This window comes from Phoenix dactylifera, chromosome 13, assembly GCF_051530095.1.
Source record: "Phoenix dactylifera cultivar Ajwa chromosome 13, Ajwa_hap1_PhDact_Kaust_v1.1, whole genome shotgun sequence".
Lineage (NCBI taxonomy): Eukaryota > Viridiplantae > Streptophyta > Magnoliopsida > Arecales > Arecaceae > Phoenix > Phoenix dactylifera.
In genome coordinates, this window is record NC_143202.1 from 6,036,141 (window position 1) to 6,108,229 (window position 72,089).

The 72,089-nt window shown below is 43.3% G+C and overlaps 1 protein-coding gene and 1 non-coding gene across 2 annotated transcripts; both read right to left on the minus strand.

The window, feature by feature from the left end:
* Window positions 1-30,065: 30,065 nt before the first annotated feature.
* LOC148700204 (small nucleolar RNA R71) lies at window positions 30,066-30,174 on the minus strand. The gene has a single exon (XR_015972868.1). It is a non-coding gene; the product is annotated as a small nucleolar RNA R71 (small nucleolar RNA).
* A 20,102-nt stretch (window positions 30,175-50,276) lies between these two features.
* On the minus strand, window positions 50,277-51,071 carry LOC103698480 (TPD1 protein homolog 1-like). Its single transcript, XM_008780507.6, has 2 exons — window positions 50,920-51,071; window positions 50,277-50,821 (listed from the first exon to the last, which is right to left on the minus strand). Exons 1-2 carry the CDS (start codon window positions 50,975-50,977, stop codon window positions 50,508-50,510), a joined length of 372 nt encoding a protein of 123 aa, XP_008778729.2. The 5' UTR covers window positions 50,978-51,071; the 3' UTR covers window positions 50,277-50,507.
* Window positions 51,072-72,089: the final 21,018 nt, after the last annotated feature.

The following is a 72,089-nucleotide window of genomic DNA, read 5'->3' on the forward strand; positions in this document are numbered from 1 at the left end:
GAGTAAAATGCTATATGATGGCATCTATGTCTAATGAACTCCAATGCCAGCATGAAAATATAAAGACTGCTAGGGACATACTGGCACACCTGCAAGAGTTGTATGGTGAGCAGAGTCGCACAGCTCGTTTTGAAGTGTCCAAGAGGCTCTTCAAAGCGAAGATGCGCGAGGGGCAGTCTGTCTATGATCACGGTCTGACCATGATCAAGGACCTAGAGGAGCTTGAGAAGCTCGGTATGGACATGCACAAGGAATTACAAGTGGATTTGATCCTACAGTTACTTTCTGATTCATTTGGTCAGTTTATAGTAAACTACCACATGAATAAGATTGAATGCACTAAGACTGAACTAATCAACATGTTGGTAACTGCTGAGGGAGCCTTGAAAGGTTCAAGGGGCAATGTCCTTGCTGCTGAGTTGACTTCTGGTTCCAAGAGAAAGTCTACTTGGAAGAAAAAGAAGCCTGCAAAGAAGCAGAAGAAAGACAAAAAGCCAAAGAAGGAAGTTCAAAAGAAAAAGGCTAACGACAAAGGAAAATGTTTCCACTGCAATGTCGAAGGCCACTGGAAGAGAAACTGTCCTTCATACCTCGAGAGCCTGAAGAACAAGAAAGGTGACACACCTTCAGAAGGTATAGACTTGCTCATAATTGAAACTAATCTAACGGTTTCTTCTACTTCTAGTTGGGTTATAGATTCTGGTTCTAGTGCTCATTTGTGCACTACCATGCAGGGTCTAAAGGAAAGTAGAAGGCTGGCAGAAGGTGCGGTAACCCTTCGGGTTGGCAACGGGGCAAAAGTTGCTGCTGTGGCTGTGGGCACCTACCATCTGCGACTACCGTCTGGATTTAGTTTAATACTTAGAGACTGCTATTATGTACCTGTTGCTAGCAGAAATTTGATTTCTGTTTCATGTCTAGCACAGGAAGGTCATGTTTTTACATTTGACAAAGACTGCTGTTCTATTTATTTAAGAAATAAAATAGTCGCACGTGGTTTCATGATTGACAGTCTCTATCATTTACATATGGATGTATTTGTGAATGTTACCGAGCAAGATGTGAGTGCCAAAGGATCCAAAAGATCTAGAGATGAGATAAACCAAAGATATTTGTGGCACCTCAGACTTGGCCATATTGGAGAGGATAGGATGAACAAAATGGATAAAGATGGGCTTCTCGGCTCATTGACTTCCGAGTCATATCCAGTTTGCGAGTCCTGTCTTCAAGGAAAAATGGCTAGACTGCCCTTTGTAGGACATGGGGAGAGGACCACTGAAATACTTACCCTAATACATACAGATGTATGTGGCCCATTCGATGTGCTAGCCAGGGGACGTTATTCTTACTTCATTACCTTTACCGATGATTATTCACGGTATGGGTATGTGTATCTTATGAGACACAAGTCTGACTCTTTTGAAAAGTTCAAAGAGTTCAAGAATGAAGTAGAAAAACAAACTGGAAAACCACTTAAGGCTCTTCGATCAGATCGAGGAGGAGAATACCTTAGTAGAGAATTCCGGAACTATCTCAAAGAAAACGGCATAGTCTCACAATGGACACCTCCGGGTACACCTCAACTCAACGGGGTGTCAGAGAGGAGGAATCGGACCCTATTGGATATGGTCAGGTCCATGATGAGCTTCACTGATTTACCTATGTTTCTTTGGGGAGATGCCTTACTCACAGCGATTTATTTATTGAATAGAGTTTCCTCTAAATCCATTCCTACCACACCGTATGAGATATGGCATGGTAAGAAACCAAGTCTGGGTCATCTCAAGATTTGGGGATGTCCGGCCCACGTCATGCGACTACAGGCGGACAAGTTAGAGGCTAGGACCATAAGTGCTCGTTTTATAGGATATCCTAAAGAGTCATTAGGATACAATTTCTACATCTCAGAGGATCACAATGTGTTTGTGAGCCGTCATGCCATCTTCTTGAAAAATTAGTTTATCCTTGATAGAGGCAGTGGGAGGAAAATTGAGCTTGAAGAGAAAGTCTCTGAAAAGCAACGAGTCATGGATCCTATAGAACCCATTCATAAAGAGCCAGTACACGATGTCCCTCGACCACCTCGTAGATCTAGTAGGGTCTCCCATCCTCCCGAGAGATACTTAGGTATACTAGAAGAGGATACCGAGAAAATGTTCCTAGTGGGAGATAGGGATCATACACAAGATCCCAAAACCTACGATGAGGCGATATCTGATATCGATTCCGAGAAATGGCTGGAAGCCATGAAGTCAGAGTTAGACTCCATGCATTCCAACCAAGTTTGGACCTTAGTAGATCCACCAGAAGGTATTGTACCTATTAGATGTAAATGGATCTACAAAAGGAAAATAGGTTCGGATGGAAAGGTAGAGACCTTTAAGGCAAGGCTGGTGGCGAAAGGGTATAGTCAACGCGAAGGCATTGACTATCAGGAGACCTTTTCACCTGTAGCCATGCTGAAATCCATCCGAACACTGCTTGCCATTGCAGCATTTCATGATTATGAAATCTGGCAGATGGATGTGAAAACTGCTTTCCTGAATGGATATCTTAATGAAGACATCTATATGGAACAGCCTTTGGGTTTCACTTCCAGTGATGGAGATCACAAGGTCTGCAAGCTGCAAAGGTCCATCTATGGACTAAAGCAAGCATCTCGGAGTTGGAACACTCGTTTCGATGACGCAATCAAAATGTTTGATTTCATCAAAAACGAAGAGGAACCGTGTGTTTTCAAAAAGGTTAGTGGGAGTGCTGTCGTTTTTCTCGTACTGTACGTAGATGACATTCTCCTGATTGGGAATGATATTTCCATGCTAACCTTGGTCAAGGTCTGGTTGTCAAAAAGAATTCTCCATGAAAGACCTTGGGGAAGCATCCTATATTTTGGGAATAAAGGTCTATAGAGATAGATCTAAAAGGATGCTTGGCCTTTCACAGAAGATGTACATAGAGGAGGTGCTGAAGAGGTTCAGCATGGAAAACTCCAAGAGGGGTCTCTTACCCCTAAGACATGGAATTCATCTCTCCAAGAAGATGTGCCCCAACATATCTGAAGAGATTCAACACATGAGCAAGATTCCCTATGCATCGGCAATAGGAAGCCTCATGTATGGCATGCTGTGTGCACAACCTGATATAGCTCTTGCTGTGAGTGTCACAAGCAGATATCAGTCGGATCCAGGCAAGAAGCACTGGATAGCTGTGAAGAACAGTCTTAAGTACTTGAGAAGAACTAAGGACATGTTCTTGGTCTTTGGGAGAAGATCAGAGTTGAAGGTAGAAGGATACACACATATTGATGATAGAAAGTCTACATCAGAATATGTGCAATTGTGGTTCAGTAAATTAGAAGAGTTCCAAACAACCGATCATTATAGATTCTACCTTAGAAGCTGAATGTTAAGCCGTATCTAAGGGTGCAGTGGAAACCTTCTGATTAAAAGTTAATTGCAGAGTTAGGTATAATGTCATTAGATGCCATAACACTTTACTGCGATAACATTGGCACCATAGCACTAGCTATGGAGCCATAGTCTCATCAGAAGTCCAAGCACATAGAGCGGCGCTTCCATTTCATACGCGACTATGATGTAGAGGTGCAGAGAGTAGACTCCGCGGATAACGTGGCAGACCCGTTCACTAAGCAGCTGAGTCAGCAAAAGACTGAAGCCCACCTTGAGAAGATGGGCCTAAGATATATGACCAATTGGCTTTAGTGCAAGTGGGAGATTGTTAGATGTATGCCCTAGAAGCCAATTTGGCTGACACATTGTTGATTCTAGGGACATAATTTTGTACTTGACTGTTTATTATTGAATAAATAAAAGGCATCTTTTCATTCATATTATTTATGTGTCTATGAATCGTCCAAGGAATTAATAAGATGATGATACATATTCTCAAGAGTTGAGAATTTGAGCCATGTATCATTGGTGATTAATTTCTAAATGCTCCTGATCAATGGATCATCACGAGGACGGTGATCGATCCGATCAGTGCACAGATCACTTTCCTTCTGGATGGATGAGACTTGAGTCCACAGTGTAGGGACACTGAAGTGATAGTGCAGGTGCTTGTTAGAGAACAAGGGTACTGAGCGTGACCAAGACAAGAAGTCACTTGGATGTCTATCCACTCGTCAGTGACTTGCTTGATGTTGCAGTAGTGTGACTGGTCCTTTGACCTGCGGTGCTTCGGCTACTCACAGTGAGGTTATTGTAGTTTGACTGCACACATACATGGTCTCTAGCCATATGGGTCCATGCAGTGTAGATTGGCTGCAGTAAGTTCACTGTAGGAGTAGGGTATGCACCTATAAGGATTCTATCGACCTTGATAGAAGAGGAGTGATCCTATGTGATTTGTTAGACTGAGTTCTAAGACCTTGGCCAGGGCAGTAATATAAAGTGAAGAAAGAGTTTTCCACTATCGAACTCGAGTCGAATAAATCTTGACATATGACAGACGATGGGGTTTGACGAGTTGTCCATGACCTCCGTCCTGTAGGGATCCACGATAGTAGGACTGTATCACACGTTAACTGCACCTAGAGGTTCATCATTCCATTCTGCTGGGTAGCCACTACATGCTGCTAGGTGTCACTGGTGGATGGTGGGACTCATAGGGATTATCTTGATGATCGATAAACCCTAATGAGTTGAGTTGGAATCGTTCCAACCCATTGAAAGGAGTTTTCAATGATATTGAGATAGAGATCACAATATATCTCACTACCAGTCAGAATAGAACCTATGGGGTCACACACACTAGAAGTATTGACCGATCTGATGGTTGAAATCGTGATTAGGAATCACAAGTAATCAATTTGATTGATAAGAAGTTGAAGAAAGGAACAAAGGGAATTAATTAATTGGACTTGAAACAAGAGTCCTACTTCGGGTAAGATTTCTAGAGTCCTAATTGAATTAGGACTGGGAATCCTAGTTGGAGTAGGACTGGGATTCCTACTTGGAATAGGATTCCTACAATCCTAATGAGATTAGGAATTTTGAATTAAAATTGGATTCCTACTTGGAGTAGGATTCCTAGAAATCCTAATTGGATTAGGACTTCGGATTCAAATAGAGTCCTAATTGGATTAGGACTAAAATTAAATACATCCTAATTGGATTAGGATTCCTTAAGTCTAAATTAATTATTAATCTAATGAATCAACATGACTCCTAATTGGATTAGGATTGAAGAGTTCAATTGAGTCATGGTTCATTCAAGTCCTAATTGGATTAGGACTAGCATAGATTGAACCCAAAATTGGCTAATCCTAATTAGATTAGGATTAAACCATGAGAGAGGCACCTAATCCTCTTTGGAAGAGGATTAGGCTAACCAAGTAAGAGGGGCATCAGCTCCTCTCCAATTGGTTAGGGCGACAAGAAGAGAGAAGGGGCCGGCGCTCCAAAGAAAGAAGGTTGTCAAGGGCTCCTAACTTGTAGGAGCCCTTGATGCTTATAAAAAGGGACCTAGGGCCGGCGCCCTAGGAGTGTGCTCTCTTCCCCCTCTTGCTGCCGCCACCAGCCCCTCTCCTCTCTTAGTTCAGCCGCAAGCAAGGGAAAAGGATCTCCAAGTGTTGGCGGCCTCCTCCCCTTCCCTTCCTTCATCCAACGCAAGGAACAAAAGAAGGCTGCGTGGGGTTCTTTCTTCTTCCTCATCTTCATCCTTCTTCTTCCTCCTCTCAAGCACAATCAAGGGTTGATTGAAAGAGAGGAGATCAGCCATCAAAAGAAGTCTTTGCAAGGGAGCTAGCACCCCGGGAAGACAAGAAAGATTTGATCGGTCCTCTACTTCGTGTGGATACCCGTAGAGGCCGGACGTTTGAACGGCTTCAAGCGAACCCTCTTCCAAAAACCACGAATTCAGATTTGCGGTGATCATCTACCCGCGCAAGGTGAAGATTTGATCTTCCTAATAGTTTTAAAAGTTTTTAATTCTTGCCTAATTACGAAAGGTCTCGAAACAACGTTCATGCGATGAACGTCGAACCCGTGCATGCCGATTCCGCTGCCATCTGAAAAATTTTTGAAATATCAGCGGCATGGGCGGGTTCCCAACAGGCTGTGTTTCGGAAACTGAGAGCCGAGTCGACTCCGGAACAGTTCGAGTCGACTCCAATACTGGACGAGCCAAAAGACAGAAGATCGGGAGTTCGGGCTCTGAGCGCCGAGTCGACTCCCAGGATTGTCGAGTCGACTCGAGTGGGCCAAGTTGAAAAATTAGCTCCATGGACTTCATGGAATGAGCTGACTCTGAAAATGGCAAGTCAGCTCCAGAAGTTGGCGAGTCGACTCCGGGTTAAGTCGAGTCGACTCCCAGTCGCGGAGGTCACTTTAATTCAAATCCGGAACAGTTGCCGAGCCGACTCCAGAAAAGCATGAGTCGACTCCCGCTACAGCCGAGTCAACTTCAGATCGCGCGAGTCGACTCCGACCCCAACGGACATATTGTCAGGATGTGCAGAGTGTGCAGAACGGGCAGAAAAAGGTGTCTAACGGCTAGTTTCCGTGGGGAATGGCTTAAATAGCCACAGAGGACTGTAGTAAGGCAGAGAAGCACTATTCCACTCAAAGAAATCAAGCATTCTTTCTCTGCCAACTGGTTTTCAACAGAAAAGAAGGAAGAGCGCCATTAACTCCATCCAGCTACCTCTTCCCAGCATTTAAAGAAGTCTCCTCCTGCCTTCAAGTGGACTAGACATTCAAGAGGAGACTCACAGTTCAAGAAGCCCTACTCTACTCCAACTCAAACGTGTTTGAGGGCTCTTAACTTCTCTCTAGTTTATATTGCTGTATATCTATTTTTTAGAAGCTCTGTTTTTCTGTTTGTCCTTGTTCTTTCCATCTTGTCTTTGCTTGATTCAATCAGGGGATTGAATCAAGAGTGTAGAGGTTGGTTGGTGAGCCGAGGGTAAAACCAACGTGTAAGGGTTCGATTGTGATCCCGGGAAAACAATCGGGGTGGTTCTAGTCGGTGAGCCTGGAAAAACCGACCGAGTTCGTTGTGAACTCGTAAAACAACAAGTTGGGTTGTGAGCTTGTAAAACAACCGGCTGTAATCCAAGGGGTTATAGTGAATTCCCAAGTGAGACTTGGGGAGTGGACGTAGGAGCAAGGGTTAGCTCCGAACCACTATAAACATTGTGTTTGTGATTGCTTGTGTCTCTCTCTCACACTCTCATTTCACTCACAGCACATAGCAACTAATTAATCATCTTGCAAAAGTATTAATTAGTCATCCACAAACGTTTTAATTGCAAAATTATTTTAAAACCCAATTCACCCCCCCTCTTGGGTTGTCTATCTGGGCAACAGGCACTAAAAGAAGAGATAAGAAAATAATTATCGCTTTGTAGATTCTCTTCTCTTCTTTGCTGAGATTGCTTCACTCTTCAATGAATTGGTTGAGCTCTTGAAGGCACTTGAATTCTGCTCAACACACTTCTTTTTGTTGGGAACCCGCCCAGGATGCAGAAAATTAAAAATTTCAGATGGCAGCGGAAGAGGCATGCGCGGGATCGATGTTCATCTCATGAACGTTGTTCAAAAACCATTCGTAGATAGATTAGGATTAAAAACTTTTAATAACATTAGAAAGATCAGATCTTCACCTTGTGCGGGTAGATGATCACCGCAAACTGAAGTTCGTGGTTTAAGATGAAGGTTCGCTTGAAGCCGTTCACGCGTCCGGCCTCTACGGGTATCCACACGAAGCAAAAACCGATCCAAGCTTCTTTGTCTCTCTGGGGTGCTAGCTCCCTTGCAGAGACAACTTTAATGGCTGATGTCCTCCCTTTAAATCAACCTTTGATTGTGCTTGGGAGGAGGAAGAAGAAGGATGAAGAGAAGAAGAGGAACAATGCCCCTGCAACCTTCTTTCTTTTCCCTACGTTGGAAGGAGGAAGGGAGAAGAGGGCCGCCAACACCTTGGAGCTCTCTTCCTTGCTTGCGGCTGAAACCAAGAGGAGAGGAGAGGGGGCGTACGGCTGGAAGGAAAAGGGCTTGAATATGCCCTAATGCAGCCCCACGCCTCCTCTTAAATAGCATGTGGAGCTCCTCCTTGATTGATTTCCAAGAGGGGCGCCGGCCCCTCTTGTTGTGCCGCACCAAACAAGAGAAAGGGGAGGGGTGTGAGCCCCTCCCTTTTGTGTTGCCCTAGTCCTCATTAAGTAAGGATTGGGAGGCCCTAATGGGGCTAAGTCCTAATCTAATTAGGCTTAGTCCAAGTTTGAACCAATTGGGTTTAATCTAAGTAAGTCCTAATCCAATTAGAACTCAAATCAATTATGACTCAATTGAACTCTTCAATCCTAATCCAATTATGAGTCTTGTTAATTCATTAGATTAATAATTAATTAAGACTTAAGAAATCCTAATCCCATTAGGACTTATTTAATTTTAGTCCTAATCCAATTAGGACTCGATTTTGAATCCGAAGTCCTAATCTAATTAGGACTTCTACGAATCCTATTCTAAGTAGGAATCCATATTGAATTCAAAATCCTAATCTAATTCGGATTGTAGGAATCCTACTCCAAGTAGGACTCCCAGTCCTAGTCCAAGTAGGATTCCCAGTCCTAATCCAACTAGGACTCGAGGAATCCTACTCCAAGTAGGATTCGTGTTTTAAGTCCAATTAATCAATTCCCATTGTTCCTTCTTCCATTGATTATCAATCGAATTGATTACTCATGATTCATAATCACTTTTCAACCATCGGATCGGTCAATACCTCTAGTGTGTGTGACCCCATAGGTTCTATTCTGACGGGTAGTGAGATATATTGCGATCTCTATCATAATATCATTGAAAACTCCTTTCAATGGGTTGGAACGATTCCAACTCAACTCATTAGGGTTTATCGATCATCGAGATATTCTCTGTGAGTCTCACCATCTACCAGTGACACCTAGCAGCATGTAGTGGCCACCCAGCAGAATGGAATGATGAACCTCTAGGTGCAGTTATAGTATGATATAGTCCTATTATCGTGGATCCCTACAGAACGGAGGTTATGGACAACTCGTCAAACCCCATCGTCTGTCATATGTCAAGATTTATTCGACTTAAGTTTGAGAGTGGAAAACTCTTTCTCCATTATTTTTACTGCTCCGGCCGAGGTCTTACGAACTCAGTCTCATAAATCACATAGGATCTCTCCTTATCTACCAAGATCGATAGATTCCATATAGGTGCATACCCTACTCCTACAGTGAACCTACTGCAGCCAATCTACACTGCATGGATCCATATGTCTAGAGACCATGTATATGTGCAGTCAAACTACAATAACCTCACTGTGAGTAGCCGAAGCACCGCAGGTCAAAGGACCAGTCACACTACTGCAACATCAAGCAAGTCACTGACGAGTGGATAGACATCCAAGTGACTTCTTGTCTTGGTCACGCTCAGTACCCTTGTTCTTTAACAAGCACCTGCACTATTACTTCAGTGTCCCCACACCGTGGACTCAAGTCTCGTCCATCCTTAAGAAAAGTAATGTGTGCACTGATCGGATCGATCACCGTCCTCGTGATGATCCATCGATCAGGAGTATTTAGAAATCAATCACTAATAATACATGACTCTAATTTTCAACTCTTGAGAATATGCATCATCATCTTATTAATTTCTTGGACGATTCATAGACACATAAACAATATGAATGAAAAGATGCCTTTCATTTATTCAATAATAATAAAGTCAAGTACAAATTATGTCCCAGAATTAATAATGTGTCAGCCAAATTGGCTTCTAGGACATACATCTAACAATCTCCCACTTGCACTAAAGCCAATCAGTCATATATCTTAGTCCCATCTTCTCAAGGTGGGCTTCAGTCTTTTGCTGACTCAGCTGCTTAGTGAACGGGTCCGCCACGTTGTCCGCGGAGTCTACTCTCTGCACCTCGACATATTTCTTCTCAACATAGTCGCGTATGAGGTGAAAGCGCCGCTCTATATGCTTGGACTTCTAATGAGACATTGGCTCCTTAGCAAGAGCTATGGCGCCATTATTATCGCAGTAGAGTGTTATGGCATCTGATGTCATCATGTCGAACTCTGCAATGAATTTTTTGAACCAGAAGCCTTCTTTAGCAGCTTCAGAGGCGGCGATGTATTCAGCTTCCATAGTAGAATCCGCAATGATCGTTTGTTTAGAATTTTTTCAATTCACCGTACCACCATTGCACAAGAACACATATTCAGATGTAAACTTTCTATCATCGATATCAGTCATAAAGTCTGAATCTGTGTACCCTTCTACCTTCAACACTGTTGTTCCTCCAAGTCTACCTTATCCAGATGTAAACACATATCCAGATGTAAACTTTCTACCTTCAGTCATCGATATCAGTCATAAAGTCTGAATTTTTTCATTACCTTTACCGATGATTATTCACGATATGGGTATGTGTATCTTATGAGACACAAGTCTGAATCTTTTGAAAAGTTCAAAGAGTTCAAGAATGAAGTAGAAAAACAAACCAGAAAATCTCTTAAGGCTCTTCGATCAGATCGAGGAGGAGAATACCTTAGTGGAGAATTCCGGGACTATCTCAAAGAAAACGGCATAGTCTCACAATGGACACCTCCGGGTACACCTCAACTCAACGGGGTGTCAGAGAGGAGGAATCGGACCCTGTTGGACATGGTCAGGTCCATGATGAGCTTCACTGATTTACCTATGTTCCTTTGGGGAGATGCCTTACTCACAGCGATTTATTTATTGAATAGAGTTCCCTCTAAATCCGTTCCTACCACACCGTATGAGATATGGCATGGTAAGAAACCAAGTCTGGGTCATCTCAAGATTTGGGGATGTCCGGCCCACGTCAAGAGACTACAGGCGGACAAGTTAGAGGCTAGGACCATAAGTGCTCGTTTTATAGGATATCCTAAAGAGTCATTAGGATACAATTTTTACGTCTCAGAGGATCACAATGTGTTTGTGAGCCGTCATGCCATCTTCTTGAAAAATCAGTTTATCCTTGATAGAGGCAGTGGGAGAAAAATTGAGCTTGAAGAGAAAGTCTCTGAAAAGCAACGAGTCATGGATCCTATAGAACCCATTCATAAAGAGCCAGTACACGATGTCCCTCGACCACCTCGTAGATCTAGTAGGGTCTCCCATCCTCTCGATAGATACTTAGGTATACTAGAAGAGGATACCGAGGAAATGTTCCTAGTGGGAGATAGGGATCACATACAGGATCCCAAAACCTACAACGAGGCGATATCTGATATCGATTCTGAGAAATGGCTGGAAGCTATGAAGTCAGAGTTAGACTCCATGCATTCCAACCAAGTCTGGACCTTAGTAGACCCACCAGAAGGTATTGTACCTATTGGATGCAAATGGATCTACAAGAGGAAGATAGGTTTGGATGGAGAGGTAGAGACCTATAAGGCAAGGCTTGTGGCAAAAGGGTATAGTCAGCGCGAGGGCATTGACTATCAGGAGACCTTTTCACCTGTAGCCATGCTAAAATCCATCCGAACATTGCTTGCCATTGCAGCATTTCATGATTATGAAATCTGGCAGATGGATGTGAAAACTGCTTTCCTGAATGGATATCTTAATGAAGATATCTATATGGAATAGCCTTTGGGTTTCACTTCCAGTGATGGAGATCACAAGGTCTGCAAGCTGCAAAGGTCCATCTATGGACTAAAGCAAGCATCTCGGAGTTGGAACACACGTTTCGATGACGCAATCAAAATGTTTGATTTCATCAAAAACGAAGAGGAACCGTGTGTTTACAAAAAGGTTAGTGGGAGTGCTGTCGTTTTTCTCGTACTGTACGTAGATGACATTCTCCTGATTGGGAATGATATTCCCATGCTAACCTCGATCAAGGTCTGGTTGTCAAAAGAATTCTCCATGAAAGACCTTGGGGAAGCATCCTATATTTTGGGAATAAAGGTCTATAGAGATAGATCTAAAAGGATGCTAGGCCTTTCACAGAAAATGTACATAGAGGAGGTGCTGAAGAGGTTCAGCATGGAAAACTCCAAGAGGGGTCTCTTACCCCTTAGGCATGGAATTCATCTCTCCAAGAAGATGTGCCCCAACACATCTGAAGAGATTCAACGCATGAGCAAGATTCCCTATGCATCGGCAATAGGAAGCCTCATGTATGCCATGCTGTGTACACGACCTGATATAGCTCTTGCTGTGAGTGTCACAAGCAGATATCAGTCGAATCCAGGTGAAGAACACTGGACAGCTGTGAAGAATATTCTTAAGTACTTGAGAAGAACTAAAGATTTATTCTTGGTTTTTGGAGGATCATCAGAGTTAAAGGTAGAAGGGTACACAGATTCAGACTTCATGACTGATGTCGATGACAGAAAGTCAACATCTGGATATGTGTTCTTGTGCAATGGTGGTACGGTAAATTGGAAGAGTTCTAAACAACCGATCATTGCTGATTCTACTATGGAAGTTGAATACATCGCCGCCTCTGAAGCTGTTAAGGAAGGCTTATGGTTCAAGAAATTCATTGCAGAGTTGGACGTGATGACATCAGATGCCATAACACTCTACTGCGATAATAATGGCGCCATAGCCCTTGCTAAGGAGCCAAGGTCTCATCAGAAGTCTAAGCATATAGAGCGGCGCTTCCATCTCATACGCGACTATGTTGAGAAGAAATATGTAAAGGTGCAGAGAGTAGACTCCGCGGATAACGTGGCGGACCCGTTCACTAAGCAGCTAAGTCAGCAAAAGACTGAAGCCCACCTTGAGAAGATGGGCCTAAGATATATGAACAATTGGCTTTAGTGCAAGTGGGAGATTGTTAGATGTATGCCCTAGAAGCCAATTTGGCTGACACATTGTTGATTCTAGGAACATAATTTTGTACTTGACTGTTTATTATTGAATAAATAAAAGGCATCTTTTCATTCATATTATTTATGTGTCTATGAATCGTCCAAGAAATTAATAAGATGATGATACATATTCTCAAGAGTTGAGAATTTGAGCCATGTATCATTGGTGATTAATTTCTAAATGCTCCTGATCAATGGATCATCACGAGGACGGTGATCGATCCAATCAGTGCACAGATCACTTTCCTTCTGGATGGACGAGACTTGAGTCCACAGTGTAGGGACACTGAAGTGATAGTGCAGGTGCTTGTTAGAGAACAAGGGTACTGAGCGTGACCAAGACAAGAAGTCACTTGGATGTCTATCCACTCGTCAGTGACTTGCTTGATGTTGCAGTAGTGTGACTGGTCCTTTGACCTGCGGTGCTTCGGCTACTCACAGTGTGGTTATTATAGTTTGACTGCACACATACATGGTCTCTAGCCATATGGGTCCATGCAGTGTAGATTGGCTGCAGTAAGTTCACTGTAGGAGTAGGGTATGCACCTATAAGAAATCTATCAACCTTGATAGAAGAGGAGTGATCCTATGTGATTTGTTAGACTGAGTTTTAAGACCTTGGCCAGGGCAGTAATATAAAGTGGAAAAAGAGTTTTCCACTATCGAACTCAAGTCGAATAAATCTTGACATATGACAGACGATGGGGTTTGACGAGTTGTCCATGACCTCCGTCCTGTAGGGATCCACGATAGTAGGACTGTATCACATGTTAACTGTACCTAGAGGTTCACCTTTCTATTCTACTGGGTAGCCACTACATGCTGCTAGGTGTCACTGGTGGATGGTGGGACTCATAGGGATTATCTTGATGATCGATAAACCCTAATGAGTTGAGTTGGAATCGTTCCAACCCATTGAAAGGAGTTTTCAATGATATTGTGATAGAGATCATAATATATCTCACTACCAGTCAGAGTAGAACCTATGGGGTCACACACACTAGAAGTATTGACCGATCCGATGGTTGAATAGTGATTATGAATCACGAGTAATCAATTCGATTGATATTCGGTTGAAGAAGGAACAAAGGGAATTAATTAATTGGACTTAAACACAAATTCTACTTCGGGTAGGATTCCTAGAGTTCTAATTGGATTAGGACTGGGAATCCTAGTTGGAGTAGGACTGGGATTCCTACTTGGAATAGGATTCCTACAACCCTAATGAGATTAGGAATTTTGAATTAAAATTGGATTCCTACTTGGAGTAGGATTCCTAGAAATCCTAATTGGATTAGGACTTCGGATTCAAATAGAGTCCTAATTGGATTAGGACTAAAATTAAATACATCCTAATTGGATTAGGATTCCTTAAGTCTAAATTAATTATTAATCTAATGAATCAACATGACTCCTAATTGGATTAGGATTGAAGAGTTCAATTGAGTCATAGTTCATTCAAGTTCTAATAGGATTAGGACTAGCATGGATTGAACCCAATTGATTGATGATTTGGTTAAAGCCTAATAGGATTAGGACTTAGCCATAAGAGGGACACCTATACAAGAAGGAGGGATCACGCCCCTCCTCCTCTCCTTGTGTGCGGCATGAAGAGAGGGGCCGGCGCCCCCTCTTGGTAACAATTCAAGGGCTCCTAATTTTTAGGAGCCCTTGATGGTTATAAAAGGAGCTAGGGCCGACGCCCTAGCGATGCTTGGGTTCTCCCTTGGTGCCGTGGCCTCCTCCCTCTCTTCTCCCTTGGTTCAGCCGCAAGCAAGGAAGGTGCAATCCAAGGTGTTGGTGGCCTCCTCCCTACTCCATTGTTGTTCCAACGCAAGGAAGAAAAGGAGGTTTTCTTCTTCCTCATCTTCATCCTTCTTCTTCCTCCTCTCAAGCACAATCAAGGGTTGATTGAAAGAGAGGAGATCAGCCATCAAAAGAAGTCTTTGCAAGGGAGCTAGCACCCCGGGAAGACAAGAAAGATTTGATCGGTCCTCTACTTCGTGTGGATACCCATAGAGGCCGGACGTTTGAACGGCTTCAAGCGAACCCTCTTCCGAAGACCACGAATTCAGATTTGCGGTGATCATCTATCCGCGCAAGGTGAAGATCTAATCTTCCTAATGGTTTTAAAAGTTTTAATTCTTACCTAATTACGAAAGGTCTCGAAATAACGTTCATGCGAGGAACGTTGATCCCGCACATGCCCCCTTTCCGCTGCCATCTGATTTTCGTTTTGAAATATCAGCGGCATGGGCGGGTTCCCAACATGATGTGGGCTGGACATCCCCAAATCTTGAGGTGACTAAGACTTGGTTTCTTACCATGCCATATCTCATACAGTGTGGTAGGAACGGATTTAGAGAGAACTCTATTCAGTAGATAAATTACGATAAGTAAGGCATCTTCCCAAAAAAACATAGGCAAATCAGTGAAGCTCATCATGGTTCGGACCATACCTAATAGAGTTTGATTTCTCCTCTTTGACACCCCATTGAGTTGAGGTGTACCCGGAGGAGTCCATTGTGAGACTATGCCATTCTTCTTGAGATAGTCTCGGAATTTCTCACTAAGGTATTCTCCTCCTCGATCAGATTGAAGAGCCTTAAGAGGTTTTCCAGTTTGTTTTCTACTTCATTTCTGAACTCTTTGAACTTTTCAAAAGATTCAGATTTGTATCTCATAAGATACACATACCCATACCGTGAATAATCATCGGTAAAGGTAATGAAGTACGAATAACGACCCTTGGCTTGCACATCGAATGGGCCATACACATCTGTGTGTACCAGGGTAAGTATTTCAGTGGTCCTCTCCCCATGTCCTACAAAGGGCAATCTAGCCATTTTTTCTTGAAGACAGGACTCGCAAAGTGGATATGACTCGGAAGTCAATGAGCCGAGAAGCCCATCTTTATCCATTTTGTTCATTCTGTCTTCTCTAATATGGCCAAGTCTGAGGTGCCACAAATATATTTGGTTTATCTCATCCCTGGATCTCTTGGATCCTTTGGCACTCACTTCTTGCTCAGACACATTTACAGATATATCCATATGCAAATGATAGAGACTGTCAATTATAAAATCATGTGCGACTATTTTATTTCTGAAATAAATAGAACAGCAGTTTTTGTCAAATGTAAAAACATAACCTTCCTGTGCTAGACATGAAAGAGAAATCAAATTTCTGCTAGCGACAGGTACATAATAACAGTCTCTAAGTAATAAACTAAAACCAAACGGTAGTCATAGAGGGTAGGTGCCCACAGCCACAGTAGCAACTTTTGCCCCGTTGCCAACCCGAAGGGTTACCGCACCTTCCGCCAGCTTTCTACTTTCCTTTAGACCCTGCATAGTAGTGCACAAGTGAGCACTAGAACCAGAATCTATAACCCAACTAGAAGTAGAAGAAACCGTTAGATTAGTTTCAATTACGAGCAAGTCTATACCTTCTGAAAGTGTGTCAGCCTTCTTGTTCTTCAGGCTCTCGAGATATGAAGGACAGTTCCTCTTCCAGTGGTCGTCGACATTGCAGTGGAAACATTTTTCTTTGTCATTAACCTTTTTCTTTTGAACTTCCTTCTTTGGCTTCTTGTCTTTCTTCTGCTTCTTTGCAAGCTTCTTTTTCTTCCAAGTAGACTTTCTCTTGGAACCAGAAGTCAACTCAGCAGCAAGGACATTGCCCCTTGAACCTTTCAAGACTCCCTCAGCAGTTACCAACATGTTTAACAGTTCAGTCTTAGTGCATTCAATCTTATTCATGTGGTAGTTTACTATAAACTGTCCAAATGAATCAGGAAGGGATTGAAGGATCAGATCTACTTGCAATTTCTTGTGCATGTTCATACCGAGCTTCTCAAGCTCCTCTAGGTTCTTGATCATAGTCAGACCGTGATCATGAACAGACTGCCCCTCGCGCATCTTTGCTTTGAAGAGCCTCTTGGACACTTCAAAACGAGCTGTGCGACCCTGCTCACCATACAACTCTTACAGGTGTGCCAGTATGTCCCTAGCAGTCTTCATATTCTCATGCTGGCATTGGAGTTCGTTGAACATGGATGCCATGATGTAGCACTTGACCCTAATGTCATCGTCTGTCCACTTTTCATGCGTCGTACGCTGATCAGTAGTCGGACGTGCTGGTAATGTGGGGATATCGTTGTCGAGCACATAGCCTATTTTCTCACAACTCAGAACAATTTTGAAATTTCTAAACCAGTCTCTGTAATTGGTAACGGTCAATCTGTTGGTCTCAAGAATACGGGTCAAAGGGTTTGAGGCTGACATTGTGATCTGCAGAGAGTAAAGATTCTAGTTAGATTTTTGTACTTGATTCTAATTTGTTCTAGGATCTTTTAGAACAAATGTACCTCCCACTATTTTCTCGAATTCCTCACACTCCTCTGGTAGGAAAAAGAAAATCCTACACGACTAGGGTTTCTAGCGGGTACTGCGGTCCCACCAATTTACATGCCACCTCACCTAACAGTGATTGGTAACACATAAATAGATGAGTGTACAACTCTTGTACAATGCTTCTTAAGCATGTTGCAGTGCTACTTGGTCTCTAAGTCATGAAAACCTCACCTAACAGTTATTGGTCTCATTCCTCAGTTAAGTCAGACCCACCGTATAACCGTAGAAATAAAGTTGTCATTGGGTCCTCACCTAACAGTTATTGGTGCCCAACCCCACCTTTACCCCTACAACATCTCATGTCTATAGAGAGATCCAGCCCCCCGATGCAACTTGCCCACTGTGTCCAGCCGAGACAAGTCAACACCAGAAAGACCTTAGCAGCTCTACTATGGTGGAAGACCTATGGACTTAATATTGGTTAATCATGTCTCAGTGTTTGCAACTTGAGCTCTTCATAAGAGGTAATCGAACAATTGGCTAGGTAAGCAGGTGGGAGGCTCCCCTTACTCAGAGAGTAAGGTCCTACTTAAGTACATGCTTTCCTTGATACCAATTAGATCAATTAATCTAATATGACTCGCTCATGTTAGTTCACTCTCGACTTGATTGAGGAGGTTTTAGTTTAGGTCTCATTGGGATTGCTCTACTAGTTTGCATCATATGTAAACTTATCTACCCCAGTCACATTCGCATCACATGCAAACGGTACATCGCAGGCAGTTATAATCGCAGCAATAAATAAAGCTAAACTTTAAATAGGTGATGATCATGGATTCTAATTAGGTCATATTACAAGCACATACACATCAATCGATCAATTGGTCTTCAACTCTTGAATTGGTCCTGAGCCTCCTTGATTCGATCTCTGATCAACTCTTGATCCAATCGCCATCAACCGCTCAGATCGCCGTTCATCTCATGTACTGTCTTCGACTTGATCGTTGACGTACATCACAGCACAGAAATACAACCAGATATATAATAATAAATTACATTTTCTTTTAGGAGGCACGCAGGCCTCTCAAAACATCAAATAAGATGCATGCAAGCATCTGAAAAATTATATGACATTACAGATCATATCGCAGATCATTATATTTGATACCAAAAGGGTTTGAATCCTCTGATCATCACCGCATGCAACAATTATAATTTTCAGATCTGAAATCTAATTAATTATCTTATGACATGGGTTGCTGATCATGCTAAACATGATTCTAAACTTTATAATCCCATTAATAATGCAATTAGAATCATCAATTTATCATATAAAAATCAGTATGCAAAAATCAGCAACCCTGAAAAGATCTGCATGCAGAAAATTTCAGTATGCATAATCTTTCAATTTTCAGATCTTATACGCCTTTTAATAATTAATCCTAATCTTAAACTACGAAGCCTAGGCTCTGATACCACTGTTGGGAACCCGCCTGTTACGGGGGAACTCAGCCACCATGCCCCACGTGACCGACACGCGCGCCCAAGAAGACTACAGCTGTCCCTTGATCCAGTAACCCGACCCCGAGTCGGATATCTTCGGCTTCGCAGCCCGACCCCGAGTCGGCTGCCCCTTGATCCAGTAACCTGACCCCGAGTCGGATATCTTCGGCTTCGCAGCCCGACCCCGAGTCGGCTGCCCCTTGATCCAGCAATCCGACCCCGAGTCGGCAATCTCTCGACAACGACAGGCTGTTCCCCTGAAGCACGCCACGACCCTCTGCTCCACTACTCCCTGCAACGGTCGTATCCGGCGCTGCTCCACGATCTCCTGTAACAGCCGTACAAAGCGGAGCTCCACTACGCCCTGTCACGGCCGTACCCAGCGCTGCCCCACGACGCCCTGTAACGGCCATGTCAGTGGCAACTCCATCGTGCCACACGATGACCAACCCCCCAGAAGGACCCCCCAGCCTGGTATATATGCTGCGGGGGGGAGAAGGGGGGAGGTAAGCAAGAACTTCCAGTGCATTCTCCTACTACCTGCAATTATCTCTCCTTCTCCTCCAATCTCCTCTGACTTGATCGTCGGAGGGCCCCCACTACCCCAGTGGTGGTGCGAGGCTTGCTTGCAGGTTTTCCGGTGGAAAGTGGAGCGTAATCAACACCAACCAAGGCGACTCAGACGGAACCCCGTTCACACCGCTGTGCCAATCGTTCTCGGTTTGGACCACCAGCAACAGTTGGCGCTAGAGGAAGGGACCGAATCTTAGAGCGATCGTAATGGCACGGCGAGGTGGTCGTGGAGCTTCCAATGCCTCCGGTCGCGGGGCCTCTCGCGCCTCCGGCCGGGAGGCCGTTGCGTCTCCAACACATTCTCAGCAACACTCCACCGTTCCACCCCCCATTCAGATGGTCGAAGCCGCTCAGTTCGACCAGTTAGCCCAGCAGGTTCGCACCCTCGCGGAGGCAGTGCAGAACCTGCAGGGTGTGATGTCTCGGGCGCCGCAGCGGGCCCAGGAGCCGCTGCTCCCTGAGCGCTCACCTGTCCTCCTCAACCCACGCTCCTTCCTCTCCCATGGGGAGGAGCGCCGGCGCGAAGAAGACTCTCGAACACGGTCCATTCTGCCGGGACCTTCCCATCGGAGCTGCGCGGGGTACGAGAGGCGGGCCCGGGCGCGTTCCCAGACCCCCCAGTCCTCAAGGAACCCGCGCTCCAGTCGGTCCCCCTCTCGGTGCTCCTTGTCTCCCACCCATCGGTCGCGCTCTCTGGACCGACGGGTGGACGATCTCCACCGACAACTCCAGGTCCTGAAGGGCCACTCCAAAGATCCCTTCGCCGACTTGGAGATCTCCTCCCAGCCGGCGCTTGCCTCGAGGATCCTGCGGACCCCGAATCCGCCGGGGTTTAAAATGCCGGCGATCGAGCCCTATGACGGGGCGGCGGACCCGCGAGATCACGTCGAGAGTTTCAGGACTCTTATGCTCCTCCACGGAGCATCAGATCCTCTCCTCTGCAAGGCCTTCGCAGCGACCCTCCGTGGCCCGGCAAGGGCGTGGTTCGCCGGCTTGGAGGCTAACTCAATCCAGTCCTTCGACCAGTTTACTCGCCTCTTCATCACCCATTTCGCCGTCAGTAGCCGGCGGCGACTGGTCTCCGACTCCCTCTTCGATATCCGGCAAAACGAGGGAGAAAGCTTGCGGGATTATCTTACCCGCTTCAACAAGGCTACGCTGGAAGTCCGGAACCTGAGCCAGGAGGTGACTCTTTCAGCCCTGAAGCGTGGCTTCCGAAAGGGCAGACTCACCTTCTCCCTGGACAAACGCCTGCCGCGGAGCTTTCCGGAGCTGTTGTCTCGGGCGAACCAGTATGCGGACGCCGAGGAGGCGGCCGCCCACCGGAGCAAGGAGGCCGCCGAGATCCCTCCAAAGCTCGGGAAGAAAAGGCGAAAAGAGGCACGCCAGAGGAGGAGCCCGACGCCTCAACGTCGGCGCAGAAGCCTGTCGCCGGCGAGGAACCACGGCGCCCTACGCCCTCGTTCTCCGCCCCGACGTTTCAACCGGTACACTCCTCTCCTGACTCCCCGGACCTAGATCCTCATGGAAATCAAGGGGCGGGAGGACCTCCCGGTCCCGAGACAGATGAAGAAGATCCCTGGGAGGAGGCCCTCTCGGGCGTACTGTGAGTACCACCGAGACCACGGCCACGACACCGAAGACTGCTTCCAGCTTCGGGACGAGATCGAGGCTCTCATCCGCCGAGGGCGTCTCGGTCGATACGTGAACGACCGACGTCCCCCCGCAGACTCGCGTCCGGCCGACCCGGCCCCTCCGGAGCCTCGGGAGCAGAATCGACCCATCGCGGGCGTGATCCATACTATCACTGGGGGCTGCTCCCGGCCCGAGAGGAACGCAGGGGTCTCTCAACCATGCGCCGGAGAGGAGGCCCACGATCCATGGCAACCTGAACAGCTCCGGCTTGGCAGGCTCCATCGCACCTGCACCTATATTTATAGCCAAACTGCGGCCCCCCGGTCGTTCCGATACGGGTGGCTCCAATAAATGCGGGCGCATTGAATCCGGAGCCGATCCGGCTCTCGAGGCGTATCTTCCCGCGATTTCCTAAGCGTCATTCTCCTTAATCGCATTTTTTGTGCAGGACACTCCGGGTGGCCTGTACCCCTAGGTCCACGTATCTCCGCTCGCGCCCCAGGCCGCATCCGCCTCGAAGAACGCGCGTATCGCGGCCGCTTAACTGACACTCCTCGCAAGCAGCAACTGGCAATCCGATTTCCCAGGTAACCCCTTAATTAGCACTTAATGCCCATCTGGTGTTCCCCAGGTGACGCTTGGAGAGGAGGAGAAATACAATCGCAGCTGGCTATGGAGAAATCCCGTCGGGCGGCAAGCGACAGGCGCACGACCAGCGAGCGGAATTTCCCGAGGCTCGGCCCTCGGATGCCAGGCTAACCCGATGATCATCCCGGGAGCAGACTAGCCTGAAGCCCCGACCGGTCGCCTCGGCTTGCGCCAGCCTTGGCCGACCAACGAGCGGAATTTTCCGAGGCTCGGCCCTCGGATGCCAGGCTAACCCGATGATCATCCCGGGAGCAGACTAGCCTGAAGCCCCGACCGGTCGCCTCGGCTTGCGCCAGCCTTGGCCGACCAACGAGCGGAATTTTCCGAGGCTCGGCCCTCGGATGCCAGGCTAACCCGATGATCATCCCGGGAGCAGACTAGCCTGAAGCCCCGACCGGTCGCCTCGGCTTGCGCCAGCCTTGGCCGACCAACGAGCGGAATCTCCCGAGGCTCGGCCCTCGGATGCCAGGCTAACCCGATGATCATCCCGGGAGCAGACTAGCCTGAAGCCCCGACCGGTCGCCTCGGCTTGCGCCAGCCTTGGCCGACCAACGAGCGGAATTTCCCGAGGCTCGGCCCTCGGATGCCAGGCTAACCCGATGATCATCCCGGGAGCAGACTAGCCTGAAGCCCCGACCGGTCGCCTCGGCTTGCGCCAGCCTGGGCCGACCAACGAGCGGAATCTCCCGAGGCTCGGCCCTCGGATGCCAGGCTAACCCGATGATCATCCCGGGAGCAGACTAGCCTGAAGCCCCGACCGGTCGCCTCGGCTTGCGCCAGCCTTGGCCGACCAACGAGCGAAATTTCCCGAGGCTCGGCCCTTGGATGCCAGGCTAACCCGATGATCATCCCGGGAGCAGACTAGCCTGAAGCCCCGACCGGTCGCCTCGGCTTGCGCCAGCCTTGGCCGACCAACGAGCGGAATTTCCCGAGGCTCGGCCCTTGGATGCCAGGCTAACCCGATGATCATCCCGGGAGCAGACTAGCCTGAAGCCCCGACCGGTCGCCTCGGCTTGCGCCAGCCTTGGCCGACCAACGAGCGGAATCTCCCGAGGCTCGGCCCTCGGATGCCAGGCTAACCCGATGATCATCCCGAGAGCAAACTAGCCTGAAGCCCCGACCGGTCGCCTCGGCTTGCGCCAGCCTTGGCCGACCAACGAGCGGAATTTTCTGAGGCCTAACCCTCGGATGCCTGGCTTAGCGCTGGAAGAATTTTCTGAGGCCTAACCCTCGGATGCCTGGCTTAGCGCCGGAAGAATTTTCTGAGGCCTAACCCTCGGATGCCTGGCTTAGCGCCGGAAGAATTTCCTGAGGCCTAACCCTCGGATGCCTGGCTTAGCGCCGGAAGAATTTCCTGAGGCCTAACCCTCGGATGCCTGGCTTAGCGCCGGAAGAATTTCCTGAGGCCTGACCCTCGGATGCCTGGCTTAGCGCCAGAAGAATTTCCTGAGGCCTAACCCTCGGATGCCTGGCTTAGCGCCGGAAGAATTTCCTGAGGCCTAACCCTCGGATGCCTGGCTTAGCGCCGGAAGAATTTTCTGAGGCCTAACCCTCGGATACCTGGCCTAGCGCCAGAAGAATTTCAAGAGTCGGGAGTCAGCGAGACGCTACCAAGAGTTAAAAAGAAGAAGGACGAAAGTGAAATGAAGAAACTCTATTTGCATTAACTTTCATTGTTTCAGGGCCGAGACCCATACAACTTGGCAAAACGCCAACACACAAAGAAAAGAACAAAATACAGAAGGTCAGCTTGGAGGAACCCCCAGGTCGAGAACGTCGGACACGTCCGTAGGGGGTAGGGAGACGGTTGGAGAAGCAGCAGGCAATGGCGCCGGAGGGGAGTCGAGAAGGGAGATCCCACTCAGGTCAATTTCGGGGTACTTAGCCGACACCCTTGCCAGGCCTTCCTCGAAGCCTAAGACAAAGGAGTCGGACCCCGCGTCCGACATATCACGGACGAACTCGTCGGACTGACGATAGGCCTGTACCGCCTCCGACATATCACGGGTGAACTCGGCGGACTGACGATAAGCCTGTACCGCCTGACGCCCGATCTCCACACTCTTCTCGGCCAGCGTCGCCTCTGCCCGCTCCATAATCTGAGCCTTCGCCTCCAAGACCTTCGCCACAATCCGGTCATCCGCCTCGGAGGAGACCCTCAGCAGATCAGCCTGAGCCTCCTTGTGCTTCGCCTCGGCAGCAATGCGAGCAGCCTCAGCCTCCTCCAGGCGCGAATGAAGCTCCCGGTCCGCGCCCGCGGCGTCCCCCCTGATCGGTGGGTCCGGACCCGTCTGTCGGCGTCGGAGTCGCCTGCCGGCGGGACTTCTTCGCCGGTGGGGCCCCGCTCGGAGGAGCTCGTTTCTTCCTCCGGACTGCTTCCAGTAGGGACGTCCTACCAACAGCCGTTGCCTTGTCCGACCGCATGACGTCGTCGATCTCTGCAAAAAGGACGAGGTGGTCGGAGGTTGAGAAACTGAAGGAAAGAACGAGACGAAAGAGGAGAAAAGAGCTAAAAAAGAAATGGTGGCGGGCTCACGGTCAGCGGGGACCGAGCTCAGACTGACGTTCACCAAGGTATCCTCGGAAATAAGGCGAGCCACCGGGGGGAGCCGGCCCTCGGCAACCAACTCCTTCAAGACGGCGACGCCATCGGATTCCTCCCTCGACAACCTCGATAGGCCAATCGGGGACTTCATCGGCGTCTCCCAGGTTGCCCTGATTCCCCAAGAGGGATCTGCGTCAACGAAAAAGAAGCGCTCCTTCCAGCCGTGAATGGAGGTAGGAGCCTCCTTGACGAGGCCGCACCCTCGCCGCGCCGCAAAGCACCACCACCCTTTATCCTGGGGGTGGCCGCTCAGGCCGTAGCATTCCCAAAAGACATTCAGGGTGGCGGGAACCTCGTGCATGCGGCAGAGAACCTGAAAGGCCGTCAGGGCGCGCCATGAGTTCCGCACCAGTTGCGTCGGCGCCACTCTTAAACCCCGAAGCACCTGAACGACTAAGTCCGAGGGGGAAAAGCGGAACCCGGCCTGAAGAATGCCCTCATTGATGGCAACCTTCCCTGGAGGAGGATGGGACATCCTCTCCTCAGGCCCCGGGAGTGTAACATTGCAGGCCTCGGGAAGGTGGTATCGAGCCACGAACCTATCTAGGTCTTCGGCGACCAACTCCGACTTAATGCGGTCTGCTCTCACTTCGTCCATCCCTAATGGCCAGTGAATCTACGATCAGGACAGGGTCAAGAAGGGGGAAAGGACCAGAACGACTGGAGTACACTAATACAAAAGGAGAGTATGGAGAGCCCTAAATTAAAGAATGGGGCAACTCACCGGAAGAGAAGGAAGAACGGCTCCGAGAGCGTCAAAGGAGGAGCAAGCGAACAGTCCGACGGCGATGATGGCAGCGCAAAGGAGAAACTCGAAGATGTCTGTAAAGAGAAAGGCGGACGGAGGAGGACCCCCGGTTAAATAGGCGGAAAGGTGGGTGACGCCCCGGTGACGCCAGAGGACGCCTGGCTGCCGAAGGGTCGCTCGCGCCCCAAAGGCGAATCGACGCCATTAAGGAAGGATGTCCGCCGAAATCCTCAGACTGCCAGGTCAGCAACAACCGCCATACGCCATAAAGAAGACGGGGAGCTCGAAGCGCGCGCGCCTCTCCGAGGGATGGCGGCAATCTCGAAGCATCACTTCCTTCACCCGTTCCCCTTCCGGTTCCAGGCTCGGAAGTGGGGGGCTACTGTTACGGGGGAACTCAGCCACCATGCCCCACGTGACCGACACGCGCGCCCAAGAAGACTACAGCTGCCCCTTGATCCAGTAACCCGACCCCGAGTCGGATATCTTCGGCTTCGCAGCCCGACCCCGAGTCGGCTGCCCCTTGATCCAGTAACCCGACCCCGAGTCGGATATCTTCGGCTTCGCAGCCCGACCCCAAGTCGGCTGCCCCTTGATCCAGCAATCCGACCCCGAGTCGGCAATCTCTCGACAACGACAGGCTGTTCCCCTGAAGCACGCCACGACCCTCTGCTCCACTACTCCCTGCAACGGTCGTATCCGGCGCTGCTCCACGATCTCCTGTAACAGCCGTACAAAGCGGAGCTCCACTACGCCCTGTCACGGCCGTACCCAGCGCTGCCCCACGACGCCCTGTAACGGCCATGTCAGTGGCAACTCCATCGTGCCACACGATGACCAACCCCCCAGAAGGACCCCCCAGCCTGGTATATATGCTGCGGGGGGGAGAAGGGGGGAGGTAAGCAAGAACTTCCAGTGCATTCTCCTACTACCTGCAATTATCTCTCCTTCTCCTCCAATCTCCTCTGACTTGATCGTCGGAGGGCCCCCACTACCCCAGTGGTGGTGCGAGGCTTGCTTGCAGGTTTTCCGGTGGAAAGTGGAGCGTAATCAACACCAACCAAGGCGACTCAGATGGAACCCCGTTCACACCGCTGTGCCAATCGTTCTCGGTTTGGACCACCAGCAACACCGCCCATGCTGCAGAAAATTAAAAATTTCAGATGGCAGCGGAAGAGGCATGCGCGGGATCGATGTTCATCTCATGAACGTTGTTCAAAAACCGTTCGTAGATAGATTAGGATTAAAAACTTTTAATAACATTAGGAAGATCAGATCTTCACCTTGTGCGGGTAGATGATCACCGCAAACTGAAGTTCGTGGTTTAAGATGAAGGTTCGCTTGAAGCCGTTCACGCGTCCGGCCTCTACGGGTATCCACACGAAGCAAAAACCGATCCAAGTTTCTTTGTCTCCCCAGGGTGCTAGCTTCCTTGCAGAGACAACTTTAAGGGCTGATGTCCTCCCTTTAAATCAACCTTTGATTGTGCTTGGGAGGAGGAAGAAAAAGGATGAAGAGAAGAAGAGGAACAATGCCCCTGCAGCCTTCTTTCTTTTCCCTACGTTGGAAGGAGGAAGGGAGAAGAGGGCCGCCAACACCTTGGAGCTCTCTTCCTTGCTTGCGGCTGAAACCAAGACGAGAGGAGAGGGGGCGTACGGTTGGAAGGAGAAGGGCTTGAATATGCCCTAATGCAGCCCCACTGATGAGAGCACAAAAGTGCGATCTAAGTACCAATTAACTTAGCCTAATGCTAACAAAATAATGATAAATAATAGGTGTTAACATTTGGATGATTAAATATTTTATCCTTAGCACTTATTATAATTTTTATATAAATTCATCTAAAAAGAATGCATCTTCCCAACTGCAGGACAGAGTCCATGACTCTTCTTCCGCGCACCCGAGCGACTTCCCATATTCCGCGATGCAACTCAAGCTCCCAGCCATCTGCAGTTAATTGACTTTGTGATTCCAAATCAGCATCATTCCAAGCGTCCAACCGTGATCTACACCGTCCACGTCCCAGCGCGTCATCTGAATCCCAAGCCCAGCGTCCATCTTCTCCACGTGCGAAGCATCCCGTGAAGCCTCCCAGCGCCTACGTGGAAGAGATCGCGATCCATCCATCTCTTCCGGATTAGCAAACAATCAGCCATCTGTGATCACATCCAGGATTCCAGCATCCCCACGATCTTCCATTTCCGAGCCTCAAATCCATTCCTCCATCTCCGTTCTTCAGCGTGCAACCCCTTATCCCACGCGTCCGCCCGCCTCTTCCGCCCGTCCAATGTGCGTTTCAGCTTCCTCCGGCCGTGATCAACTCAAGCGTCCCCAACCGTCCACGATCATCCCCATTCCATGAGCCCAATCCTCTCCGTGAATCAAGCATCCTGTGCCATCCTCTTTTTCCGTTTGCTCCCAGCTCTTCTCTGCAATCAAATCTTCAACTTCCGGATCAAGCAACTCAGCCGCAAGCATCCCGAGCCTCACGGATCGGTTTCCACCCACGGACAAATTCTCCTATTCCAAGATCACCGCCCAGCCGTCCGCCTCCTCCATCGCGTCCGTTCTCAGCGCCGGATCCGGCCGAGATCAGCTCCAATGTTTCAGCCTCATGCGCCCAAGATCCAGCCGTTTGCCTCTAATGCATTGATCTCCAGCGCATTCCGAAGATCTATGGAGGGAGAGAGTTGATTATAAGAGGTAGTCGGCTGAGAGGGGGGAGGGTTGTCCTTCATTCCCACACAAAAACGGGGGATCCCTCATTCGGAAAAACAGAGGCGCCGGGCTGCTACAGTGGAAGAAAACAAGAAAGAAGAAGAGAAAGGGAAACAGGGGATGCCCTGTTTCCGAAAATAAAAAGAAGAAAAAAATAGAGAGTGAGAAAGGGAGGGATGTTGATGTTTGTAATGGTTTGCTAATTCCGTTGGCAAAGGGTGATGGATGAATCCTTGTCATGTTGCTTTCATCAAGTATACTCTAAACTTTTATTCTAATTGTTTTATATCCATTGGTATGTTTTGAATTCTTGAATATTTATTTATTAGATAGATCTTTTATGGTTTATATATATATTGATGCATGGATTGTTTCGATGTTTGATTTGTCGTAGACGTAACCGGCACGATAAATACTTAGATGTTAAATTTATGTTTTCAGATTGTATACTCCATGATTAGAACTACTCTATCATATTAATCTTTAATCAAAAATCGCCGAGTTTATTTATTGAAAGTAATATTATCAAGGAGGATTCCGGATCCCTAGCCTTCTCTATATTCTTGAACTTTGTTTAATTATCTATTAATCCTCTGCTTTTAACTTTTAAAAATTAACTAAAAATTACATCTAAAAATTATGCTAATAATCTATAGATCGTTTCCTGAGGAAGCGACCTCGGACTTCCGAGTTATACTACTTGTGCGATTCTCCTGCACTTGGGAGAGCAATTTTTCGAAAGCATCAAGTTTTTGGCGCCGTTGCCGAGGAACGGCTGATTTATTAATATAATTTTAGATTTAATTTTTACCTTAGTAGTTAGTATTTTTCTTTTGAAAAAAAAAATTAAATTACATCTTTACTACTATTTTTAATTCCCTGCATAGTTTGCATCAAACTCTGATATCATGAACATAGCCGTCGGATTGGATTCAAATTTGGTCAGCTGGTGCAAAACACATTTTTCAATAATCTGAACGGTCTGATTGACATTCTGAGACTTTTAAGACTATTAGATTAATACGAAACCTTGCTACTTTCTATTTTGAATTTTCTGCATTTAATTTTTTTAGAATTAGAATTTTATTGTTATCATATCTCATTAACCCTTGTTGCTAATTGAAAATTTAAGAAAAAAACTTTAAGAAAATATCAAAGGTGATTATTCAAAAATAAAAAAATGAGAAAAAAACCTAAAATTTCAAATTTCAAATTTCAAATTTCAAACTTCAACTCATAAAATTTTTTAAAAAAATAAATAATTTGCTTGATCTCCTATTCAATAAAATTTAATGTCATGTCATAAAACATTAAAAAAAAAAATCTCTTGATTGTTGCATATAGTATAAGGCATCAGCATAAAATATTCTAAGGGCTGAACCCATTTAAAAAGATAAGGTCGGGATTTCATCACTCGTCGTTAGTCCAAAAATCACCCCAGTGCATAAATATCCTAAGCTTAACTAAAATCAACTAGACGTTGGCCCCTAAGGACATTCGAGCTCAATAGGACGAAGACCACCAAAAGTTGCACCAATTTCGCTCTGTGGCTTAGTTGATGTCTAGGCAAGCTTTGTCCCTATAAGGGAGACAGTTTATTTGTTCGAGGCAAGTGGAATTTAAGTGGGACCTTTGCGAACGCATCGTGACCTCTCCACTTACCTGGGAGCTTACCTGGTCAACTCGGTTCATTAGACCGGATTGGAGGCTTAGGTGCCCTCTTCAAACCAGTTAGGAGCTCTCTAGAAATTTAAGAAAAATATTAGAAATTGAGGTGTAATGTTTTGTTGCATGTTTGATTGTGAATAAGATTTTTGTTTTAGGATGTCGTTTCAGGGTATCTTTAGTTGGTACTTATATTTATTTTTTTATTTTTTTTTAAAAAAAAAGAGAGGGAAATATTTTGCATGCTAAAGTGGAATAGGGACGACACCGGTCGATTAAGTCATACAACTTTAGATCATCCCTTAGGACATACTCCTGAAATTCCTTCGCAGTATCTCACACCTTGTGAGATGGCTGATTTAAATGAAGATGCGAGGAGTCACCACAATCGAGAACGAGAATCCCATGTTATGACTCTAAGACAATACCTACAACCGGCTAGGATTAGTCAGCCTTCATGCATAATTTTTTCTGATAATGTAGGACATTTTGACATCAAACCCGGGGTAATTCAATTGCTGCCCAAGTTCCACGGGTTAGAGTCCGAGAGTCCGTATCTTCATTTAAAGGATTTTGTAGAATTGAGCATTACATTTAGAGTGCCAAACGTCACCGAGGATATCCTCAAGTTGACATTGTTTCCTTTCTCTCTAAAGGATAAGGCCAAAACATGGCTAAACTCTTTGCAACCTAGATCAATAAGAAATTGGCAAGATATGCAGAGAGAATTTTTAAAGAAGTTCTTCCCCACATAAAGGACCAATTTTTTGAAAAGACATATCAGTAATTTCCAACAAAAAGATAATGAAACATTTTATGAATGTTGGAAAAGATTTAAAGACCTTCTTCTCTCATGCCCTCATCACGGATTCGAAACTTGGAGAACCATTAGCTTCTTTTATGAAGGTTTATCTCCATAGTTGAAATAGTTTGTAGAGACCATGTGCAATGGTAGAATTTTAGAAAAACAACCTGATGGGGCATGGGAGTATTTGGATTCCCTTGCTGAGACTGCCCAACTTTGGGATAATGGGGATAGAAACAACAAGTCTTTGCCTAAGCCTACTAGCTCTGTACAGGGAGGCCTTTACAACCTCAGAACTGAGGATGATCTTCATGCTAAAATGGCAGCCCTCACTAAGAAGGTAGAAGAAATTGAGCTTAGGAAGGTTGAGCCTGTCAAGACTATAGAGCTTAGAAATGAGTGTTGTGGTATCTGCGATATGCCAGGTCATACTACTACAGATTGCCCCACCATACCGGCATTCAAGGAAGTCTTGCACGATCAAGCAAATGCTATGAACTCCTACCAAAAGCCTTATAACGATCCATACTCGAATACCTATAACCCTGGTTGGAAGAATCATCCAAATTTTAGGTGGAGAAATGATCATCCTCAACAGTCACACCATTCAGCTCCTCCACCTGCACATCCTACTTTTGCATCACCACCCTCTCAGAAGCCGAATATTGAGGATACCTTGCAATCTATACAAACTTTTCTACAAGATCAAGCTAATATCAATGCTTGAAATTTTGAAGATATAAGGAACCAATTGTCAATGTTGACTACCGTCCTAGCCTCTAGCTTGTCCGCCTGTAGTCGCTTGATGTGGGCCGGATATCCCCAAATCTTGAGGTGACTAAGACTTGGTTTCTTACCATGCCATATCTCGTACGGTGTGGTAGGAACGGATTTAGAGGTAACTCTATTCAGTAGATAAATTACGGTAAGTAAGGCATCTTCCCAAAAAACATAGGCAAATCAGTGAAGCTCATCATGGATCGGACCATACCTAATAGAGTTTGATTTCTCCTCTCTGACATCCCGTTGAGTTGAGGTGTACCCGGAGGAGTCCATTGTGAGACTATGCCATTCTCCTTGAGATAGTTCCGGAATTTCTCACTAAGGTATTCTCCTCCTCGATCAGATCGAAGAGCCTTAAGAGGTTTTCCAGTTTGTTTTTCTACTTTATTTCTGAACTCTTTGAACTTTTCAAAAGATTCAGATTTGTGTCTCATAAGATACACATACCCATACCGTGAATAATCATCGGTAAAGGTAATGAAGTACGAATAACGACCCTTGGCTTGCACATCGAATGGGCTATACACATCTGTGTGTACCAGGGTAAGTATTTCAGTGGTCCTCTCCCCATGTCCTACAAAGGGCAATATAGCCATTTTTTCTTGAAGACAGGACTCGCAAAGTGGATATGACTCGGAAGTCAATGAGCCGAGAAGTCCATCTTTATCCATTTTGTTCATTCTGTCTTCTCCAATATGGCCAAGTTTGAGGTGCCACAAATATTTTTGGTTTATCTCATCTCTGGATCTCTTGGATCCTTTGGCACTCACTTCTTGCTCAGACACATTTACAGATATATCCATATGCAAATGATAGAGACTGTCAATCATAAAACCACGTGCGACTATTTTATTTCTGAAATAAATAGAACCGCAGTTTTTGTCAAATGTAAAAATATGACCTTCCTATGCTAGACATGAAACAGAAATCAAATTTCTGCTAGCGACAGGTACATAATAACAGTCTCTAAGTAATAAACTAAAACCAAACGGTAGTCGTAGAGGGTAGGTGCCCACAGCCACAGTAGCAACTTTTGCCCCGTTGCCAACCCAAAGGGTTCCCGCACCTTCCGCCAGCTTTCTACTTTCCTTTAGATCCTGCATAGTAGTGCACAAGTGAGCACTAGAACCAGAATCTATAACCCAACTAGAAGTAGAAGAAACCGTTAGATTAGTTTTAACTACGAGCAAGTCTATACCTTCTGAAGGTGTGTCAGCCTTCTTGTTCTTCAGGCTCCCGAGATATGAAGGACAGTTCCTCTTTCAGTGGCCGTCGACATTGCAGTGGAAATATTTTCCTTTGTCATTAGCTTTTTTCTTTTGAACTTCCTTCTTTGGCTTCTTGTCTTTATTCTGCTTCTTTACAGGCTTCTTTTTCTTCCAAGTAGACTTTCTCTTGGAACCAGAAGTCAACTCAGCAGCAAGGACATTACCCCTTGAATCTTTCAAGACTCCCTCAGTAGTTACCAACATGTTTAACAGTTCAGTCTTAGTGCATTCAATCTTATTCATGTGGTAGTTTACTATAAACTGTCCAAATGAATCAGGAAGGGATTGAAGGATCAGATCTACTTGTAATTTCTTGTGCATGTTCATACCGAGCTTCTCAAGCTCCTCAATTTCTTGATCATAGTCAGACCGTGATCATGAACAGACTGCCCCTCGCGCATCTTTGCTTTGAAGAGCCTCTTGGACACTTCAAAACGAGCTGTGCGACCCTGCTTACCATACAACTCTTACAGGTGTGCCAGTATGTCCCTAGCAGTCTTCATATTCTCATGCTGGCATTGGAGTTCGTTGAACATGGATGCCATGATGTAGCACTTGACCCTAATGTCATCATCTGTCCACTTTTCTTGCATCGTACGCTGATCAGTAGTCGGACGTGCTGGTAATGTGGGGATATCGTTGTCGAGCACATAGCCTATTTTCTCATAACTCAGAACAATTTTGAAATTTCTAAACCAGTCTCTGTAATTGGTAACGGTCAATCTGTTGGTCTCAAGAATATGAGTCAAAGGGTTTGAGGCTGACATTATGATCTGTAGAGAGTAAAAATTCTAGTTAGATTTTTGTACTTGATTCTAATTTGTTCTAGGGTCTTTTAGAACAAATGTACCTCCCACTATTTTTTCAAATTTCTCACACTCCCCTGGTAGGAAAAAGAAAATCCTACACGACTAGGATTTCTAGCGGGTACTGCGGTCCCACCGATTTACATGCCACCTCACCCAACAGTTATTGGTGACACATAAATAGATGAGTGTACAACTCTTGTACAATACTTCTTAAGCATGTTGCAGTGCTACTTGGTCTCTAAGTCATGAAAACCTCACCTAACAGTTATTGGTCCCATTCCTCAGTTAAGTCAGACCCACCGTATAACCGTAGAAATAAAGTTGTTATTGGGTCCTCACCTAACAGTTATTGGTGCCCAACCCCACCTTTACCCTTACAACATCTCATGTCTATAGAGAGATCTAGCCCCCCGATGCAACTTGCCCACTGTGTCCAGCCGAGACAAGTCAACACCAGAAAGACCTTAGCAGCTCTACTACGGTGGAAGACCTATGGACTTAATATTGGTTAATCATGTCTTAGTGTTTGCAACTTGAGCTCTTCATAAGAGGTAATCGAACAATTGGCCAGGTAAGCAGGTGGGAGGCTCCCCTTACTCAGAGAGTAAGGTCCTACTTAAGTAACCACCTTTCATGCTTTCCTTGATACCAATTAGATCAATTAATCTAATATGACTCGCTCATGTTAGTTCACTCTCGACTTGATTGAGGAGGTTTTAGTTTAGGTCTCATTGGGATTGCTCTACTAGTTTGCATCATATGTAAACCTATCTACCCCAGTCACATTCGCCTCACATGCAAACGGTATATCGCAGACAGTTATAATCGCAGCAATAAATAAAGCTAAACTTTAAATAGGTGATGATCATGGATTCTAATTAGGTCATATTACAAGCACATGCACATCAATCGATCAACTGGTCTTCAACTCTTGAATTGGTCCTGAGCCTCCTTGATTCGATCCCTGATCAACTCTTGATCCAATCGCGATCAACTGCTCAGATCGCCGTTCATCTCATGTACTATCTTCGACTTGATCGTTGACGTACATCACAGCGCAGAAATACAACCAGATATATAATAATAAATTACATCTTCTTTTAGGAGGCACGCAGGCCTCTCAAAACATCAAATAAGATGCATGCAAGCATCTGAAAAATTATATGACATTACAGATCATATCGTAGGTCATTACATTTGATACCAAAAGGGTTTGAATCCTCTGATCATCACCGCATACAATAATTATAATTTTCAGATCTGAAATCTAATTGATTATCTTATGACATGGGTTGCCGATCATGCTAAACATGATTCTAAACTTTATAATCCCATTAATAATGCAATTAAAATCATCAATTTATCATATAAAAATCAGCATGCAAAAATCAGCAACCCTGAAAAAATCTGCATGCAGAAAATTTCAGTATGCATAATCTTTCAATTTTCAGATCTTATACGCCTTTTAATAATTAATCCTAACCTTAAACTACGAAGCCTAGGCTCTGATACCACTGTTGGGAACCCGCCCATGCTGCAGAAAATTAAAAATTTCAGATGGCAGCGGAAGAGGCATGCGCGGGATCGACGTTCATCTCATGAACGTTGTTCAAAAACCGTTCGTAGATAGATTAGGATTAAAAACTTTTAATAACATTAGGAAGATCAGATCTTCACCTTGTGCGGGTAGATGATCACCGCAAACTGAAGTTCGTGGTTTAAGATGAAGGTTCGCTTGAAGCCGTTCACGCGTCCGGCCTCTACGGGTATCCACACGAAGTAAAAACCGATCCAAATTTCTTTGTCTCCCCAGGGTGCTAGCTTCCTTGCAGAGACAACTTTAAGGGCTGATGTCCTCCCTTTAAATCAACCTTTGATTGTGCTTGGGAGGAGGAAGAAAAAGGATGAAGAGAAGAAGAGGAACAATGCCCCTGCAGCCTTCTTTCTTTTCCCTACGTTGGAAGGAGGAAGGGAGAAGAGGGCTGCCAACACCTTGGAGCTCTCTTCCTTGCTTGCGGCTGAAACCAAGAGGAGAGGAAAGGGGGCGTACGGCTGGAAGGAGAAGGGCTTGAATATGCCCTAATGCAGCTCCACTGATGAGAGCACAAAAGTGCGATCTAAGTACCAATTAACTTAGCCTAATGCTAACAAAATAATGATAAATAATAGGTGTTAACATTTGGATGATTAAATATTTTATCCTTAGCACTTATTATAATTTTTATATAAATTCATCTAAAAAGATTGCATCTTCCCAACTGCAGGACAAAGTCCATGACTCTTCTTCCGCGCACCCGAGCGACTTCCCATATTCCGCGATGCAACTCAAGCTCCCAGCCATCTGCAGTTAATTGACTTTGTGATTCCAAATCAGCATCATTCCAAGCGTCCAACCGTGATCTACACCGTCCACGTCCCAGCACGTCATCTGAATCCCAAGCCCAGCGTCCGTCTTCTCCACGTGCGAAGCATCCCGTGAAGCCTCCCAGCGCCCACGTGGAAGAGATCGCAATCCATCCATCTCTTCCGGATTAGCAAACAATCAGCCATCTGTGATCACATCCAGGATTCCAGCATCCCCACGATCTTCCATTTCCGAGCCTCAAATCCATTCCTCCATCTCCGTTCTTCAGCGTGCAACCCCTTATCCCACGCGTCCGCCCGCCTCTTCCGCCGGTCTAATGTGCGTTTCAGCTTCCTCCGGCCGTGATCAACTCAAGCGTCCCCAGCCGTCCGCGATCATCCCCATTCCATGAGCCCAATCCTCTCCGTGAATCAAGCATCCTGTGCCATCCTCTTCTTCCATTTGCTCCCAGCTCTTCTCTGCAATCAAATCTTCAGCTTCCGGATCAAGCAACTCAGCCGCAAGCATCCCGAGCCTCACGGATCGGTTTCCACCCACGGACAAATTCCCCTGTTCCAAGATCACCGCCCAACCGTCCGCCTCCTCCATCGCGTCCGTTCTCAGCACCGGATTCGGCCGAGATCAGCTCCAATGCTTCAGCCTCATGCGCCCAAGATCCAGCCGTTTGCCTCTAATGCATTGATCTCCAGCGCATTCCGAAGATCTATGGAAGGAGAGAGTTGATTATAAGAGCTAGTCGGCTGAGAGTGGGGAGGGTTGTCCTTCATTCCCACACAAAAACGGGGGATCCCTCATTCGGAAAAACAGAGGCGTCGGGCTGCTGCAGTGGAAGAAAACAAGAAAGAAGAAGAGAAAGGGAAACGGGGGATGCCCTGTTTCCGAAAATAAAAAGAAGAAAAAAATAGAGAGTGAGAAAGGGAGGGATGTTGATGTTTGTAATGGTTTGCTAATTCCGTTGGCAAAGGGTGATGGATGAATCCTTGTCATGTTGCTTTCATCAAGTATACTCTAAACTTTTATTCTAATTGTTTTATATCTATTGGTATGTTTTGAATTCTTGAATATTTATTTATTAGATAGACCTTTTATGGTTTATATATATATTGATGCATGGATTGTTTCGATGTTTGATTTGTCGTAGACGTAACCGGTACGATAAATACTTAGATGTTAAATTCTTGTTTTCAGATTGTATACTCCATGATTAGAACTACTCTATCATATTAATCTTTAATCAAAAATCGCCGAGTTTATTTATTGAAAGTAATATTGTCAAGGAGGATTCCGGATCCCTAGCCTTCTCTATATTCTTGAACTTTGTTTAATTATCTATTAATCCTCTGCTTTTAACTTTTGAAAATTAACTGAAAATTACATCTAAAAATTATGCTAATAATCCATAGATCGTTCCCTGAGGAATCGACCTCGGACTTTCGAGTTATACTACTTGTGCGATTCTCCTGCACTTGGGAGAGCAATTTTTCGAAAGCACCACCCACGCCTCCTCTTAAATAGCATGTGGAGCTCCTACTTTGTAGGAGCTCCTTGATTGATTTCCAAGAGGGGCGCCGGCCCCTCTTGTGCTGCCGCACCAAACAAGAGAAAGGGGAGGGGTGTGAGCCCCTCCCTTTTGTGTTGCCTTAGTCCTCATTAAGTAAGGATTGGGAGGCCCTAATGTTGCTAAGTCCTAATCTAATTAGGCTTAGTCCAAGTTTGAACCAATTGGGTTTAATCTAGGTAAGTCCTAATCCAATTAGAACTCAAATCAATTATGACTCAATTGAACTCTTCAATCCTAATCCAATTAGGAGTCTTGTTAATTCATTAGATTAATAATTAATTAAGACTTAAAAAATCTTAATCCAATTAGGACTTATTTAATTTTAGTCTTAATTCAATTAGGACTCGATTTTGAATCAGAAGTTCTAATCTAATTAGGACTTCTAGGAATCCTATTCTAAGTAGGAATCCATATTGAATTCAAAATCCTAATCTAATTAGGATTGTAGGAGTCCTACACCAAGTAAGACTCCCAGTCCTAGTCCAAGTAGGATTTCCAGTCCTAGCCCAAGTAGGATTCCCGGTCCTAATCCAACTAGGACTCCAGGAATCCTACTCCAAGTAGGATCCGTGTTTTAAGTCCAATGAATCAATTCCCATTGTTCCTTCTTCTACTGATTATCAATCGAATTGATTACTCGTGATTCATAATCACTTTTCAACCATCGGATCAGTCAATACCTCTAGTGTGTGTGATCCCATAGGTTCTATTCTGACTGGTAGTAAGATATATTGTGATCTCTATCACAATATCATTGAAAACTCCTTTCAATGGGTTGGAACGATTCCAACTCAACTCATTAGGGTTTATCGATCATCGAGATATTCCATGTGAGTCTCACCATCCACCAGTGACACCTAGCAGCATGTAGTGGCTACCCAGCAGAATAGAATGATGAATCTCTAGGTGCAGTTATAGTATGATACAGTCCTATTATCGTGGATCCCTACAGGACGGAGGTTATGGACAACTCGTCAAACTCCATCGTCTGTCATATGTCAAGATTTATTCGACTTAAGTTCGAGAGTGGAAAACTCTTTCTCCACTGTTTTTACTGCCCCAACCGAGGTCTTACGAACTCAGTCTCATAAATCACATAGGATCTCTCCTTATCTACTAAGGTTGATAGGTTCCATATAGGTGCATATCCTACTCCTACAGTGAACCTACTGCAGCTAATCTACACTGCATGGACCCATATGTCTAGAGACCATGTAAATGTGCAGTCAAACTACAATAACCTTACTGTGAGTAGCCGAAGCACCGCAGGTCAAAGGACCAGTCACACTACTGCAAAATCAAGCAAGTCACTGACGAGTGGATAGACATCCAAGTGACTTCTTGTCTTGGTCACGCTCAGTACCCTTGTTCTTTAACAAGCACCTGCACTATTATTTCAGTGTCCCCACACCGTGGACTCGAGTCTCGTCCATCCTTAAGGAAAGTAATGTGTGCACTGATCGGATCGATCACCGTCCTCGTGATGATCCATCGATCAGGAGCATTTAGAAATCAATCACCAATGATACATGGCTCAAATTCTCAACTCTTGAGAATATGCATCATCATCTTATTAATTTCTTAGACGATTCATAGATACATAAACAATATGAATGAAAAAGATGTCTTTCATTTATTCAATAATAATAAAGTCAAGTACAAATTATGTCTCAGAATTAATAATGTGTCAGCCAAATTGGCTTCTAGGGCATACATCTAACACTTTTGGATTTGGGATGAAGCAAAAAGATGAATCTCTCTAAACTTGGCTTTTCTCTTGAATGCACTCTTTTATTCCACCAAGATGCCTTCCCTTGATGAATGGTGGCTCTTAAATACTTCTCCAACCTTCAGATAGTCCTTCCTAGCCATTGGATTGAAGAAACTAGCCATTTATAGCCGTTGGAAGTCCAAAAAGTACTTTTGCACAACTAGCCGTTATGCTGTTCGTGCTTAGGTCGATCCCAATTCTGCTTGGGTCGACCCCACCTTCACTGGGGTCGACCCCAATACTTCTGGGGTCGGCCCTAACAGAAAATCCAGAGAGTATGTTTTTTTGCATTCCAGCTACAGTGTCTCGGGTCGACCCCAGCTACAGTGTTACTATGCCAAGTATGCCAAATGTGCCAGGGTTGGTTCCAAACTTTCTGGGGTCGACTCTAATCTTTCTAGGGTCGACTCTAACACTAAAATTCTGCACTTCAAAGTTAGATTTGCACTTAAAACATATAATCATGAAGTAACAACATTGCAAATCATTTCTTTCTTTTGAGGATGTTTGGCACATTAATGTTCAAGCTAATGAAGCATGTAAATGTTAGAATTGAGCTTCAATCAAGAGAACTTGACTCTAAGGTTTATTAAATTGTAAATTAGTTCTTTCCTCAAGTTCTTCCAATATAATTTGCTTTTAGATAAGTTTTTGAGAGTTGTTTTAATTGCATATATAGAGCGTATCAAGAATGTATCGTTTCTTTCTTTCTTAACTATTTATGTACTACATCAATTGAATTAAAAGCATTAGTACTACATATGACCTCAATGGCTTTGTGAACATCAAAATAATAATAGGATCCTCACTAAGAGTTTAATGATTTCAGCTCGAACCACATCCTTCATGACTGGGTTAAGTCGCCTTTGTGGTTCTCTAGAGGTTTTTGCTTCCTCTTCTAGATGAATTTTATGTTGAACCACAAAAGGGCTAATCCCCTTGATATCAGCTATAGACCAGCCGATCGCTTCTTGATTTTTCTGAAGGATATTTAACAACTTCTCTTCCTGTTCTTCAGTTAAATTTAATAACTACGAAATTATTAACTAAAAATAATCAAAATAAGAAAAATTAAAAAAAATAAAAAAAATTACTACCGGAGTGCGTTCACTCCGGGCATCCAAAATTCGATTTGATCTTCGTGATCGTTCTTGCTTCTCAATTTGCCTCCCCAGCAACGGCACCAAAATTTTGTTGTCGAATTCCTGTTTACCTAAAAATACGCCAAACAGATCGTTGTTAGAACCGACAAACAAAGTTTAATTTAATTACACTCTTACCTTTTCTACTTGAAAAATAGTGGTCGTAAGAGGTCGATCCACAGGAAGGCGGTTGGAGTTTCATAAAAATCAAAATGTTCACTTGGATTCAAAATCGATTTTTGAATAACAAAAGAAAAACTTTACTTCGGAGATGTTGAATGACTCTCTAGTCTACCAGAGAATATTTTCTATTTGAAAATAACGAAAAGATAGATACTTGAAATCGAAGAGCATTTATAAATTTAATGAAATATTTAACTATTCAAAGAAAAATTTTGGCATGGATGAAAATAGTGCTTAAGAAGATTGAAGCCTGGAATATAGATTGTATGAGAGAAAATTTCATATATTGCATGAAAGAAAAATTAAAAGATTGCATAAAAAAAGACAGAAATTAAACTGCACCTAGAACAAGGATTGCATGAAAGAGCATTGATGGATTTCATGAAACGATAACTGATTACAAAAATAAAAATGGAGATTGGAAGCCTAATGCTTCTTCTCTTCTGCAAATAAAAATAAAATAAAAATAAAAAAATTGCATTTTCTCTCCCTTTCTCTCCTACGGTGGAACTCTCTCTTCTTTTTTTTTTATTTTTTTCTTTTCTCAATAACAGTGCATCCTCTGTTCTTCCTCCTTTTCTTTTGAACCAGCCGAGCACTCCTCTCCTCCCCTGTTCTTTGGCCCAACCGAGCACTCTCCTCTTTTGAACCAGCCGAGCACCTCTCCTCCCCTCGTCCCCTGCCGATGGCCTCCTTATATAGGTCCCATCAGCCAGCGAGCACATGGAGAGGATGCGTGATCGCTGGGAGCTGATCGTGGGTGAAGATCCGGCGCAGATGCAGCGATCACGGAGAAGGGGTCGCGGGATGCGGAAGGGAGTTGAGACGTGGCTGGAGCGGCTCCTTGATGGCGAGAAACGAAAGTATCCGGACGCGGGGCTGCAAGCATCGTGGGAAGATTTTTGAAATGGGGGACAACGGCGGATGCAGGGGAGGTGATGATGCGCATTCCGACTGGGATGCTTTCCGGATGAAGAGGAGGGCCATGATGCAGACGCTAATCCGGAGAGGACAGCGTGGGATCGTTGGGAGGATTGCACGTGAATGGCTGCTAATCCGGAAGCTGAGACGCGTTGTGGAACGGGTGCTGGAAATGGAAGAAGTTGCACGGATGCTGGGATGGATCGCAGAGGAGGCTAGAGCCTGCTTTGATGCGGATGAGGCGGACGGGTGCGGGATCTAATCTGGAAGGTGATTCGTGGAAGATGGACGGCCGTGATGCACTGCTGGACGAAGAAGAAGAACAGTGAATAGAGTATATTTTTCGTAACACTGTTCATATGAACAGTGTTTTCATGTAACACTGTTCATATGAATAGTGTCATCTTAAACACTATTCATATGAACGGTGTTTTCACGGAACACTGTTCATATGAACAATGTCATCTCGGTATACTGTTCATATGAACAGTGATTTCAGCATGAATAGTAACTTCAGGAATGACTAGTATTTTCAGCTATTCTTCATGGGTTGGGGTTAAAAAGTTATTTTTCTTTGTGATGAAGTGAGAGTGGAAATCTCTATTCTGGAATAGTGCGGGTGCGAGTCCGGAAAGGAGGGAATGCGAGGATCACTGGGAGATCGCACGCGGGCTCGGATGTTTGGGTGCAAATGTGTTCGATTAGATCATGGCAGGATTGGGCCCGCGCGGTTTGGGGCCATGATGCATCCCTCTAAACCCTACCAAATGCGCATTTAAACTTTAATTTATACCAACCTGTGCCAAACAAAAATATAATATTAACTGAGTGATTTTATCGTTATATGTTAGCAGTAATACTAATTTAAGCAGCGTGTAGATCGCACTTTTGTGCTCTCATCACAGTGTTCCCACCACCACCTGCCATGTACTTACATATCATACGTGAGTTTAATTTTACATAACCTCACATCTCGTAGCCTTTTTTTTGATAAATTAATGCATTAAATGATATAAATATAAATACATCCATGAAATAAAAAATACTGCATTATTAGCTTTCTTATAAACATATAAACCCTCAATATATTAAATACAAAACATGCTGACCTTGCATGCATGATGGAGAATACAAATGCAGATGTACCATTTAATATTAAATCTTAGTTACAATGATACTTATCTTGTAATACTTACTGCAGTCTAATATTTTATACGATCAATTATATTCTAACTTTAATCCGTGTAACCTGCCGTAGACTATCACATATGACCTGAGATAAGCAAATTTAACATGTAAGGCACCTACTCTTAAAACACAATTACATTTTTATCTTCATTAGGTCGGAGTTTAAATATGTAAAGCTCGGCATAAGATCGGTGAAAATCGGCCACAAGTCGACCAATAAAGATCAAAAGCTGGCATCAGTTGAATAAGAATCAACCTTAGAAGTAAGTAAGTCGACCCTTGAATGACCACAGACAAAAGATAGGGAGTAGAAAAATTCACCTTACTAGTCAGTTGATCCATAAAGATCACGAGCGAACTCTAGTTGAACAAGAGTCAACTCTAGAAGCAAATGAGTCGACCCCTGAATGGCCATAGATAAAAATGGAGAGTAGTAAAATTCAGCTTATTGGTGAGTCAACCCACAAAGATCATGAGCCGACTCTTGTTGGACTAGAGTCGATGCAACAAGCAACTCATCGACCCTGAATGGACACAGATAAAAGATAGAAGACAATAAAATTTGGTATACTGGTGAGTCAACCCATAAAGATAACAAGTCGACTTCTGCCGATGGACGAATCGATCCCTAAATCAAAAGAGTCAACCCCACAAAAGCTACAAGCAAAAGATAGAGTACAACAAAAATAAGAGCTATTTCATGTCGACCTCTGAAGATCATGAATTGACTCTTAAAGAAATCGAGTCGACCCATCTGCACCTGACAATAGTAATGGCTAGTTTTTCTATAAATCAGAATGGCCGATTCTATCTCACGATGTCTCTTTCAACCTGTCTAATAGCTAGAAGTGTCTTCTAACCACTATTTGATCATTTATATATATGGAGACCTAAGAGGAAAAGAGGCTTTTGAAAAAGAAGAGAAGAAGTTCACAAAAGAAAGTGAATATTTAAGTGCATTCATCAAGAGCTGAAAGATCACATTGTTCATTATTGAGAGAGTTAGTGTAGAGCATTCAAGTTTATTCAAGGCCAACCAACTGCTTTAGAGCTCAATTAACTCCTTGCTATTTTATCTTTAAAGAGCTGTAATTTATTTTGTTAGACATCTTTTCCATATTCTATTCTAACGAGTTTTAGGGATTGAAACTTGGAGAAGGATCCATCCAAATTTTGAATTGGATTTATTGAAACTAAGAAAAGGCTCTTTGGTTGTTTTGGATGATTTCTAATGAAATTCAATTGGGTTGATTATGAGCCCGGTCAAAACAATTAGATTGTCATCTTTGAGAGATTATGGTAAAAATTTTCAAGAAGGGTGTTTTAGGCAGTGGACGTAGGTGTTGGGTTAGAGAAGAGGCTGGAGAAGGCTTGTTGATCATTGGAGACCTTTGGAGAGTCATTGGAGGCCATTAAATGCACTATGCATATGTTGGAAAATTAGTTGTTACAGTCTGTTGGCCATCTTGGGGTCGACTCTTGATCATATAGGTTCAACTCCTTCTTGACTGAAGTTAGCTCCTGAAGTGCTTCAAAAATGGGTCTTATGTTTCACCATGTGGTAGTTTTGGGGTCAACTTCTGCAAGTTTGGGGTCAACTATTGCATGCCAAAGTTGGCTCGTAACATACTTGGGTCGACTCCTCTGATCTTGTGGTCAACTCCTAACCATCTTGCTGAATTGTAGCTTTTTGTCTTAGCCTATGACCATCCTAGGGTAGACACCTTTGAGGCTGGAGTTAGCTCCATGTTTGAAACTTCTGAAATACTTCATAGCCCTTTCCAAACTTTGAAGTTAATTCCCTATGCTTCTCCATACTCCTCTTTGCTTCTAATTACAACAAATATTCTGTAGAAATGAATTCAATTTCTACAAAACACTCAATCATTTATCATACTCAAATATTTTATAATCATTAAAATCAACTCTTTGGATTAAGAAAGGTTGGGGGGATTACATCGGTCTAAGAGTCCAAAGAATAGAAGATTATATTATGGGCCGAATAAAGGCAAAAGCCAACACAACCTACCCCAAGATAAGTTAAACCCAATAATGCATGAATATTTGTTCAATAATTGTAGAATAATCATGTTTATGTATGAGCATAATTGGAAGATGGTTGGCAGCAATTATCAGAATCTTGAAGAGTAATGCTGGCAAAAGTCCTTGAAGGATAGGGCACCTAGACCCATACTACTGTTCTACATTCAACGAACACCTTTTTGGCTAGCCCAACCCTAGTGGCATGCTAGTGCATGCATCTAGGTCTCACATGGTCAAGCTTGGCAAGCTACCCTCTACTTCAACCAATAGAGATCCCTAGGAATTCTGAGTCCTGTGATTGATGCTGAATAGAATGGAAAAGGTAGCAACAAAGTTCTACTACTAGATTAAAAGTTAAGATAAGGTAAAATGCATTGATGTGATTATCAAAGAGTCTCTTCAAAGTACAACTTTCACATATTTATACTAAAATATCACAACAACTCATTCTGATGGTTGCTACACATGTTTGACCTCCATTTTTTGTGGTTCTTGCAAATGATGCTAGCTCTCCTCCTACTATGCACATCCAACAGAGTAACCTAATCCTCTATCGCCTATCATACTAATAGTCTCATGGAGTTAGTTGAAACCTTTGTTATATCTGCATTCAGCCTACTTTATATTATTTTCCACCGGTCATTCCTATATATTTAGCATTTGGTGTGATTCCACGATTAGCTTCCATGGGGTACCCAGTTGGTCTTAGCTCTTGGGATAGACTCTTAGTATCCATTATGCTTGTTCTTACTCTACAATGTAACCAATTAGGGACGTATCTTCCACGTGTCAATTTGTGTAAGGATATGGTGTCAGTAATTTCTTTTTTCAAATTTTTTTTTAAAAAGACTCAAGTTAAGTGGGTTGAAGAAATTTTATCCTTGTCCCACATATCCTTCTTATTTGGAGGTACTATTCCATCACATGATGATTTCAAAATATATATTAGTAGATACATGGTTTCTAGCATAGCTTTGTGCCATCACCATTGCCAATCAAATTGTCAATGTTTGCATCTTTCAAGCCAATTAGTATAATAACATTCGATTATGGCAATTAATAATTGAACTGAAGTGGTGCATAAGATTCATCCAATGCATGGCCCATGCTTCTATCCTCATTCATCCAAGGTTCCTCCAGGGCATCTTGGCTGAATCTCCTTGGTCCAAGCTGGCCAAGCAGCGCAAAAGTGTTCAACTCCCAAGACAACTTTTCCTTCCAGCTTGGTTCTATAATCTCGACCGCTGACCCACATTGAGTTGAGATTTCCTGCGGAAGGAGCAACTCATGCGGCTTCCATCTTCCCAAGGGTGTGTCTGGTCCCGCCATATGCCAGATTGGAGCAGCATGTCCCCATGGTTGTTACACATGCCTCCATCATAATTAGAGCGAGTCGAACATGCTAGCTCCCGAATGCCTTAGATAGCTCAATCGCGAGCCTTCTTCTCGGCCTAGGGAACATGGAGTTAGGTGACCTTCAGCTACTCCTCAACGATCGTTCAGAGCATTGCTGCTTGGGTCTGGTCCAAATTGTTGGTGAACCCATTTGAAAGGGATCCAAAGCTACCAACAAAGCTTGCTCTTAAAGCGAAAGAAAGAGATTGGCTTTGTGGGAATCTCCTTTAAAGCAGCAGTAATAGTGCATAGAACCTCTTCTGGTATGGTGAACCAACAAGAGTGCCTACCACTTTTATAAAGCTTTCAATGGTTAGAATTGATTCAATCAGTCATCCCTCCGCCCTGTTTGATGAAAACTTGTCACACCCCCACTGCACGTAGTGGTCAATGATGGCTTAGAGAATAGAGCATTGACTCATTATGTGATGCTGCATTATTCAAGAGTTACTATTTTCTTTAAAGAAGCACAGATTCTGACAAAGTGGATACATACTTCATCTAAATAGCAAGGAGCATCTTGAGCTCAGAAGTGTGGGGCCCAATGTTGTGGCAATTCTTAATTGGAGTGATGTGGTGCATAAGGATTCGTCCAGCATATGACCCATACTGCTATCCCTGTGAATCCAAGGATCTTTTTGGAACTTGTCCCAGTCTCCTTTGTCGGAGCTGGCCAAGCAGAGAAGAAGCATTTATTAAGATAGCTTTTTCTCCCAGCTTAATTCCACATCCTCGACCGTTGACCCGCATTGAGCAGTGCTTCCCCATGGAAGGAGCAGCTCACCTTCCATCTTCTCAAGGTTGTGCCTAGTCCTGCCATGTGCCAAGTTGTTGTGGCAAGTCCCTAGGGTTATTACGCCACACCAACAATCCGTTGTGGCACGACCTCAAGTTTGTTAGGATGCAATCCTGGAAGATTCGGTCCACACTATAAATAGATCTGAATGGTTCTCTAAAAAAGTTAATGGACAAAACAACGAAAATTCTCTTGGACTGGAGACTCCGTCTCTTATCTCTCTATTTTATTTCTTCTTTATTTTTCATCTATAAAACTTTATTGATTTAAGCATTGGAGGGCTAAGCCTAAGCCAATCCAACGACTCTTTCACTTTCTGTCCATTGTTTTGCAAGTCCATAAAGGTGGTCCACATTGACGTCTCAGGATCGGCGGCAGCAATTTCTAACAACCATTTAGCTTTGTAGTATTATGGAAATTAAATTTCGCATTCTATTGGTTAGATGCGCACATGCCTCCATGTTCTCATTGATCATGTCGGTTGTGCCTATGCATGTATGATCATGAGAGTGGATGATTTTTTTTGTTAAAATTCATATAAAAATACTGTATTGAAAAGGTGCATAGATGTTGAAGACAGATGCTTCATAGTTCAAATTCAAACTTAATATACTTTTATATTAGAGTTGGGCGATTTACTGCTTAATTTAAAATTGCAAGTTGATGAGCAAATTTATGGTCTACGATCCAAATTAATTTATAATAAAAAATGAAAGAATAAAAGTCTCCACTCTACTATTTTCTTTGTTTTCTTTTCTTTTATGTGAGAAAAGGGTTGTCAACGTGCACCCAGATTCCATTAAGAAAATGAAGTAGTCTGAAAACAGAAGGGAAAAAAAAGGCTAGATAAAGAGGAGGAAAAGACAGAAGAGGGAAGGAGGGGAGTGACGCACAAGTTATAGAAGTGAAAGAACGGGGGGTAATTAACCTTTCATCAAAAAGAAGAAAAAAAAGAAAGAACGGGGTGGTAACCAATACGCAAGCCTGCACATGTATATTTTGTAACAACTAATAGTGCGCACATGGTTGCTAGAAAATCTTTCAAACATCATCACTGCCTATATATATCAAATGGTCAACATCTTCGCAGACCTTGAATAGAATATTGTCTAACAATTTCTTTTCAACTTAGCACATAAACCGATGCATAAATTAAGGCTTGCATCCCATTGGTTGGACACCAGCACATGCGTCCATGTTGGCGTTGACTAGTTCCAGAATGCCTGATAAGCGGTTGCTTCTATGGAGATGTATCAGAGTTATATTTTATGAAATATATCTTTTTAAAGGGCATGAAAATATGAAATCTTCTGGCAAGAGAAGGGATAAGAGAAATAATAGATTGCATGGGTTGTGTCGGCTGTGGTGATAGAAGCATGATTGTGGAAGGTGAATATTCCTATGATCCACAAACAATGGGGCAAAAAATCATATTGGAAAGCTACGAAAACTCTGAAGAGAGGCTAGAAAAGTTCATATTCAAGTTTGGCAGCTTCTTTATTTTACAATATGAAGCACCACCATAGTACAAATTGGTTCATTTTGTACATAAAATGCAACTTTTAATTTGGTGAGCTAATTTAAGGTCAATCATTCACTAATTTAGTGGCTAAGCCATAAGGACAAAAGTCTCTAATCTATTCATTTTTTATTCTTTTTATCTTTTTTGGAAAATGATAGCAGGAACACAGCTAATTGGGATTATGACTGCTGCTGCCAATCTCAGGATGTCGAAGTGGATTGCTTTCGTGGACCTGCAAAACAATGGACAGAAGATAAAAAGGCTCACCGGATTAGCTTCGACCAAGCCCTCGATTGCTTAGGTCAGTAAAGATTTTGTAGATGGAAAATGAAGGAGAAAGAAAATAGAGAGCTGAAAAACAGAGTCTTCCTTAGGCAAGAAAATTTTCGTTGTTGTTTTATTCATTACCCTTTTTAGAGAACCATTTAGACGTATTTATAGCTAGGGATCGAATATATTAGGATTGCATCCTAACAAACTTGAGGTCATGCGGCAACAGACTGCTGATGTGGTGAACAACCCCGGGGACATGATGCAACATCCTAGCACATGAACCTAGCACACCCTTGAGAAGATGGAAATCGAACTATATCTTTCATGAGAAAGCTCTTATCAATGCGGGTCAGCGATCAAGATGCAGAACTGAACTAGATCAGGAGTTAAACACTTCTACTTTGCTCGGCCAGCTTTGACTGAGGAGACCTTGCAGCAATGCCCCAAAGGAACCTCGAACATATGGAGATAGTAGCATGGGCCTGCACTCAACGAATCCTTTCATGCTACATCACCCCGATTATTAACAGCCATAATATTGGCCTCTCCATTTTGATGCAGATAGGGATGGGTGTTGCTGAATTTTTGTAGATGATGGTGGATATCTCTTTGTTTTTTTTCTCTCTTTCTTCTCTTCAATGACGGCTAGGGTTTCTAGTGGATGGAAGAAAAGAAGATGATGGAAGAAGATGGCTAATGGGTTTAATTGGATTCAATGATTGATGGCTGAAATTGGGATTGTGTTTGATTGGGTTGGGGATGGATGGAATTGGGCTGGAACCCAATGTGGTTTGGGTTGGGGCGTGTGGGACTTGTTGGCATGAAAGGGAATTTAGGAGTCCTAATGGGAGAAGGATTCAAGGTGAGGTGGCAAGATAAGGATGGCATGGGATATCCGTCCTAGTTAGAAAATGAAGGGTCGGAAAATTGTAATCGTAAGAAAACTAGAAGGTATTTAGGAGGGATAAAGTTTGGAAAATACAAGTAGACTTGAGAGGATTTTTTCTTAGAGCACTTTTCTCCAATTCTTTTTTTAAAATAGATTGGTTTTTCTTTTGGATGAAAGACACCACCTATGTAGGGTATTTATAGGTGGATTTTACATGAATCTAGAAAACCAATTCATGGACACGTATTAATCTCCACATCTTCCTAGGGTATCTCCACATCATCCTAGGGTGTCTCCACATCTCCCAAGGTAGACTAATACAATGTATAATCTAGATACATAATAAGGTATAAACATTCATGTATTTAGTTCATTCTAGAATTTTTGGAAAATACATCAACTTTAAAATATACTAATAGGATTTCTCTGTCGAAAAAATGTACCAGCACCAGTATAATTTTCCAGAAGTCCGTAAACCCAAAAATCTAATCTCTTTCTACTATAAAGCACCTACTATTTCTTTTGTGACTGAGATCAAAATTATAGAGATTATTGTCTGTATCATTTACCTAGCTAAGAGTTGATGATTGTTGTTCCTCACCGTCCATGTTTTACAGGGTAATAGCTGAGAACAAATCAGAGCACCTTTCTTCTATACAAGACCAGCATAACAGCAAGCTAGAGAGCTGAAATCGCCACTGGAATTCTTCTGTGCAACAATGGAATTCATCATGCTTGTTCACGGATTATGCAAAACTCATCATAATTCATTCATAAAACCACCAACTCATAGTTCTTATTCAGGAGGATGCCTTGCTGGTAAAAGATACCTATACATGTCATGCACTGTAGAAGTCCCCCTTCTTTTGTTGGTACAACCCACACAACATAAGCAAAATGCAAGGTTTCAACGTTTATAGCTGTCAAATATTTATGCTCATTTTGCAGATTTATCACATCCCTTATTTTCTAATGTACCACAAACCACAAAAAATAATTATCCAATTTCTAGGAGATGATGGTATCTTCATAAGTCATTTCTCAGATGAAAGCAAAAGATTTTTCTCCAAACAAGAAAAACAGAGGAAGAAAAGAGGGGCAGAAGAAGACAAAAATAAAATGCCTGTTCGATCCTCATAAAATGCTATATCCGAATTGGGGAAAAGGTAGATTTAGACACAAAAAAAAAAGCATGAAAATTCAAGTGGAGGATTGAAAAGAGGCTGATTAGGAGTTTCCAGATTAACATCTCATAATAATAGAAGGAATTTTAGCCATTTGATAGCCAAGGAAATTTTTTCCACAATGTTAACCTGTTACTAAAACACAAAAGAAAAACATTATTGGGCTTTTCGCTGCCATTTCCCATGGCGTAGATAGCTGACAAACATGAAACATAATAGAACAAGCTTCTAATCTGTTACAGTAGAACCAACGGAACACAACAAAGCCACAAAACATGGCATCTGCCTTATTATCTTTATTAACAATTAACAGTGAACATGCGAGCTAACCACAGGGAAGTCCTGGGGTGTCATCCATGCATACTTGAACTTAACGCGAACCCCTCTGGGGATCGGCTGGCCCTCTCCGAGAACGCAGCGCTCAGCATCCACTGGTCTGATGGCCCGACGATCCACCGGTTCGACACTGCTGAGGCCATAGCACTGCACAAACACCTTAGACTGAGCGCAATCACATTTGTTGCTCACTGTCACCTCATACTCTGGCTTTCCCTCAACAATATCACCAGTCCTCGCCTGATCGATAGCTATCTCCGAGACACTGCATGGCGCTCCCCGGCCTACATTGACAGCCATCACATTAGAAGATCAAATCAAATCAAATCAAACAAGTATAATTCTGAGCATAGTTAGTGAGAGAAGAAAAAAATTTGTTTGCCTCCATTTATGATAGAAAGAAGAAGGATAGCTAAGAAGATGTTGAGGGCCGCTCCCATGGCTTCAGCTCCGGCAGGGTCTTGTGACTATCATTGGCTCTTTCTGGTGAAGTCGGAACCTCGCCTTAATCATAGGGGAATAGAAAGGACAACTAACGGGTCGGGTCGGCTGGCATCAAGCATGATTCGCATGTTCGAACTGACAGCCATATTTAAAAATAGAAAATAAATAAAAATATGACTGTCTTTCTCTACCATATCATTTTATACTAACCTTAATGGAACAACAAGGCTTTGATGGCACCATGTCCGGGGCCGGATTCACTTAGTACATAAAGTTCAAGTAGATCCAATAATTAATCAAATTAGAGCAGATCTTTTCTTAACCTAGACATGCATCAAGATTCTGAGAATCACCACTCTCATGTCACATCCCCGATTCACTACTAGAAAGTTTGTTCTCAGGAATGGCAAAAGGGTAGGGTATCCCTAAAATTTGCCCTACCCATAACCCATTTAAAATTCTACTTTCCAAACCCAACCCAATCCGATTAAAAATTTGCCCAAAATCCCAAACTCATTGTAACAATTCAGAAATTTATCCAAAATGGCTAGCCGGAAGGTATTTTTGGATTCCTTAGTTTTGTATAAGTACCCAAGTATTAGAGTGTGTGGAGATCCAAGATGTTTCACATTACAATGGATGTATTCCAACTCGAAATCTTAGATGTAGAAAGCTTCTACAGGTTTTCAGCAGTTCAGGAGTCGACTTGCACCGTGCCAGAGTCGACTCGCACTGTGCCGAAGTCGACTCACGATGTGCTGGAGTCGACTCGCGTTTTATCCAGATTTTAGATGTTTCTGTCTCGCCTGAGAGAGTCGACTCGCGCAATCTGGAGTCGACTCGCACTGTGCGAGAGTCGACTCGCGCTGTGCCGGAGTCGACTCGCGCTTTGTGCAGATTTCGGATGTTTCTGTCTCACCTGATTGTCGATTCGCGCAATCTGGAGTCGACTCGCACTGTGTGGCAGTTGACTCGTGCTTTGCCGGAGTCGACTCCAGCTCGGATGGAATTGCTGAAACGAGCATAAAGAGTGTTTTTTTGAAAAATCTCAAGGATATAAATTCGTGGCCAAAGACTCTGGGGATAACATAAGGAGGAGGTTATGACGGCTAGGGTTACAACGAGATAGAGAGAAAGACCTAAGAACGTGAGAGATTGAGGGAAAGAGTTTTTTCTCTTGCATAAGCAAGAAGGTTGTTTCTCCATTGTTCGAGCAATCAGTTTGTGATTGACTCGGGATTGTGTGCTCCGTTGTAATTGTTCTACTGCAATAGAATCAAGCGGGCTTAAGGACGTAGGCAAAATTTGCCGAACCTCGGTAAATTCTAATGTGTCGTGTTAACTGTCTTCTATAGCGATTTGTTTCGTATTGTTTTTTTGTCTCGTGCAAGGTGTAAGATCCTACGGTTCCGCGTTAGGATTGTTGATGAGAGCACAAAAGTGCGACCTACATGTTACTAAAATTAGTGTTATTGTTAACCGATAATGATAAATTCACTGGATTAATATTATATTTGGGTTTAATATAGATTAGTATAAATTAGAGATAAAATGCACATTGAGTACAAATTTGACTTCAAATCGGGTCCGAGTCGGGTTCGGATCCGAGTCGGGTTTGGGTCCGAATCGGGTCCATTTCTTTTGTGCTTTTGAAAAATAATTTTGGGCAAATCTAAATTGGCTATATCATAACTATAAGGTGCTGGGTGACCCATGACTTGAAAGAATTGCACTTGACCTCGAGCCAGAATAGATGACCCGTCTACAAGCCAAATTTCATATCATACTATTTTTTTATATATGACTAATTGGACGGAACTTGGTGTCTTCCAGCTCCCGATTCATCTTCCACTCCAGCCGCCTGCAGTGCATCACCGCCCTTTCCTTTCTCCCGAGATCCAAGCGCGCCTCTCATCCGTGATCCCGGCAAAATCCTCAGCATCCCAACCGCATGCCAGATCCCGTGCGAAAGAAGGGGAGAAGAAAGAATTCACCAGCCCGCGTCCCCACCTCCCGGAATCCCTTGAAGTAAGCATCCCAGCAAGGAAAATCCCAGCTCCCGATTCGCTTCCGTGATCCAAGCCGCCCGCGCGTCTCCTTCCTCCTGACGATCACGCTCTCAGCTCTTCCATGATCCCGGCGGTCCCGCATCCGTGCCAGCCACCATGCCAGCAAGCCGAGATCCCGTGTTCCAGCCGATCCACACTGGATCCCTTCCACGATCGACTCCTCCCCGTCGATCCCGCTCCCAAACCAGCAACCAAAGAAGGAAGTCCCGCATCCGTGCCAGCCACCGTGCCAGCAACGCCCGGAATCCCAGCGTCTGAATCCAATCTCCGGCGATCCCGCACCGCGTCTTCACCGCGTCTCCACCGCATCCATGTCAGCGGCCATCGTCCCGGATCCACGCATCCCAGCTCATCCCACGCGCTTCCTTCCTTCCGTGACTGGTCCACCATCCACCGAGGCCAAGATCGGCTCCTCCCGAGATCTCGCAGCCGGCCGTGAAGCATCCCGAAATCCCAGCGCCCGAGCCGGATTCGAAATCCCCCTTCCGTGATTCCATTTCAAGAAACTCTGCGGCTATAAGAGGAGAAGAAGGAGGAGGAGGAGGAGAGCTGGGAGTGGTAGGAGCCGGCTGGTCCAAGGAAGAAGAAGAAGAAAGAAGAGAGCTCGGCTGCTTCGGCTGAGAAGAAAAATAGGGGAGCTCTGTTTTTTGGGGAAGAAAAGAATATAAAAAAAATACTTTATATTCTAACGGGAGGGAGAAGCTCTTTGTTTTATTTTTTTATGTTATTTGCAAAAGAAAAGAAACATTAGGTTTCCAATCTCCACTTTTATTTGTAATGAATTTTCTTTTTATCAAATCTATCATTTTCCTGTCATGCAAACTTTGTTCTAGGTTTAGTTAAATTTCTGTTTTCTTTATGATATCTTTTAATTTTTCTTTTATGCAATACATGTCTAAGTTTTAATTTAATATTCTACAATTTATTATATGCATTCTAGAATTCTTAATTTTAAGATAACCTTGGAATTAATCCTTGCAGTTCGATTGACAATTTTAATTTATATTCTGTTTTTAGAAATCGACCCCTACTCTGCATCAAATTTCAATTGCAAGTTCTCTTTCTTTTCTTTGTTTATTTTTCGAATAGAAAATATTCTCTAATAGACTAGAGAATCATTCCACATCCCCGAAGTAATGTTTTTCTTTTATTATTCAAAAATCGATTTCAAAATCGAGTGAACGTTCTAATTTTTATGCAACTCCAATCGCCTTCCTGTGGATCGATCTCTTACAACCGCTATTCTTCGAGTAGGAAAGATAAGAGTAAAATTAAATTTAAACTTTGTTTGTCGGTTCTAACAACGATCTGTTTAGCATATTTTTAGTTAGACAGGAAAGCACGAACAAAATTTTGGCGCCGTTGCCGGGGAGGCAAATCGAGAAGCAAGAACGATCACGAAGATCAAATCAAATTTTGGATGCCCGGAGTGAACGTACTATGGTAGTAAGTTTTTATTTTTATTTTTATTAATTTTCTTTATTTTGATAATTTCTAGTTAATAATTTCGTAGTTATTAAATTCTGAAATTTGAAATTCGAAATTTAAAATTCAAAAAAAAATTAAAATAAAAAAAATTCAAAAATTCAAAAAATTTTTAAAATTCAAAATTTGAATTCTGAGATTCGAAATTTGAAGTTTAAAAAGAAAAAAATTTTAATTAAATCAAAAAAAAATATATATATAAAAAATTATTATTTTTGCTAGTAATAGACAGGGTGCAATCCCCCGAGGTTATCATACCACTATTGGGACTCCTCACGGAGTAATCTCCAGAGTTTATTCAACGGGCATTCGGAGATTGACTGACGCATAAGAATTGTGTTTAGTTTACATTCAAGTTATTGCTAAAAAAAATAAAAATAAAAATAAAAATAAAAAAATATAAAAAAATAAATAAAAAAAAAATTATTGATTGCTCATTTAATCAATACAACCTAATGACATTGCATAAACTTTAAAAAATATTGATTATTTGCTGCATTTAGTATTAAGCATTTGCATAAAGTAATTAAGGGCAAAACCCATTAAAAAAATAAGGTCGGGAAGTCATTACCTGTCCTTAGCCCAAAAATCACCACCTTGCATACTTATCCTAAGCCAAATTAAGTTAAAATCAAATTAGACGTTGGCCTTAGGGTTTTCGAGCTCAATTAGGCTCTTGAAAAGAAGCGGCTGAAAGCCACTCCAGTGAGAATTTAGTAATTGGTGATGTCTAGGAAAGTTTTACAATAGTGAGAACTGTTACGGGTATTGTGGTATCGGTGTATCCCTTCTGGCACCACCACACACCCCGGGACTTTTCTGGTCACTGATTACTGGATTGCTTAACTGGTAAGCTCAAGCTTAATCTGAAAGGGAGATTAGGAGCTGTCTAATCTAGGAGAGAATTTCAGAAACTTTTTAACCTGATACATCTCTGTGCAACTAGATTTAAGAAGCTACTAAACCTCACTTAGTTCTAAGACTAATAGGGTCAAATTGTTGTGTGGTGTTGGTTGTAATCATCTGTGTCTAGCCCTTCTCTTCTTTTAGGATTTCGTTCATTGTAGGAGTCGAATCTAATTAAGTTGTGGAAAATGTATGCATGGTAGAAGGTCATTAAGGGATAAGTTAACCCCATTTGATCCTGAGATTGAAAGAACTTTTCATCACAACCTGCGAACTGTAAACCAACCGTCGATCTCTACAATGGGTAAACATATTAGAACCCTAAATGAATTGTTTGCACCCGCATCCGCTAGTCCCCCTACTTGCATAGTATTACCAATTAATAATGCAGCCCAATTCGAGATTCGGGCTGCAACAATAAACATGTTACCCAAGTTTCATGGGTTCGAGAGTGAACAACCCTACATTCATCTAAACAAATTTTTGACAATCTGTCAAATGTTTAGAAATCAAAATTTAGATGAAGAGGGTATTAAATTAAGGTTATTTTCCATGACTTTAGAGGATCGTGCTGCTGCATGGCTGTATTCCCTAGCTTCAAATTTCATCACATCATGGGAACAACTATCTAGGAAGTTCATGGCTAAGTTCTATCCCATGGTAAAAACTGAAAAAATTAAGGATGCAATCAGAACTTTTAGAGGAAAATCTGAGGAGGAATTTTCCCAACTATGGGAAAGATTCCATGATCTTTTGGTCAATTGCCCCCACCATGGGCTTGACAAGGCTGATCTAGTACATTTCTTTTACAAAGGACTACCTCCGGCACATAGAAACATGATCGAGTCCATGCACAAAGGTAGGTTCATGGACCAAACCCCGGATCAAGCCTATGAATTTCTTGTTGACTTAGCCGAGAACGTCCAAAATTGGAGTAGCTATGGTGAGGAAGTAAATAGAGATGAGTTCGGATCTAGAAAATCGGGTAATTATGAAATGAAAGCAGACCCAGAACTAAAAAATGTCATGTCCAATCTGGTGACTGGAATGAACAACTTAAGCAAAAAGTTTGATGCTTTCACTGTTTCCACTAGTCCGAGTTCATATAAAGAGTTAAATCCCATCATGAAAGTGGATCACGAGTCACATAGTTTATGTATCTTGTGTAATAGTTCTGAGCATCTAGTGGAGTGTTGTCCTAGTTTACCCAACATTAAGGCTGAACAGGCAAATGCTCTTAACTCATATAGTGCCTTCAAGAAGCCCACTCCCAATTCATTCAGCCCAGTCTACCACCCTGATAATAGGTTCCACCCAAATTTTTCATACAAGCAAAATGAACCTATTCAGCATCAAGGTGGTCTACCAGGTTTTCAGAAGAATTTTCCCAGGATAGGTCCATCACAAATAAACCAATCATTGGCTCCACCTATTCCTACTTATAGTGCCCCTATCCCTCAGCAAACTACATCATTAGAAGCCATGATGGCTAACATGATGAAGCAGCAACAAGACTTCATCCAACAGCAACAACAGACCAACATAGCTCAAACCCAGACTAATCAATTCCATGCGCAAGCGATTGCAAAACTTGAGGTTAGTCTGAGCCAAATAGCTAACTCTCTAGGGGATAGGAAGAGAGGTGAATTGCCAAGTCAGCCAGTACCTAACCCTGGTAGGCAACAGAATCAAGGGCCGAGAGGCCAGTTTCAGATTGATTCTAATGGAAACTCTACCCATGAAGTCCAGGCAATTACCACTTTACGGTCTGGCAAGCAAGTGGACAACAAAGTCCAACTTCCTGTGCAAGAAAAAGAAGAAAAGCATGAACCAAACCCCACCCAGAAAAAGGCACAAGAACAGGGAACACAAGGAATAGAGGAGAAACCAATAGAAACTTACACACCTAAGGCTCCCTTTCCTAGTAGACTACAAGACTCAAAGAAAAAATCTCAGTACGATGAAATCATGGAAGTCTTTAAAAATGTTCAAATAAATTTACCCTTCCTAGATGCCATCAGACAGATCCCCTCCTATACAAAATTCTTAAAAGACCTAACCACGGTGAAAAGAAAAACCAGTATTCCTAGGCAAGCTGTGATGGCGGCACAAGCCTCATCTCTTATTCAACAACAGATTGCCCCAAAATACAAGGACCCTGGTTGCCCCACTGTTGAAATTAAAATAGGAGAAACCATCATTCGGAGAGCCCTATTAGACTTAGGAGCAAGTGTGAACCTATTATCCTATTCTGTCTACACCGAACTAGGTTTGGGGGAATTAAAGTCCACAAATATTACCTTGCCATTAGCAGATAGGACTGTGAAGTATCCCAAAGGAATTGTGGAGGATGTGATTGTAAAAGTTAATGAATTCGACTACCCTGTGGATTTTGTAGTCCTTGAAACTGAACCAGTAAAAAATCCAGAAAGTCACATCCCGGTGATCCTAGGTAGACCATTTTTGGCCACTTCAAATGCTGTGATTAGTTGCCGAAATGGAATAATGACTCTAGCCTTTGGGAACATGACTGTCCAGCTCAATGTTTTTCATAGTAGTAGTCAGTCAACTGAGATGGACGATTTGGAAGAAATTCACATGATTGAGAATATAATTAGCAGTTCTTGTAAAGAGTCGAGTTATTCTGACCCATTAGAAAGATGTTTGGCTAATTTTGGTCAAGATTGCGAGTTAAGTCAAGAGGTTAATGCATTGTTAGATTCCATTCCTGTGATGGATACTAGCAGATGGGCCACCAAGTTTGAATCATTGCCTATTTCGGAATCTCAGCTAGTGTCATCCAATGTCAAACCTCCACAACTAGAACTCAAAGACCTTCCCGAAAACTTGAAGTATGCATTTCTTGGAGAAAACAAGACCTTACCTGTTATAATTGCATCGAATCTAACTAAAGAACAGGAAGAGAAGCTGTTAAGTATCCTTAGGAAGAATCAGGAAGCTATCGGTTGGTCTATAGCTGATATTAAGGGGATTAGTCCTTCTGTGGTCCAACATAAAATCCATCTAGAAGAAGATGCAAAAATTTCTAGAGAACCACAAAGGCGACTTAATCCAATCATGAAGGACGTAGTTCGAGCCGAGGTCATCAAGCTTTTAGATGCAGGGATTATATACCCTATTTCTGATAGTCAATGGGTAAGCCCAGTTCAAGTCGTACCTAAAAAGTCTGGCATCACTGTGGTGAAAAATGATCACAATGAGTTAGTCCCTACTCGAGTCCAAACGGGATGGCGAGTATGCATCGACTATAGGAAGCTTAATGCCATGACTAGGAAAGACCACTTTTCTCTACCCTTCATCGATCAAATGCTAGAACGGCTAGCTGGCCACTCCCATTACTGTTTCCTCGATGGTTATTCTGGATATAACCAAGTCCCTATCGCACGTGAGGATCAAGAGAAAACCACATTCACCTGTCCTTATGGCACTTTTGCCTATCGTCGCATGCCTTTTGGGCTATGCAATGCACCAGCTACATTCCAATGGTGTATGATGAGTATTTTCTCCGACATGGTGGAGAAATTTTTAGAAGTTTTCATGGATGATTTTTCTGTATTTGGATCCAATTTTGAGGAATGTCTACACCACTTGACACTTGTTGTAGAACGCTGTAAACAGAAAAACTTAGTTCTTAACTGGGAGAAGTGTCATTTCATGGTAGAATCAGGTATTGTTTTAGGACACATTGTGTCACAAAGGGGAATTGAGGTGGATAAGGCCAAAGTAGAATTAATTGCTAAATTGCCACCTCCCAAAACTGTTAGGAAAGTCAGATCCTTTTTAGGGCATGCGGGTTTTTACCGCCGCTTTATCAAGGATTTCAGTAAATTGTCGAAACCCTTATGCGATTTGTTGGCGAAAGATGCTACTTTTAATTTTTCGCCAATTTGTATAACTGCTTTCGAAAGACTAAAGTCTGAACTAACTTCAGCACCCATCATAAGGAGTCCTGATTGGAGTCATCCTTTTGAAATCATGTGTGATGCATCCGATTATGCCATAGGTGCTGTCTTAGGTCAGCGAGTAGAGAAGCTTCCCCATGTTATTCATTATGCAAGCAAAACTCTAAATGACGCCCAACTCAACTATTGCACCACTGAAAAAGAATTGTTGGCAGTTGTTTTTGCTCTAGATAAATTCCGCCCCTACCTGATAGGATCTAAGGTTCTTATTTATTCTGATCATGCCGCCCTTAAGTACCTTCTCACAAAGAAGGATGCTAAGGCAAGGCTCATTCGTTGGATCCTATTGCTCCAGGAATTTGATCTCGAAATTCGAGATAAAAAGGGATCTGAAAATGTAGTAGCTGACCACTTGTCCAGACTAATTGTTGAGTCATCTGCAGAATCATTACCTGTGTCCGAGACCTTCCCTGATGAACAATTAATGATGATTTCCCATACCAATATTTCATGGTATGCTGATGTAGTCAACTATCTAGTTACTGAATGAATGCCCCGTTCATGGACCAAACAAGAGAAATTTCGCTTCCTAGCTCGTGTAAAATGGTATTTTTGGGATGAACCATACTTGTTCAAATACTGTCCTGATCAAATCATCAAACGATGCATCCCTGAACACGATCAAAGGAATGTCCTTTTCTTTTGTCATGACCATGCTTGTGGTGGTCATTTTAGTGGGAAGAAAACTGCTGCAAAAGTTTTGCAGTGCGGATTTTATTGGCCTACACTTTTTCGAGATGCGCATGACTATTGTAAATCTTGCGATCGATGTCAACGATTAGGAAAACTTTCGAGAAAGAATGAGATGCCCCTGAACCCTATCTTAATTATAGAAATTTTCAATGTTTGGGGTATTGATTTTATGGGTCCTTTTTCTATGTCGTTTGGGCATCAGTACATTCTTGTGGCAGTTGACTATGTATCAAAATGGATTGAGGCTATCGCGTGTAAGACCAATGATCACAAAGTGGTGATCAAGTTCCTTAAAGAATCTATCTTTGCTCGTTTTGGCACCCCTCGTGCTATCATTAGTGATGGGGGGAAACATTTTTGTAATAAAATCTTTAAAGCCCTTATGAGAAAGTACAACATTAATCACAAGGTCAGTACACCATATCATCCACAAACAAGTGGACAAGTCGAAATTTCCAATCGGGAGATCAAGACCATCCTTGAAAAAACTGTTCATACATCTCGGAAGGATTGGTCTCTTAGGCTAACAGATGCACTGTGGGCATATCGGACGGCTTACAAAACACCAATTGGAATGTCTCCATATAGAACTGTCTATGGCAAGGCCTGCCATTTACCTGTTGAGTTAGAGCACAAGGCCTATTGGGCTATTAAACATTTAAATTTCGATCTTGACAAAGCAGGAGAACATAGGAAGCTTCAACTCGATGAGCTTGAAGAAATTAGAAACGATGCTTACGAGTGTGCCAAAAACTACAAAGATCGCATGAAGATCATGCATGATAAAATGATCATTCGTAAGGAATTTCACCAAGGACAAAAAGTCCTTCTATATGATTCTCGATTACATCTATTTCCTGGAAAACTTAAATCTCGCTGGACTGGCCCATACACAGTAGAGAAAGTGCACCCGCATGGTGCAGTAGTAATATGCAATACCAAGGATGGTAGGTCCTTTCAAGTCAATGGACATCGTTTAAAACCATACCTTGAGTATCTGAGTCCAGAAGTTGAGGAGACACTTCTGACCGACCCTGTTTATCATGAATGAATTAGAATTGTCTGGCTGAAGACATAAAACTTAGCGCTCTTGGGAGGCAACCCAACATATAAATATCTTCTATAAAAAAAAAAAAAAACTAACATGCAGGTTTGGGGGATTTTGTCCCAATTTTCAATTTACCCACCCATATCAGGTAACCTCTCCTCTGTCCTCTTACTGCATTAAATTTTCTTTAACATTGAGGACAATGTTAGATTTAGGTTTGGGGGTATTTTTACGCATTTGAATTTGAAATTTTATATATATAAAAAAAAAGTTTTTAGTTAAAATTTTTGAAAATATATATATATATATATACAACACACAAGGTATATAAATCTAAGAGCCCAATGACTAGTTGGAAGTAGTGCAAAGTGAGTTCTTTTTATTAAGTTCCTTTTAGTGAGTTGTAAGCTAATTAGTGCTTTGAATTTCACAACACATCTGGCCTGCATTTTCTAAGGTATAGGTTCGACATTGTGTTGAGAATATGGTAGCAACCTCGAATCCTGATGAACCATCTTTTTCTGATCCAAAAAAAAAAAAAAAAAGATGGTGGATTTAGTCAGGTACATCGAAAAGGGCTACCTATTGTCAAACGTCAGCGGGCTTATGATGAGGAACCCGAGCATAGGTCCGTAGGGGAGTCTTGATGCCCGACACCTCATGCCAACTGGTGTGAGAATTGTCGACTAATTGCTCGCTACATGGAGGAATCATCACAAGAGTAAAAGTGCACAATATATACATTATCATTTCTCTTTAATGCAAAAAAAAAAATCAAAAAAATCAAAAAAATTAGTGTAAAAATGAAAAAAAAATGTATATTGACCTTAAGAAAGACAATAGTGTGAAAGCCGTCGTTGTAAAAATTCGAGTAAACTGGAATATTACAGATAAAGCCCATGAGGTATTAAAGTAAACATCCACAACTCTCGAAATCCTGCAGAAAAGATGATTTTGAATCAGCAAATAGGTCTTGTCCGACCAATTCTTGGAAACTACTAATATTTGCGATATTTTGGAGATCCAAAACCTTAGCTTGTGCATGGTCCAAACTTCACTGAGCACTCAAGTATAAATAAGTCTTACAACTTCCTAACGGAAAACTTAATAACTTCAACTTAAATTGCATACTAACCTAGAAATTGGGCTACTTAGTAATTAAAACCTTGTGTGATTTTGAAATTCTTATCAGTTATGTACTTGAAATAAGACTTTCATTTCACAAACCAAATTTTATTTTGGGATTGAAGTTTGTGGGTAACTTCACTGCAAACCCTCACGAGACAACACTCGTCCACTAGGGTAACCTAGGGGTTTAACGGCTTGTTGCACATGCTAAGTGCAATCGTAATGCTCTACGAAAGTGAGTATTTATCTTAGGATATTTATATAATAAATAACACTTTTGCTCTCTCATTTTATCATTTTCGCACTGAATTGCTAGAGACTAGCAATAAGCTAGTTGGGGGTTGTGATGAGAGCACAAAAGTGCGACCTACATGTTACTAAAATTAGTGTTATTGTTAACCGATAATGATAAATTCACTGAATTAATATTATATTTGGGTTTAACATAGATTAGTATAAATTAGAGATAAAATGCACATTGAGTACAAATTTGACTTCAAATCGGGTCCGAGTCGGGTTCGGATCCGAGTCGGGTTTGGGTCCGAATCGGGTCCATTTCTTTTGTGCTTTTGGAAAATAATTTTGGGCAAATCTAAATTGGCTATATCATAACTATAAGGTGCTGGGTGACCCATGACTTGAAAGAATTGCACTTGACCTCGAGCCAGAATAGATGACCCGTCTACAAGCCAAATTTCATATCATACTATTTTTTTATATATGACTAATTGGACGGAACTTGGTGTCTTCCAGCTCCCGATTCATCTTCCACTCCAGCCGCCTGCAGTGCATCACCGCCCTTTCCTTTCTCTCGAGATCCAAGCGCGCCTCTCATCCGTGATCCCGGCAAAATCCTCAGCATCCCAACCGCGTGCCAGATCCCGTGCGAAAGAAGGGGAGAAGAAAGAATTCACCAGCCCGCGTCCCCACCTCCCGGAATCCCTTGAAGCAAGCATCCCAGCAAGGAAAATCCCAGCTCCCGATTCGCTTCCGTGATCCAAGCCGCCCGCGCGTCTCCTTCCTCCCGACGATCACGCTCTCAGCTCTTCCATGATCCCGGCGGTCCCGCATCCGTGCCAGCCACCATGCCAGCAAGCCGAGATCCCGTGTTCCAGCCGATCAACACTGGATCCCTTCCACGATCGACTCCTCCCCGTCGATCCCGCTCCCAAACCAGCAACCAAAGAAGGAAGTCCCGCATCTGTGCCAGCCACCGTGCCAGCAACGCCCGGAATCCCAGCATCTGAATCCAATCTCCGGCGATCCCGCACCGCGTCTTCACCGCGTCTCCACCGCATCCATGTCAGCGGCCATCGTCCCGGTTCCACGCATCCCAGCTCATCCCACGCGCTTCCTTCCTTCCGCGACTGGTCCACCATCCACCGAGGCCAAGATCGGCTCCTCCAGAGATCTCGCAGCCGGCCGTGAAGCATCCCAAAATCCCAGCGCCCGAGCCGGATTCGAAATCCCCCTTCCGTGATTCCATTTCAAGAAACTCTGCGGCTATAAGAGGAGAAGAAGGAGGAGGAGGAGGAGAGCTGGGAGTGGTAGGAGCCGGCTGGTCCAAGGAAGAAGAAGAAGAAAGGAGAGAGCTCGGCTGCTTCGGTTGAGAAGAAAAACAGGGGAGCTCTGTTTTTGGGGAAGAAAAGAATATAAAAAAAAAAACTTTATGTTCTAACGGGAGGGAGAAGCTCTTTGTTTTATTTTTTTTATGTTATTTGCAAAAGAAAAGAAACATTAGGTTTCCAATCTCCACTTTTATTTGTAATGAATTTTCTTTTTATCAAATCTATCATTTTCCTGTCATGCAAACTTTGTTCTAGGTTTAGTTAAATTTCTGTTTTCTTTATGAAATCTTTTAATTTTTCTTTTATGCAATACATGTCTAAGTTTTAATTTAATATTCTACAATTTATTATATGCATTCTAGAATTCTTAATTTTAAGATAACCTTAGAATTAATCCTTGCAGTTCGATTGACAATTTTAATTTATATTCTGTCTTTAGAAATCGACCCCTACTCTGCATCAAATTTCAATTGCAAGTTCTCTTTCTTTTCTTTGTTTATTTTTCGAATAGAAAATATTCTCTAATAGACTAGAGAATCATTCCACATCCCCGAAGTAATGTTTTTCTTTTATTATTCAAAAATCGATTTCAAAATCGAGTGAACGTTCTAATTTTTATGCAACTCCAATCGCCTCCCTGTGGATCGATCTCTTACAACCGCTATTCTTCGAGTAAGAAAGGTAAAAGTAAAATTAAATTTAAACTTTGTTTGTCGGTTCTAACAATGATCCGTTTAGCATATTTTTAGTTAGATAGGAAAGGACGAACAATTGTCCTCCCCAACAGGTTATCGAACTTGCTGGGGATTACGGGCACTTCTTGATTTTGGGCATATTCCCCATCTTTCTCCCAACAATTGGTATCAGAGCGCAAGGTTCGTCACACAAGGAGAGCGAAGGCAAGATGCAAATCGAGAAGTTCAATGGTGCGAACTTTGGGTTCTAGAAGATGCAAATAGAGGATTACCTTTACCAAAAGGATCTCTATTTACCTCTCGGAGGAAAGATACAGAAACCAGAAAGGATATCCAACGCAGATTGGGAAGTCCTCGATCGGAAGGCGCTTGACACAATCAGGTTAACTCTCTCTCCACAGGTTGCGTTCAACATAAAGAACGAAAAGTCGACGATGGATTTGATGGCAACATTGTCGAAGATGTACGAGAAACCATCGGCATCAAACAAAGTCTTTCTCATAAAGAGGCTGTTCAATCTGCGCATGAAGAATGGTGGTAGCGTGGCAGAGTATCTCAACGACTTCAATGGACTCACAGCTCAGTTGGAATCAGTAGAAATCATTTTTGATGATGAGATTTGGGCATTGCTGATTCTGTTTGGATTACTGGATAGCTAGGAGGGCCTGGTGATGACAGTGAGCAACTCATCGCCGACGAGTAAGCTGAAGTTCGATGACATAATCAGAGTGCTTCGGAGTGAAGAAGCAAGAAGAAAGTCCACAGATGCTGCAGAGTCTTCAGGGAGTGCATTGAACACATATGAGTGCGGTAGATTGCAAAAGAAGGATGGTCGGCATCGAAGCAGCTCGAAGTCGAGAAAAGGCAGATCTAGACCATCTCAGAACAAGGAGGCAGCATGCTGGAACTGCGGGAAGAAAGGTCACTTTAGGAGGGATTGTAAAGCTCCTAAAGGGAAGCAAGGCGAACACACTGAAGGAATCAGTGGAGATTCGGCCAATCTTGCTGAAGGCAGTAATTCTGATGCCCTAGTCCTATCTTTGTCTACCGGTGATGAGTCTTGGGTAATAGACTCAGGCGCGTCTTTCCATGCTACATTCCATAGAAAATTTTTTAGATGATATTAGATTGGTGACTTTGGCACAGTCTACCTAAGGGATGGAGAGCCTTGCAATATCGAAGGAAAGGGAAGCGCGAAAGTGAAAATCAATGGTAGTACTTCACTAGAGCTGAAGAACGTGAGGCATGTACCTCGGCTACGAAGAAATCTGATTTCTGTTGAATAGTTAGCGAGCAATGGGTACATAACAACTTTCACGGATGACCAGTGGAAGATCTCGAGAGGTTCGCTGATGGTGGCTAGTGGCAAAAGGGTTGGGACTCTCTATGTCACAAATGGCACGCAAAACTCCATTGCTGTTGCAGCTGCAGTTGTGGATGCCAAGGTGTGGCACTACCGACTTGGACACATGAGCCATCAAGGCATGATGGCTATGCATTAGATGGGCAAGCTGCAAGGTCTTAAGGCGGTCGAGTTAGATTTCTGCGAGGACTGCGTTCTTGGAAAGCGGAAAAAGGTGTCTTTCAACAAAGACGGTCAGCCTCGAAAGCTAGAAAAGCTTGATCTCGTGCACACTAATGTGTGGGGACCCACTCAGGTATCTTCAATTGGTGGAGCTCAGTATTTTTTGAGCTTTATTGATGATGCTACCAGAAAGTTATGGGTATTCTTCTTGAGACATAAATCAGAGGTGTTTGGTGTCTTCAAGAGATGGCGAGTAGCGGTTGAACTCGAGACAGGGAAGAGGTTGAAATGCCTAAGATCCGACAATGATGGTGAATACTACAGCAAAGAATTTGAAAATTACTGTGCAGAGGCTGGAATAATTATGCAGAAAACTATTCCAGGAACACCACAGCAAAATGGAGTTGCTGAAAGGATGAACAGGACAATCAACGAGCATGCCAGGAGCATGAGGATACATGCTGGATTGCCCCAGCAATTCTGGGTAGAGACAGTTAGTACTGCTGCCTATTTGATCAACAGAGGGCCATCTAAGAAGCTACAACTTGGGATTCCTAAAGAAGCATGGATAGGGAAGAAGATTGACTTGGCGCACCTACAGGTTTTTGGCTGTACCGCATACGTCCATGTGGATTCCACTGAAAGAGGTAAACTAGACGCCAAATCAAAAAGATTTATCTTCGTTGGATATGGTGGTCATCAGTTTGGATACAGGTTTTGGGATCTAGAAAATAGAAAAATCATTAGAAGCAAAAATGTGATCTTCAACGAGAATGAGATGCAGAAGAACCCAGTTTCAGAAGAAAAATTTTGTAGATCCTGAAGAAGAGTCTACAAATTCTGATCAGAAGGTTCAGTCCGAGCAAGAGACGGAAACTACAGTTATGGCACCCCCTCCATAGCTAAGAAGATTCACCCGCACCACATACGGAAAGCCTCCTCAGCGATATGATGGGACTCTTAGCTATTTGCTGCTCACAGATAGTGGTGAACCTGAATGCTATCAGGAAGCATTGCAGGTTGACGCCAAGAAAGAGTGAGAGTTTGCCATGGATGACGAGATGAAGTCATTGGAGCAAAATCAGACATGGGATCTGGTGGATCTACCCAAAGGTAAGAAAGCACTGTCAAACAAGTGGGTTTACAGGCTAAAGGAAGAGCATGATGGTAAGAAAAGATATAAGGCCAGATTGGTTGTCAAAGATTTTCAGCAGAGAGCCGGTGTTGACTTCACAGAAATATTTTCTCCTGTAGTGAAGATGAGCACTATTCAAACAGTGCTGAGCATGGTAGCTGCGGAAGATCTACACTTGGAGCAGCTTGATGTGAAGACAACCTTTCTTCATGGTGATCTCGAGGAAGAGATCTACATGCAGCAGCCCAAGGGATACGTTAAGGGTGACTTAGTATGTAAGCTCAAGAAGAGCTTGTATGGATTGAAGCAATCACCCAGACAGTGGTATCTCAAGTTCGATAGCTTCATGCTTTAGATTGGCTATAAGAGATGCAGTGAAGATCATTGTTGCTACTTTCAGGACTTCGGGTCATCTTATATTATCTTGCTATTATATGTTGATGATATGCTAGTTGTAGGTTCTAGCATACGTGAGATTGCAAAATTGAAAATGGAGCTATCTAAAAAGTTTGCAATGAAGAATCTAGGAGCGGCAAAGCAGATCCTTGGCATGCGGATCACCAGAGATAGGTCCAAGCACATCCTCAGACTATCTCAGGCAGAGTACATTCACCGAGTACTCAGAAGGTTCAGCATGGAGGGTGCTAAACCAGTTAGCACACTGATTGGTTCCCATTCCAAGCTTTCAAAGGGGGAAAGCCGAAGACATGGAAGGAAGCAGAGGACATGTCTAGAATTCCGTATGCATCGGCGGTAGGAAGCTTGATGTACACAATGGTGTGTACACGACCAGACATTGCTCAAGCAGTGGGAGTAGTGAGTCACTTCATGAGCTGCCTACGTTTGGAGCATTGGAGAGCAGTCAAGTAGATAGTCAGGTATCTGAAGGGCATGGAAAGCATGGCACTATGCTATGGAGGGTCTGCGTTTCAACTACAAGGATTTGTAGACTCAGACATGGCAAGAGACTGGGACAGCAGAAGAAGCACGACAGGGTACTTGTTCACCCTGGGCAGCGGGGCTATCAGTTGGATCTCTAGGTTACAGCCGATTGTTGCATTATCAACAACAGAAGCTGAATATGTGGTAGCCATAGAGGCATGCAGAAGGAATTGATATGGCTTCAGAACTTGATGAAAGAAATTGGGAAGGAGCAGAAGGATTGCAGGTTGTACTCCGACAGTCAAAGCACAATTCATCTAGCAAAAAATTTAGCCTTTCATGCAAGGACGAAGCATATTGATATACGGTATCACTTCGTGAGATCGATGCTCGAACAAAAGCTTGTCAGGTTGGAGAAGCTCCATACCAGTAAGAATATTGCGGATATGTTGACGAAGGTTGTCACGGTGGAGAAGCTAAAAGCGAATTCAACTTCTACCGGTCTTCTTTGAAGACGTTGAGGAGGTACCGTTTCGATTCAGTTGCAGTGGGAGCATAGGAACCAGAGTCTATGAGAAGGCACACCTAAGGTCTCCAAGGAGGAGATTGTTGGAGTGTGTGGAGACCCAAGGTATTTCAGATTACACATGAATGTATTCCAGATCGAAATCTTGGATGTAGAAAGCTTCTATAGATTTTCAGCAGTTCAGGGTCGACCGCACCGTGGCGGAGTCGACTCGCGCTGTGCCGGAGTCAACTCGCATTTTGTCCAGATTTTGGATGTTTTTGTCTCGCCTGAGAGAGTCGACTCGCGCAATCTGGAGTCGACTCGCACTGTGCGGGAGTCGACTCGCACTGTACTGGAGTCGACTCGCATTTTGTCCAGATTTTGGATGTTTCTGTCTCGCCTGAGAGAGTCGACTCGCACAATCTGGAGTCGACTCGCACTGTGCGGGAGTCGACTCATGCTTTGCCGGAGTCGACTCCAGCTCAGACGGAATTGCTGAAATGAGCGTAAAGATTGTTTTTTAGAAAAATCTCAAGGATATAAATTCGTGGCCAAAGACTCTGAGGATAACAAAAGGAGGAGGTTGTAACAGCTAGGGTTACAACGAGATAGAGAGAAAGACCTAAGAACATGAGAGATTGAGGGAAAGAGTTTTTTCTCTTGCATAAGAAAGAAGGCTGTTTTTCCTTTGTTCGAGCAATCAGTTTGTGATTGACTCAAGATTGTGTTCTCCGTTGTAATTGTAATCTGCAATAGAATCGAGCGGGTTTGAGGAAGTAGGCAAGTTTTGCCGAAACTCGGTAAATTCTGGTGTGTCGTATTAATTATCTTCCATAGCAATTTGTTTCGTATTATTTTTTCGTCTCGTGCAAGGTGTAAGATCCTGCAGTTCCGCGTTAGGATTGTCGTCCCCAACAGGTTATCGAACTTGCGGGGATTACCAGCTCTCCTTGATTTTGGGCATATTTCCTATCTTTCTCCCAACACCAAGATCTTCCCAATGAATAACCGATATGGAACTAAATGCACACTCGCATGGATTTTCATATACGCCCCCCATTTATGCCCAAACATCCTCGTCAGGCTACGGATCTAGATCCATTAAAATCTAATCAATGATACCACAATTGACCCGTGGTCAACCCTAATAAACCCATGCTACAGTGTCTCCTAGCCCACATGGGCTAACGGTTGGGTCCATTCTGATACTATTTATAAAAACTTAGAATCTCACCCAAAATAGTTAGCCAGAAGGTATTACTTAGGTTTATTGATCCTATATAAGTATCCAAAATTTTTCCAGCAAATAATCAATGTGAGACTAAACACATATCCGCATGGGTCCTCACATACTCTTTCCGTTCAAGTCCTGATGTCCTCGTCGAGCTAAGAGTTCTAATCCATTGAAATCCAATCACAAACACAATGAACAGCTCATGGTTTGAATTCGTGGCCAAAGACTCTAGGAGATATGAATGGTTGTGACAGCTAGGGTTACAAACTGAGAGAGAGAAAAACATTAAAACGTGAGAGATTGAGAGGAAGATTTTTCTCTTGTAAAAGGAAGAAGTTTATTTCTTCTTTGTTCGAGCAATCGATTTGTGATTGATTCGGGATTGTGTTCTTTGTTGTAATTATTCTACTACAATAGAATCGAGCGGTTTTGAGGACGTAGGCAAGTTTTGCCGAATCTCGATAAATTTTGGTGTGTCTTGTTAATTATCTTCCATGGTGGTTTGTTTCGTATTGTTTTTCGTCTCGTACAAGGTGTAAGATCCTGTGGTTCCACATTAGGATTGTCCTCCCCAACAAGTGGTCAAAGCCTGCTGGAGATTTCGGGCTCTCCTTGTTTGTTCATCTTCGAACAAGTGGTATCAGAGCATACCGCTGCTTCCAACACAGTAAAGATTTTGCGGATGAAAAATAAAGGAGAAAGAAAATAGAGAGCTGAAAAATAGAGTCTCCCTTAGACAAGAGAATTTTCATTGTTGTTTTATTCATTACCTTTTTTAGAGAACCATTTAGATGTATTTATAGCTAGGGATCGAATCTTACAGGATTGCATCCTAACAAACTTGAGGTCATATGGCAACAGATTGCTGATGTGGTGAACAACCCTGGGGACGTGATGCAACATCCTAGCACATGAACCTACCACACCCTTGAGAAGATGGAAATCGATTTACATCTTCCATGAGGAAGCTCTGCTCAATGTGGTCAGTGATCAAGGTGCAGAACTGGGCTAGATTAGGAGTTAAACGTTTCTACTTTGCTCGGCCAGGTTTGACTGAGGAGACCGAGCAGCAATGCCACAGAGGAACCTCGAACATATGGGGATAGTAGCATGGGCCTGCACTCAATGAATCCTTTCATTCTACATCACCCTGATTATTAATTGCTATAATACTGGCCCCTCCATTTTGATACAGATAGGGATGGGTGTTGCTGGATTTTTGTAGATGATGGCGGATATCTCTTTGTTTTTTTTTTTCTCTTTATTCTCTTCAATGGTGGCTAGAGTTTCTAATGGATGGAAGAAAAGAAGAAGATGGAAGAAAATGGCTAATGGGTTCAATTGGATTTAATGATTGATGGATGAAATTGGGATCGTGTTTGATTGGGTTAGGGGCGGATGGAATTGGGTTGGAACCTAATGTGGTTTGGGTTGGGGCATGTGGAACTTCTTGGCGTGCAAGAGGATTTAGGAATCCTACTGGGAGAAGGATTCCAGGTGAGGTGGCAAGATAAGGATGGCATGGGATATCTGTCCTAGTTAGAAAATGAAGGGTCAGAAAATTGTAATCGTAAGCAAACTAGAAGGTATTTTAGTAGGGATAGAGTTTGGAAAATAGAAGGAGACTAGAGAGGATTTTTTCTTAGAGCACTTTTCTCCATTTTTTTTGTAAAATAGATTGGTTTTTCTTTTGGATGAAAGACACCTATGTAGGGTATTTATTGGTGGATTTACATGAATCTAGAAAACCAATTCATGGACATGTATTAATCTCCACATCTTCCTAGGGTATCTCCACATCTTCCTAGGGTGCCTCCACATCTTCCTAGGTAGACTAATACAATGTATAATCTAGATACATAATAAGGTATAAACATTCATGTATTTAGTTCATTCTAGAATTTTTGGAAAATACATCAACTTTAAAATATACTAATAGGATTTCTCTGTCGAAAAAATGTACCAGCACCAGTATAATTTTCCAGAAGTCCGTAAACCCAAAAATCTAATCTCTTTCTACTATAAAGCACCTATCAAAATTATAGAGATTGTTGTCTGTATCATTTACCTAGCTAAGAGTTGATGATTGTTGTTCCTCACCTTCCATGTTTTACAGGGTAATAGCTGAGAACAAATCAGAGCACCTTTCCTCTGTACAAGACCAGCATAACAGCGAGCTAGAGAGCTGAAATCGCCACTGGAATTCTTCTGTGCAACAATGGAATTCATCATGCTTGTTCACGGATTAT

Excerpts from the sequence above, each read along its gene's own strand:
- LOC103698480 (XM_008780507.6), bottom strand. The coding sequence starts at position 50,977 with ATGGGAGCGGCCCTCAACATCTTCTTAGCTATCCTTCTTCTTTCTATC. Across the intron at positions 50,822-50,919 it reads TCTTTCTATCATAAATGGAG|GCCGGGGAGCGCCATGCAGT; the intron begins GCAAACAAATTT and ends CTGTCAATGTAG.